General features: G+C 38.7%; 5 protein-coding genes and 4 long non-coding RNA genes across 12 annotated transcripts in view; 4 read left to right on the top strand and 5 right to left on the bottom strand.

The window, feature by feature from the left end:
• LOC110068751 (eukaryotic translation initiation factor 3 subunit I-like) overlaps window positions 1-3,495 on the top strand; it is a 6,850-nt gene extending 3,355 nt beyond the window's left edge. Inside the window, exons 5-8 of the mRNA XM_089279486.1 lie at window positions 1,107-1,217; window positions 1,979-2,068; window positions 2,593-2,759; window positions 3,384-3,495. Of these exons, the coding sequence (XP_089135612.1) occupies window positions 1,107-1,217; window positions 1,979-2,068; window positions 2,593-2,759; window positions 3,384-3,465 (450 nt within the window). The 3' untranslated portion in view covers window positions 3,466-3,495. The remainder of the gene's footprint in view (window positions 1-1,106; window positions 1,218-1,978; window positions 2,069-2,592; window positions 2,760-3,383) is intronic.
• Window positions 3,496-4,414: 919 nt separating this feature from the next.
• LOC110068752 (uncharacterized) lies at window positions 4,415-7,429 on the bottom strand. The gene is made up of 2 exons (XM_089279487.1): window positions 6,774-7,429; window positions 4,415-5,286 (listed from the first exon to the last, which is right to left on the bottom strand). Exons 1-2 carry the CDS (start codon window positions 7,403-7,405, stop codon window positions 4,713-4,715), a joined length of 1,206 nt encoding a protein of 401 aa, XP_089135613.1. The 5' UTR covers window positions 7,406-7,429; the 3' UTR covers window positions 4,415-4,712.
• Window positions 7,430-23,437: 16,008 nt separating this feature from the next.
• On the top strand, window positions 23,438-35,475 carry LOC110068706 (rhodopsin-like). 2 transcript variants are annotated; one of them, XM_020776106.2, is made up of 5 exons: window positions 24,918-25,121; window positions 25,752-25,792; window positions 28,165-28,644; window positions 30,117-30,318; window positions 30,740-35,475. In XM_020776106.2, the coding sequence occupies exons 3-5, from the start codon at window positions 28,239-28,241 to the stop codon at window positions 31,146-31,148; spliced, it is 1,017 nt and encodes a 338-aa protein (XP_020631765.1). In that variant the 5' UTR covers window positions 24,918-25,121; window positions 25,752-25,792; window positions 28,165-28,238; the 3' UTR covers window positions 31,149-35,475. The 2 variants fall into 2 exon arrangements, with proteins under 2 accessions (XP_089136078.1, XP_020631765.1); XM_089279952.1 differs by lacking the exons at window positions 24,918-25,121; window positions 25,752-25,792 and adding an exon at window positions 23,438-23,565.
• A 586-nt stretch (window positions 35,476-36,061) lies between these two features.
• On the bottom strand, window positions 36,062-42,139 carry LOC110068710 (acid-sensing ion channel 1-like). 2 transcript variants are annotated; one of them, XM_089279951.1, is made up of 7 exons: window positions 41,445-42,139; window positions 40,659-40,913; window positions 39,743-39,896; window positions 39,071-39,136; window positions 38,195-38,384; window positions 37,710-37,801; window positions 36,062-37,222 (listed from the first exon to the last, which is right to left on the bottom strand). In XM_089279951.1, the coding sequence occupies exons 1-7, from the start codon at window positions 42,006-42,008 to the stop codon at window positions 37,092-37,094; spliced, it is 1,452 nt and encodes a 483-aa protein (XP_089136077.1). In that variant the 5' UTR covers window positions 42,009-42,139; the 3' UTR covers window positions 36,062-37,091. The 2 variants fall into 2 exon arrangements, with proteins under 2 accessions (XP_089136077.1, XP_020631766.2); XM_020776107.2 differs by lacking the exon at window positions 37,710-37,801 and having other exon boundaries at window positions 37,159-37,222.
• A 5,542-nt stretch (window positions 42,140-47,681) lies between these two features.
• On the bottom strand, window positions 47,682-49,495 carry LOC149097776 (uncharacterized). The gene is made up of 2 exons (XR_016204351.1): window positions 49,324-49,495; window positions 47,682-48,052 (listed from the first exon to the last, which is right to left on the bottom strand). It is a non-coding gene; the product is annotated as an uncharacterized LOC149097776 (long non-coding RNA).
• A 1,838-nt stretch (window positions 49,496-51,333) lies between these two features.
• LOC149097775 (uncharacterized) lies at window positions 51,334-54,166 on the top strand. The gene is made up of 2 exons (XR_016204370.1): window positions 51,334-51,697; window positions 53,500-54,166. It is a non-coding gene; the product is annotated as an uncharacterized LOC149097775 (long non-coding RNA).
• A 3,867-nt stretch (window positions 54,167-58,033) lies between these two features.
• LOC149097774 (uncharacterized) lies at window positions 58,034-59,008 on the bottom strand. Its single transcript, XR_016204040.1, has 2 exons — window positions 58,803-59,008; window positions 58,034-58,471 (listed from the first exon to the last, which is right to left on the bottom strand). It is a non-coding gene; the product is annotated as an uncharacterized LOC149097774 (long non-coding RNA).
• A 3,095-nt stretch (window positions 59,009-62,103) lies between these two features.
• Window positions 62,104-65,163, bottom strand: LOC149097773 (uncharacterized). Its single transcript, XR_016204301.1, has 2 exons — window positions 64,920-65,163; window positions 62,104-62,452 (listed from the first exon to the last, which is right to left on the bottom strand). It is a non-coding gene; the product is annotated as an uncharacterized LOC149097773 (long non-coding RNA).
• A 4,386-nt stretch (window positions 65,164-69,549) lies between these two features.
• Window positions 69,550-70,688, top strand: part of LOC110068785 (flotillin-2a-like) — a 4,036-nt gene continuing 2,897 nt past the window's right edge. Inside the window, exons 1-2 of one of the 2 annotated variants that reach the window (XM_089280122.1) lie at window positions 69,550-70,004; window positions 70,687-70,688. The exon at window positions 70,687-70,688 is cut by the window's right edge and continues 92 nt beyond it. In XM_089280122.1, the coding sequence (XP_089136248.1) occupies window positions 69,956-70,004; window positions 70,687-70,688 (51 nt within the window). In that variant the 5' untranslated portion in view covers window positions 69,550-69,955. The remainder of the gene's footprint in view (window positions 70,005-70,686) is intronic. The other variant, XM_020776195.2, reaches the window with a different exon arrangement.

Raw genomic sequence — 70,688 nt, 5'->3', positions numbered from 1 at the left:
TAAATTATGTGCAATGTACTGTTTACAGTGCTTGAGCCATAACTAATATTGCTTACAGAAATACACACATGTGCATGTATGCATTTGTTGTGGACAGTTGCATGTACATGTTTAGGAAATGTTTAGCCAGCACATTGATGTCTCCTAGGGATCACCTGCGCACGGGCTAGAAAATGCATGTGCATTTGTTGTGTATGTATCTGTTTCAGTCAGCAGGGTTGTAGCTAAGAAAATAGTCTCCTGGCTAAGATTTCCATTGAGCCGGTCACCATTTTTTGCAAGAGACCTGGAACAAAATTTGTAAATCTTCTAACTCTTTTGCAACACCTTAAATGCGGGGCTATCAAGCTCTCTGTTTACAAGATGGTGGATGCGGTACACAGAAAGAAGACTAATGCTCAAAACAAGATTTTCAATTACTTAACTTGTTATAGTGGCACCGATACTCAAGGTAGTTGGGAATTTATTCCAAACATTTAATTTAGATGTTTCAGATATCGAATGGTTGTATGTGCGTAACCTAAAAACCGTTTGTTGTCATTTACTGAGTGATTGCGCGCTCAATTCCAGCCGCCGATCACCTCTTTCCCAGCCGGCAAATTTTGCTGGCAGCCAGTGCTTTGTGACAACTCTGAGTCACATGCATCGATCACCTTTTAATAAACATATAAATACAAATAGGTAGACAGAAGTGAGCAGGGATGGATGCACTGTGGACCTATGGCGAAAGCGCTTGCCTCCCACCAGTGTGGCCTGGGTTCGATTCCAGCCCGGTGCCATAATTTATGTGGGTTGAGTTTGTTGTTGGTTCTCGCCTATCTCTGAGGATTTTTCTCCGGGTTCTCCGGTCTTCCTGCCTCCTGAAAAACCAACACTTCAAGTTCCAATTGGACCAGGATAGAGGACCTGCATAAAAACCACCTAAGGCTGATGTGGCTTGCTCTCTAAATATTGTAATTTATTTTATTAATTTCTTAATTTTGTTCAATTCTAATTAGTGAAAATGATTAACTGCACTTCATCACCGACTTTAAGTAACTAAGCAACATCACTTTCACATGTTTGGTTTGTTTGCTGTTTTAAGTATTTATTTATTTTCATTACAGACAGGAAACAAATTGTTAACTGTTCACGAGCACACAAAACAAATCAACGATATACAGATGTACAAGGATCAGACCATGTTTATAACCGCTTCAAAAGATCATACAGCTAAGGTTAGTGTTGAGAGCATTCCACGGTAGACATTTTGTTTTTTAGAAAATTCAGTGTAAATGAACTCTTCTTCCTGCCCTCGGATCCCGTCGAGGTACCAAGGCGTCGTTCACACTACGCCAGAGATATTTAAAAAACGCAGCTTTATTTCTACGGTTAGGCCTACCGTCCACACTAATCCGTCACGAAAATGGAGCTTTTCGGAAACGCTCTTCAAACCGGAGGAATTTGAAAACGCCGGCTTTTCGTTTTCGTGTGGACGGAAAACATTTGAGGGTTAATGGTAGATTTTACCTTATAAATCAGTGGTTTAGGGCACCAGTGGTTTGCAGTGGTAAGACATCTTAATGTGCTTTTCATATTTCTTTTTGTGGGGGAAATACTCCTTTCATTGCTATTTTGAAGTGGCAGCGACCAAAAAACCTTGATAATGCATTTCATGGCCGTTCCGGTGTAAGCATTTGACTCAAGTAAATAAGCCATTTGCGAGTTACCTTGTGCTTCTCTTTCAAGACGAATACGCATGTAAAACCTATCATGCGAAGGTCACATGGATTTTCATGAAAATGAACCTGTACGCAGAATACATTTTCATATGAATTGTTTCGCACAGACTCGTTGTGATGCAAAGACAAGGCAACTCGGATATACAGCCTTTTGAAGATTGTCTCTCGGTCTGTCTGTCTGTCTGTCGGTCTGCCTGTTTGTCTGTCTGTTTTTCTGTCTGTCTGAAGTTGATGCATAGCCTTACCTTTGTCCACAGCTTTTTGACACAGACTCTCTGCGACACATGAATACGTACAAGACGGAGAGGCCCGTGAATTCAGCATCGCTCTCTCCCATCAGAGAACACGTAAGTTCTGCTAAACAACTGCTCCTGTACACGCATTTTACACCTGATCTGTTATTTCAGTTGACGTAGCACCAGATTCTTAGAACTAACGCAAGGTAAGTGTACAGCAGTAAGTACGGAGAATTTTGCTCTCGATCTTTGGATTAAAGCCGAGCTTGTCGTCATGACTGACAGCGCTTTAAATTCAGATATCGTAGGATAAAGTCACTGCGTGTTTTCCTACCCCCCCCCCCCCCACCCTCCCTTCCTGTTGCGAATCCATCGCAGGTTACCCTCCGGCTTTCATTTTCAGTTTACCTTGAACTGGTGACAGTGGGAGGTTTGAAAGGGGCGGGGTTAGGGAGTGGTTAAGGTAACGGGGTAGTTTTTTGGAAGCTTTGATGTAACATGCCATCAGGGAGGAATGGCGACGCGAGCAACTGCTTTATATTGAGAAACTAAACGGCCTAAGCGTCAAGTCCCTTAGGTGGACCACTTGCCGGCAAAAAGTAAATAGCAAACTGTTTGATCTTTGTGGGATGTAGGTGGTGTTGGGAGGTGGCCAGGAGGCGATGGATGTAACAACCACTTCCACAAGAGTCGGCAAATTCGATGCCAGATTCTTCCACACTGTATTTGAAGAAGAAATGGGTCGAGTCAAAGGTCATTTTGGACCCATTAACAGCACCGCTTTTCATCCAGATGGAAAAAGGTAATCATAAATCATAAGTAATCATAAAAGAACGCGACATTACAAAAGAATAGCGCAGAACGAGAAAATTACAAATTGCACGCGATGTAATCAATACTGCTATTCAAGCTTGTGTTAAATCACAGTATTCTGTTTGGTTTACTAGAGGCTATTATTTGTAAACTGTTGTTCGTTAGGAGAAATCTGCTTTTATAATTAGCGACGATGACGCGTGGAATTCGAATATTTTAGAATAATATCATAGGAAAGTGATCTAAGGTTTGCCATAGCTTCCCTGAGATTGTCTGCCCTATTCAGTTACGGTGTTTGAGTATCCGATCTTAATGAGCAGAGATGTTTACACCTGTTTTATTTCTCCGTTTTTTTCTGTGTCAAACACTCAAGACAGTGTTTGACCACATTTCGAAGTTCAACAAAAATACTCCGCTGCGCTTTGTGTTTTCAATTTTCTTCACGGTGGTCACTCGTGTTTGATATATTCCGTCCTTGGATTTTGGGGTTTGTAAAGTTCAACTCGTTACTGAAAACACACTTAACACGTAAGACATGAAAATGGCGCGTGTTTCACGCCGGGTTGTGTGCTGTTTCATAAGAACTGAAATATTGTTTGTTCTTTCTTCACAGTTATAGCAGCGGTGGCGAGGACGGATATGTACGAGTTCATGTGTTTGATCCTTCATACTTCGAAGTGGAATTTGAATATTAGCCGAAATAAATTATGCCAGTTATCACTTGGTTACTGTTGCAGAAATGAATCCAAGTTTGCCATCAACTCACAAACTCGCATTATTATCTGGCTTGTGTTTTTGGCGGATATAACGCGCTCACTGATTGGCTAATTTTACGGCATTGTTCTCCCGTAATGCACACGGGCCGATTACGGGCCTACCAAAACAAAGCAAAAAGTCATATAGTAAACAACTTGTTAACCTCGAACCTTCAGTCTTTACGGGAAAAATCTCCAACCTCAAATTTTCCATATATTCGACCTCGCTATCGCTCGGTAAATGCGGAAAGATCTCGGTTTGAGAATTTCCCGTAAAGACCTCACTCTCGGGACCTCACTCTCCCTTCTGAATTAAGTAAAGTCATTCTAGTCGTAATTCGAAGAGGTCAGATCTAATGATTGCCTGTTTGAACCTAGACATCCTTCTGTCTTCAATTGGGTAAACCTTTTAGTCTGACCCTCCGTGCAAAAAGCTCCCCAAACCCGCCATTCCTTGCCGTTAATACCCCCACAAAATTACTTTTGCGATTAAGTGTTTGCGTTTTTCTTGGGATTAAGGGAAAGATCTTTTTTATTTTTCTTCTGTCTTCAATTGGGTAAACCTTTCAGCCTGGCCCTCTGTAAAAAGCTTCTCAAATCCGCAACTCCTCACCGTAAATAGCCCAACAAAATTACTTTTGCGATGACGGATTTGCGCTTTTCTTGGAGTTAAGGGGAATATTTTTTATTTTTCTACTTCCAAACTAAGTTTTGGGGGGTATACTGTTTTGAGAATATAGAGAAGAGCCCAGTGTAAGAATTAGTTCATGTAAATATCTGTTGATTAGGATAAAGGAAGAATGCGAGAGAGTGTATAACCCTGTCAACCCTAGCGATTTTTTAAATTTATTTATTTATTTATTTATTTTTTTTTTTTCATAACGTTGACTTATGAAGTTTAGTTTGAGACTGACAGCTACTTGATCAAGTTCAAACAAAGGAAATCATGGCCGTGACGATGTTCGGTCATCCGATCTTAATTAGCGTGGATTTTTACGATTTCATTTCTCCGTTTATCTCAGCTTTAGTTTCGATTGAGAAGATATATCAAGCACTTTACTCAAGACAGTTGTTGGACCACATTTGCGAACACCTCAGCGTTCGTAAAAAATACTCCGCTACGCGTCGTATTCTCGGTGTGTGTTTGAAAATGTGGTCAAACACGGCGTTTCGTGTTTGATATATTACTAGAAATCTGTAGACTGTTCCTCGTTCCTTTCATCTGTCGATATAACTTTGTTGTCGTTTCCAGTACCTCCCTCTAGTGTTCTACTCCTTAAAGATGATGTGCCACTAGTCTGTGTGTTGCCATTTGTTTGTCTTGTGGGGGTAGCAGGTTGAGGTAGCGTGTAGACTTTATTGCTAAATCTAACTCTTGCTGTTTGGTTCTCCTGATTTCTGCTTGCAGCCCCTTGCCTTCGATTTCCTCTTGGGGCGTCGTCCCTAACGTGCGTAGTTCTTTGCCTGGGCGCATCTGTCAGTAATTGCTTTAACGTCGTCCTATAAGTTGTATTCAGAAATAAGTACACCCATGGTGGATAAAGTACGCTGCACTGTGCCAGTATCTCGAGCGAGAACGCCGCGCGGTGCGTATAACTGTAGTACCCTGTAGCCATGGCAACAACGTTGCCCACCTGACACGGAAACTCAAAGATAAAGAACAACAGGGTCAAGGCGATGACCATATGGTTCAGCTTCCTGCGATACAAGAGGCGCCGTCGTCGAGTTATGTTTTGAGTGTAACGTGAGGCCTTCCAGATTCTGCAGAAGTGAAAAGAAGCACCATGAAATATTCCACCCTGGGCACTGTTATTCATGACATGGTAATAAGTTATGGGGAATTGCTCTGGCCTGGAACGAGCCCAAGACCAGGATAAAATAGACGCGGACAGCTAGATTAAGCCCGACTTACTCGTTGAGTGGGAGGGTGGGTCGCCAACCTTTTCGCTTTCGCGGCCTCGAGTAGAGTGATAGGGTGGAAACACGTGTGAATTATGTTATACTGTTATTTGCATAATCCCCAGGGTATCAGTTACCATGCAAATTGAATTTGCATACGGCAAATATTTGGTTAAAAGGTGGGCTGCGAAAATGAGCAAGAAAATGAGGGACTGGAGAGAGGAATGATGGTCGCTCGTGTTCTCTTCCTGTCTTGTTTGTTTTTTTGTTTTTTTTTCCGTCACAGTTTAACCCACAACCTGTGAACTGGGATCGAACAGGAAAAAAAAAGTATATGTTGTTTAAACGCGCATGCTCAAATGCCCCTATTTGGTTCGTGTACATTCATGGCAAAAATGAATACCGGAACAGAATAAGCACCGTCAAATGTCCGAGTTGAACGTCCACAATGCCTTGTTTACATACAAACCCCGGAACCCCGCCTTACGACCACCCCGTTAATACGACCACCTCGTTATTACGGCCACTTTATTCTGGCCCGAAAAAAAGCCCAGTCAGTCATTTTCTTATTTAAAGAATCCCTTTAATACGACCACCCCGTTAATACGACCAATTTACCATGATCCGAAGGTGGTCGTATTTACAGGATTCCACTGGATTTCCACGGGATTCCATTTCCGAGTTGTCTTGCCTCTCTTTCTATCAACTATTCATATGAAAATGTGCTCCTACGGGTTCAGTTAAATGTAAATCAAACTCATTTTCATACGACGGGCTTTGCACAAGGACTCGTTTTTGAAAGAGAGGCACAAACGAACTCGGAGATCGCCAATTTCACAATGAAGCTCTCTGTGGCTACAGATGAGACTGTCCTCTGAGGTCTGCGGGCCTTTCCACCGCGATTTCTTGGCAACCTGTTCGTGATAAATTCCCCATCATCAGCCCTTCAGCCCATACAGTGTCAAATTCCCCGTGATAACGCCCTCACTAGCCCTCCCACGTGGTGTGAAAATCCCCATCTAACATACCACTGATTCTATGTTGCGCACCGCATCACAGATCGACGAGTCAGATGTCCGCGGTATACCCTGGGGATGTTAGCGTCTTAACTTTATCGTTGCACAAATCGTGTCGTATCGATTTGAATGTTATTTCCTGTTTGCGCTTCTTTCTATCTTTTGCGTCTAAAGATGAACCCACTGATTATATGAAGTGAATTAAGTACGTTTATGTAAATTTGGTAATTCCCAAAACTCCCCAAAACACCATACCCTTTACATGGGCGGGAGACGGGGATGTGTCTAGTATATGACTTACATAAGGGAGTACCTCACCGGGTATCTACTGACCTCGCACAATGATATTGCATCGCTAAGCATATTACCATAGGCAGCAGTAACGTTGTTATGGCAACAAAAGCATTGTAGAGGAAAAGGAGTTTTCCCCTAGAGGTCCAGTTTAAGTTACAAGTCAATTGAGAGGCGGATAGCGCAGTCAGGCTGTCTTTAAACAGTATCGGAAAGCTCGTCAAAATGGAATACAGCCACGACACTGAGAAAATAATTATATTCGATTTTCTTGTCATCTGTTGAGGTAATCCACGGTCACATCGATCTGATACCAGTTTTGATACAATGTTCATAGCGCACAGTGTTGACCAAAAGGCATTTTTGGAGAGAAGACCAGCAAAAGTCACCCAGTTGCACAGGTATACAGCCTGCGTGTTGTTCCTCGTTTCCTTTTTAAAATCCGTACCCAATGTGACGGCGTAGCCTCCGATCGATAACAATAAAGAAATCACGCTGATGTTGATCATGAAAGGGGACATAATCCTTCTTCTCAGGCGGCCCTGGAATAAGGTGAACAGAGCGGAAATGTGGCACAATGTAGCCAGTACTACCACAGTCATGGAGATGTTGACGTAAATTATCAATAACGAGCTGGAGGTCTCTTGAACGCTGAAGGAGCTCGAATTGTTCATTGCACCAGTGGTTCTCAGGGGGCTGATCTGTTGGATGAAAATAAAAGCAAAGTGTAAATGAGTAGAAGTCTTCTTTCTCGCAACGTGTGTGCGCCTTCGTGGTGCGCCAATCAATTTCGAATGTAATGACACGCAGTGAACGCTCGTTTATTTATTAAAGGAGCTCAGTCATGGTATTTTGGCCTCGTACAAATGATTACCTTTCAACTGAAGGAAACCTGAAAATAAAAGTTTAATAAGACAGAAAAACACCAAAGTGATAATAAACCAGAAAGAAAGAAAAGATGTTTAACGATGGAGAAGATTAACACGGATAACAAACGACGAAATTGAAGAATTAAGGCCAAACTTTTCAAGATGCACAAACAGTGACGTAGCTCCTTTAACCACTAAGGTAGTAGCAAAACTACAAGAAGCAAAGAAAACCAAGACTCTGGAGGATAACCCGAATGAGGAACTTGAAAACAATTAAGCTTGCAGAGTTCGCTCGCGTCAAAGTTCGTCGATCTTCTGATTAGCATGAATATAGAATTTGATTTATTCTGTCTGTTTGCGTGATAGGGTAGACCAATGACGTCTGTATCTTTATGGTTTACGTGAGAGGAACACGCGTACTTTCGGAAAAATACAAGAGAGGTTTTCTGTCTAAAAATCGTGAATTTTTAGCCTATGGTATGTGAGGTGTCAGTCGCACGTGCACTGTACGTTTTCAACCTCTGAAGGCACCCACCGTGTTTAAATAAAAGATGTTGTTGCTGTTGGCATCGATAGTTAGAGAACGGCTTCACATTTCGAGTAGTGCTCCTTTTAAACTTCGCACAATCATTAAATTCTAGACATAACTGATTGAAAATGTCAGATAAAATAATGCCGCGAGCGCACTGAGATCAAACTGAACCTCAGGCCTTTTCAACCAGCACTTAAATTGATAATACGTCTTGTTTTCCTTGATAGATGAGGTTCAGTATATCATTAAATGCGATCTAGCCGGTTCTTCATTGAGTAGCAAGACAACGAGACTAAGACTTTCATTCCCTATAAAAATCGATTTCCTTTGTTAAATTTTCCGAGTGTCGTGCAGTAAAAACGTTAGGGACAATGCAAGGATACTTATGTTATATATTATCAGTGTATTAACATAAAGGAAAACCTAAGCTAGGCAATTGAAATTGCTTTTAAAATGATCAATCTATGCTCAAGTCATGGGGATGGTGGAATTACAGACTATTTATCTTACAAACTGGAAAATATAGACGGCAAAACGTTCCGGTATTTAAAGAGTGCGTCGACAGCTCAGGATTAATACCTAGAATACTCGAGGATATCAAAATAGTACCCGCATTGTATTACACTAACCTTGCTATTAACACCGTGGGAGTAAGAAAGAGAGCTAAAGGAACTTAAAGGCGTCGTGAGAGCGTTATAGAATTGAATTTATCTGGTAGTGCTCACTGTAATGTTTGGCAGTTTATCTCGCTGGCTCTTCAGATTAGATTTTATAAACACATTATTTCCAGACCATAAAGTCTGCCGGATTCAATTTGACCAAAATTTTTTGCAGCATATCTAATTAAATTAAAACTTGCGTGGTTAGCTGGATTCCGAACACATATACTTACTTGATGTCTTCAAGCAGGCGCGCCGGACTGGGCATGGATGCACAGTGACCGATTTCCAAAACCCTCGGAAGTGTTTTAAATTTTAACTCTTCCGAAGCCCTCCATCGAATTCTTAAAAAGATGTCCGATTTCCGCAAAACGGTGGAAGCCGGTATGGACTCGCACCCGATCTGGGCATGTTGCTTAATATGCTTATATTTATGCACTAGTGAAAACCAGGAATTGAACAGTGTGATTTGTCCTGTGGCTCAACCGCTTTCGTTCTGGACCGTTTGCACAAATCTTAAATTTTTGTGTGCAGTTGGCGCTGTCTGTCTTAGAAAATAATAATGTAAAGACTGATGAAATATACGGGTAGATGTCGACTCAACTGATCGATGTTTTCACTTCTGGTTTAGATAGGTAAATTCAATAACTAACCTGACTTTAATTGTGTGCTCTCTCCTGAGGACCAAAAACCAGTTAATTCTCGAGGAGCCGATGAACATCACAAATCCGGAAAACATTTGCTAGCTCTGTGCTAGCTACGATCAAACGAGGTTTTTCGCGCTCCCTATTTATTTCCTCTTTGTTTATTAGCGATTGCCTGAAGGCTGGAAAAATATCACATGACGCATATTTGCCAGTCCTTTACGGAATCCGTCCCGCCAATTATCTGTTTATGTTTAGTGCAATAATACAAATGCCGCAATCTAGTTGGCTGAGTTAAGAATGTCTCCACGTCACGCGAACTTTGTTTTTCTTCCGGTAGAATCCCTTGTTCACTCCCAGAGAGCTCTTACTGATCGCAGATTTTCTTAATTCCAGAAGATTTTCCGGTTGTATTGTAAAATTTGGTCACATTCGGCTTTGATCTTAGAAAGTATGCTTATTTGCCTAGAAGTAAATAATGAGCAACTAAAGTCCAGAAAAATAAAAAAAATAAGAAAAAATAGTCTAAATTACAAAGTATAACTATAATATAGTGAGCCATCATACAAACAAGACTTGTAAACTAAAACTAACTTTCCGGCCAGCTTTGTAAAAAGATGGCAGTGTGTCCAAGGATCTTAAGGTGTCAGAAATGTTGTTGCAAGTAACGGCCACGATGTATTTTACTGATCGAAGCCAAAACAAGTAGTATCAGTTTTAGATACTTGAAGGTTGTTGGTCCCTCTTAAATTTTGGCTGTTTGCTCTTTGAACAGGTCTCTTAGTTCTCAGGTGGGTAATTGTTTAATACTTTGAACACGATCATTTAAAAATTTAACATATTTGGGATACGCCGATCATCAAGGCTTGACACGATCAGAAGGGGAGGGGGTAACCTTACAATGGACTAGCATGAATCTCATTCAGGGGAAATAGAGAACCTTTCATTGCTCATGCTAGCATAATTTTTAAGCCATACGGCTCGTGAAGTATTTACCTGGTATTTCCATTCGCATGTACTGAACTAGGACCCGGTGTTAGTGACGTTTAAGATTAAAACTTAAAAACGAAATCCCATAGGAAATCGACCAATTTCAGTTTTTAATGGACAAAAACCTTGTACCAGAGTAATTTTAAGTATATTACAATCCCTTTCGCATTTTTCAAAAGCTAAAGACAGAAACAGTTGCCTGAGATAACACCAAGAACAATTTCCTATGGGAACTCGAGAAAATAAATTTCAAAGTTCAGAGGAATTGTGCAAACACAGATAAAATTTCATGTTTCATATGTCAGTTTCGACTTTTGGTGTTGTTAGAAATGATTTCTTTTGAGAAGATATTTAAAACAGTTGCATATAAGTTTGCAATACGGTGTAAATAATCTCGGTACAAAGTTTTTTTTTTCGCTTGTTACTCGAACTTGTAGTGGATTGCCTCCTAATTTCTGGTGGTTTGAGTTTTTAATAAGGCATAGCCCGATCTTTGTCGATCAGACTTTGCAAGATATATATCACAGCCAGTCTCGGAAGGGCTTCCGTTTTTGTTAGCAGCGATTGTTTGCTTAGATATTAGGTTAGTTCTGTATAACCAAGATATTGGGCCAAACAAAAACTGTTCGATCCACTTAAAACATTTTAGTCAAACTGTCTTCTCACCATAAAATTTTACTGTTAAACTCCAAGGGGTCTTGAGCCATCTCGCTTTTTTTTTATCAGACGTTTTCTTTACACCTCTGGGATTTCGTACGGAGAAAACCTTTAATATAATATTGATTATACCCCTAACTGAAATAGAGCCTATTCGCCAAGCGCAGTTATTTCTATTTATAAGCTTTGAGCTTATAAGACTGAAAAGCGTCGCGTCGTTGAACGAATCCTAGTAACCTTAAGCAATGACGACGCTGACGCCATGGAAGACGCCTAGTAATAAATAGATTTATATTTTACCTTTGAATTTTGGAACTATATCTGAATCTGCTAGTACGCCAATCGGTATGAAAACCTGCTCAAACTACATGTGTACTGCCAGCGATCAATTCCAAGAAGAAATGCGAAAAATTTCTCGTCGTGGCATACGTTCTCCAAATACGCAGAATTTGCGGTCGTTTCACGATGTTGCCGCGAACAACGCCTAGTAAAAAAATGAATTTATATTTTACCTTGGAATTTAGCAATTGTCTAGTCTGTTTAATCCGCTATTGGTCGTTGAGCTTGCTCAAGCTAAATACATAACACCAGCGTTCAACTCCAAATGAAAATACGAAAAATTAACCGCCGTCGTTCGCGTTCTCCAAAATACGCAAAACTTAGTCATTTCACGGTTTTGTTTTGCAGAGGAAGGCAAAGAAACGTATAACAATTTATAACGCACGTGCACAGCCATTGTTCTGTCCATTAAGACTTTGGTTTAGCGACGTTCTCGTTGCCGTTGTCGTCGTAGTTTGCTTAAGCTCACTAAATTATCTTCAACTAAAGATCTCCGTCTTTTATGGTCCATTCAGTCATGGCTACGCAGACTCCGAATTCAGTCTGTCAGCGTATTCATCATTTTTAATCACGATTGTCTCAGTGCAAGAATCTTAAACAACCGTTTTCTCTAGCAAATCAGAACAAAAAGTAACTTAACAAGAGCACATAAGAATCTTTCAGACCTTTTAACACGCATTAATCTAGGCAGGATCCGAGAACGACTGTCATGCGGTCATCACAATCGGTATATCGTAACACTACGGGTTGACCGTTGAGAATTATAACACTTTGCAGTAAATGGTTTGAAGCCAGTTAAGAATATCAGTAGTTCGTATAGTGTGATCGCCCGGGTGAGGGTTTTTGACGATTACTATTGTTAGTGATTCAAAACAGTTCTTTTCAGAGCTGTCTTCACCCGTTCGATCACACTATGCCAACTGTAAGACTTTGTACAGGATTTGTTACTACTGTGGCGATTTTGCCGTATTGATCTCAGCTTAAAATTCAGTAAACATACAAAAAACTTGCTTTTGCTATTTGCTGTGTTCTTTTGCCTATCTTGCGTGTTGTAGTGATGTTTTAGTCAGGAGATATGTTTCGGACACAGCAAATGACAGAATCATTTTAGTTTGTATATTTACTGAATTTTAAGCTGAAATCCCGCAAAATCGTCCCAGTGATAACAAATCTCACACAAAGCCTTATATTTCTCGACGGTTAACCCATAGTTAGTGCCATGTGAACACTACCGACCGCTCAAACTGGAGATTGGGTTGCCTGTGTCACGAGTTGCACTTTTTTCCCACACGAAACAAACTAGTGAGTGAAAGAGACAAAGCGGGAAGCACGTGGCAGTCCGGCTGTTTTTGTGTGTGTTCGTCTTGGCGCTTTTTAGCTGTGCGAAGAGCTCTTGTTTTGCGGTTACCATTTACGGCGTCAAAGAAGAGAACATTTGACTTCGGATTGTTGCCGCCCGTTTCTAAGAACGCCTTTTCAAGCGCTGTATGTACATTATTCAGGTTAGTAGATTTCTTTTCTGTTCTCGGCAAATTCTGACAATGTGAAATCTGAATCGTTATTTTCTGTCTATTTTGAGAAGGGGAACAGCGATGACTTTATTCGGAATCAAACACTGACTGTTCGCTTATTCAGGAAAAGAACAGTTATGACCTCGATAGAAACAGAGTAGATAAAGATATTACTACGAGGAACTTTATAGGTGAAAAATTACTCTTATTTCGATCGCACTGTAGCCGTCATGTTGTGTTTGCTAGAGCCCCATTTCAATAACATTCATATTAGAAATAAATTACCTCATAAATTGAACTCTGTGTTGCTTGTGAAAAGTTAAAAATCTGGCTTAGAAATCAAGACCCACGCCGGCCTTAACTGTTAGTAACGATCGAGGAAGCCGGGTCTTCCTGGAAGGCTGTTAACAAATTTTAGCAAGGATGCTCAAATCTGTGCATAAAAATCATGAATCATTGGAAATGCGTCAAACAGGCTGAAAATTTTGCCCGCAAGGTAAGGGATGTTTTTCCGCCTAAGCAACTGATAAATGAGGAAGTTTGAATTCGTAAGCACGTTGAATTGAAAGAGGAAACCATTTGTCTGAGGTTAAAGATGTCGTTTAAAACAAATGAGCAAAATAATTGTGGCCCACAGTATGATCTGTCCCCCTAAAGACAAAAGTTTCGAAATAATCATATTTTTTCTTCTCTAAATTAGGTTTGGTGGTAAAAAACTGAACCCAGAGAGATTTCACTGAGTACATGTTTTTGTTATTGTACAAAACTAGATTCTGCCGTTTAATACAATAGTTAGAAATCATGCACGCTTTTAAGGAAGATCAGCTATATCTTTCCTTATAAAATAACTGATCATGAGATACTACGCACGCTTTCATTGGTAGATAAGCATGTTAGGATGAGAGTATGTAACACGGTTGTGACGTTTTAGATTCGCGTGTCTTTTTGAGAAACATTTTATATCAGCAATAGAACCCTTTTTCCATGTTTACTTAGCCTCATCTAAACACTTCGGGGTTTGGGAGAATTCTCGAAAGTTACGGAAACCCTTGACTGCGTCTCGGGTTTGCATAACTCTCTCGAATTTATTATTATTATTATTATTATTATTACTACTATTTATGAGGCTATGTAAACACGGAAAAAGTGCTCTATTGCTTAAGTATTCCTTGGCTAGTTACCTCTAGTAATAAGACTTGTGACAGAAAAAAAAGTGTTTCTGTGTTTCGCCTTATTTTTAACTTGGAAAAATACAGTAAATATCCACGAATAAGAATCTAGTGACTTAAGAACCTGATGGCAGAAATTTGCCATTCTAATACCCCAAAATAAAAGAACCTGTTTAGCCAAGCAAGATCAAGCAGGTTCTTCTGTGTGGGTTACAGATAAATTATGATAAACATTTTAACCAAGGAGTGGGACTTTTAGATTGCAAATTTATGTTACAAGAAGATATATAATACAGTTGTGAACACATTATGTTAATTCAAGGGCCAAACCCATGTTTATCTATTGCTGGTTTTCAGTGTCACGCAATTCAAAGTAGATCAAAATCAAAATCAAAACCGGTCAATAGATAAAGTCCAGAATCTGGGAAATGAAAGAAGGTAAATATGCAAAGACTCTCGCCAAAATTCTGGTCACAGCAATTTTTCTTATGCGAGATATGCGGAGAAACTTTTTACCCAAATTTATAGAGATCATTGTATGGAGACGCCATGCTGGTGCCCATCCGTATGGGCACCAACATGGCGGCCGGAAACCAACAGAAACATCTGTCAATGAGTTTTGCTACAAAAGCGTAAATTTATCCCTCGAGGAACTCTAAAACATTAAAAGTATACTTTTTCTAAGACATGAACTGTTCAGAACTGTTCCCCGAAATAAGTCACTTTTTTAGCCATCATGACAGCTCTCTAGGCCGTCATGTCAATGCCGCGTCACGCAAAAGCTTAGAAAGAACCTACTTAGCCCAAACTGCCAATAACTAACCCAGAATACAAGAACCTGTTTTGCCAGACCTCAGAAAATGTAGGTTCTCACACGCGGGTGTTTACTGTAGCATAGGTATTTTTCAAGTTGTAGGTACAACAATAGTAAGTGATATCTCGCGTGAATGACATCGTTTCATGCAAAATATCGTTCAAATATCGCCGATGTTTAGCGATATTCGTCAATTATCGTTTCCATTACTTTAGCACAGTACTGTATTGGGGAAGAATTTCACTCCATCTTTCGCTCCTTCTCTCCTTCGCTTCTCGTGTTAAGAATTATCGGAGGAGGGCTTAAAATGAGAGGGGGAAAAAACGAAGTGTGAAGTAATACATCGAGAGCAAAAGGAGGGGAGGGGGGCGACAATGTCAAGATCTAAACCATTACATGAAAATAAGGTCACGGATCATTTTTCTTGATGCAAAACACAACAGATGCCATTGCAACTGTTTTTGTCATTTCTGTCTTCTTTTCAAGCTGGTTATATAAAAACTCCTAAACTGCCATCTCAGCTGCTGCACAGAAGCAGTTGTACTTAAAAAAGGCTATCAAGTAAGTTTTATCGGTCGGGGAAGTAAAAATGGGTGTTTCCAAATCAACATTCTCGATTTGGTGGACATCTCACAGCTAAGGGTGTAGCCTTTCATCATAGTATCACAAAAAATATTGCAAGCTATTTCACCTCTGTTTTACACAAATTTTCCATTTTTTAGCTTTTCCTTCACCTTTTTTCGCTTTCCTAGGTGGCGCTATGGCAGGTCCACACCAGCCCTAAGGTTGCCATATTCAGACTTCAGTGCCCTATCAAAAAGTATATGTATCTATGTACGGTATGTCTGATCTATCTCTTTTTTTCCTTATACAGGATTTTTGAGTGTATTCATGATGCAAAGTATCCACAGTACATCAGAGAATTGTTTTCCCTCAGATCTGTGGACTATTTTATGAGAGGAACTGATTTCCTCAACCTTCCTAAACCTTGCACTACCACTTATGGTTTGAATTCCTTTACTTACACAGCGGCCAAGTCCTGGAATGCTTTACCTGACAGATTAAGAGCTATTTCTTGTCCCAGTGACTTTATTAGAGCGATTCGACAACATGAATTAATTGGCTAATTGTAATTTCTTTTAAGTTAATAGTTTATTTAATATACATAGTGTTACTTTATTTTGATTTTAATTTTCTCGGAGATACTAGCCTATTTTTGGCTACTCAAAATCTTTTATGTATGTATGTATAGGATATGTTGTTTTGTACTTTTTCTTTGCAGTCTCAAGGTCTCCTGAATCAGCTGGGCAACATTCTCTCCGTGAATGTCAGGCCGTAGCTAGTAACAAGCAAACGAGGCACTTGCCTCAGTCATGATTTTTTGTGTTTCTGTTGTTCAGCAAGTAATAACTGAAACACCCTAAATACCAAGAATGAAAATTTAACCATAGACATTACTGCCTCCGTCATAATTTTGCATAGACATTGCCTCTGTCAATCTTCTTCTGGCTACAGCCCTGAATGTTGACACCGCGAACTTCAGTCCAGGAATGGTGAACGATTGCTACCCATAATACCTTTCGGCAATGTCGCGTACTCTCTTGACGGAGAGCGTTTCTTGAAAAAGCCTTAATTTGAATGCTTTTGATCCGTGGTACACAGGCTACATCAAGTCGGATTGTCAAGTTGTGTTAAAACGTTATTTACTCAAACTTACATTTCTGTAGTACTATTGGTTTAATGAAAAAGTACTTTCTTTCTTCTAATGACGAGACAAGCCACATAAAAATAGTTCAATATGATAGTAATATTTAAGCCAGGAATGGCCTTGTGCGCCAGCCGGGAAAATCAGGGTGACGGACTTCATTTTACATTTATATAAATGTAAACCTTGACCGATAAAATAGCTGATACAATTGATCGCATATTTATAAGGCATACAGATTGCATACCCAAGAGAACAGATTCAAGGAGAAAATCTACTTTAATTTCCCAAATCCAGTTGGGGAGGGGAGATATTTGTTCACAACGCAAAAAGAGGTGCTTAATGCTTTCAGGTCTCCAGGAAAACACATAAGAAGCGTTCATCGTGATCTTTAATACCTATTTCGTCAACATTACATTAGTGCCAATAGTCCGCCTGTAATGAAAGCTGCTTGGCTTAAGAGCACTTGTGTATATGAAGTGGATAGTGCAAAAGGTTTTATCCAATGGAGAATGTTTATTTAATTTTGGTCATTTTTAGTTTGCCTCTAGCCATTTTCTTTTCCTTGTTCTCCGCAGAGTTTTAACATTTCAGGACGCTACCATTTCTAATAATTATTTTAACTGAAAAGATTCGAATTTATGCTTTTGTTTTTAGTGTTATTACATTGCTATCATTATTTTTATAGGTCAAAACTGAAAAAGGGATGCGTGGTCGGTGTTTGTTCTCACCGGTAAACATCGTTCTTTCGATTCATGTGGCCGAATCGACGTTTGACTGAAAAAAATTTATAACAGTTTGTACTCTACAATGTAGTTATTGAATATTCAACGTATAGAGCCAAAAAAATGGTGTTCAATGTCACATCAATTTTCGCAAGGAACTTCAGATGTTAGTTATAGTCTAAAATGTTGACAGCCCGTTGAAAGAGCTAGCTTCGGGCAACAGCACTGAAGGAGTGCTTATCCTTGTACAGAAAGAGGCTTATATTTAATAAAACCCACCGCCCTGAAGCTATTTGGAAATTTTTATTAAGTGTGAAAAATAACAACATTGAAAAATCGTTACAACGAAAATTTGGCGAGTAGCTTAGCCTAAATAATTTCTGTAGGTTCTATGTTCAGTTATTCATTACAATGTTTTTCACTGATGATAGATAAGAAAAGATGTGTTATGGGCTTGCCGGCGACTGTTTACACTTGATATTTTTTAGGCATTTCATTTATTTGCAAAAGAGCCGCAAAATCTATACTAATGAAAGTTTTAGCTTAAAAATTAAAACGGAACAGAAACAAACAGGCGCTTCTCCCTCCCCCCCCCCCCAAAAAAAAAGACAAAGCGTGCTAGAAAAGCGAAATGAAGGAGCCAAATTCTGACAACATTGTTTGAACTTTTCAAACATGGGCCCACTTGACCAAAACGACTCCTGTTTAATGCTACGACGTTTTCGTTATATGAATAATAACTCATCACTTTTTAAAGTTTTTGGACTCTAAATGCCACGAACTGGTCCAAACTAACACGAGCTCGTTTCTTGTAAGTTTCGCCAGAAGCCACTACCTTTAAAAATTAGTAACTTTAAATAGCATTTAACTTATATTGGCAGCGTAGGAAACACCTCCAAGATGGAATTTAAAAAGCTGAAAAGGTCCTTAATACCTGAAAGCTATTGGAAATTGTCTTTATCAATGAATCGCTCGATATCAGAAAGATATGCGCCAGTTTACAGGGACTGCATCCTAAACATTTGCAGTTTAGAATTGTGTGATGATTGTACATAGCAGAAAATACAAAAAAATTGTAGCAAATTATAGTTGTTCATTAATAAATCTGCAAAAAGCAGAGAAGAGATGTTTATCAGTAATTTTAATTTGCAATTGAAACTATTTGCAGCGACAGTTACCATGACTGTGATTCTAAAGGATTTGACACGCGATGCACAGATCCCAGTATCGACACCATTTAAAAAAAGAACTTTCCTGAGGAAAAGTTTGGTTGCTTGTGGTATATCCATACAGCACCCACAATTTTCAATTCGTTATTGCAAATGAGGAAATCAGTGTTTACCCGATGAATATTATAAACATCACAAATAACTTGCTTTAATTTGTAAACATAATTTTATCTTAAAGCTGGAGGAGAAATTTAGCGAGGGTAAAGGTTATTTTCATGCTTCAATTGCTAACTGGAACAAGGTAGGAGAAATTCGACGTTAAAGCGGGTGATTTGGGGCATTTTTTTTTCTTTGTTATTTCCTCGCAGGGTGTACTTGCGGAGTATCTTCATTGCATACTTAAGAGCTATACTAATACCAGAACGCACATAGTGCATCGGAAAAGCTGTTCAGTGTTATTCAAATTCAACAAAACAATATCAAAAACTCTTAAAAGGTCACTGGAGCGACAATGCAATAGTTTGTTTGTGAGATGAGGAATAATCGTACCTAAGAGATGCGCAGTTTTGTCAACCTTGTCCCGCGTTTTCAGTGCAGCAAAGCTTAAGGTTGCCACATCCAATGGGACTCCGCTTGTCAGTCAACTTGGAGTAAGAGTTCTTCTCGGGCACATAGCTACCAACTAACTTCACGATCTGTGTTCAACCACCAGATTCTCATAGAATCTGCTAAAATTAATTGCCAGCGGTCTGTTTTCTCTTCAAATTTTTAAACTACACCCCGTGTCGATGCGTAGAGTCATATCCTTTCATGTGTTATGCTGCCATTACGAGCAATTGAAATTTAAGGCTGGCTCTGACTCGATAATCGCTGCGATATCGTTTGCGTTTACTCTACAAAAATTCAAAAGGTGCTTCCGACTACCAGTTTTCATATGACCGCCATTATTACTACAGACTAAAAGAAAATCCCCGATAGGACCTGGATCAAACTATGCACTGTGTCAGTAGTGTACATGTGTTTTTCACAACGTTTGCTCAAATCTCGGCCTTGTGGTTTCCACAAGATCGTTGAAATACAACTGAGTACTATACTGTAGCAACAGTCGCTGTTATGGCTGAAGAGTTATCTCCGTATAGTCGCAACGCCGGATCGCTGTGCTTTTTTTAGCGATCATTTTTATCGAAACCAGCGGTAATATGTGGAAGACTAAGCAACTTTTTCGTACGTCTTGAATTTTTAAGAAAAGAAAAATTTTTACGGATAATTTTGTCGCATTTTCCCGGTGGCTAGACAAGACCGGGAGAAAGAATAGGGTCGGCCTAATGAATTGTTAGTAGAATAAGCCTTCAAATACATATTTGAACTGAACTAGAAGTTCAACGTTTCATAGCCAATGTAAGTAGCTTATTTTAAGAAAGAGTGAAATACTTACGTCAGGCATACAACTCTAGGTGAACGACTTTTGCCTTCCGCACGACGCTTGAACATGTGCACAAAACCACGGTATCGCAATCTGAAAACCGTGATCGGTGGAGATCCGGTGAGATAGGCAGATTTCATTCCTAATTGCACACTATATTTATGCGGCTCCACACTAAAATGTTTTTTGCTTTGTGTTGCAGTTGAAATGCTCGTTCTGCTTAACAGAAGTGACTAAAATCCTCTACAGAACAGTGTCGAAATGCTTCCATTTAAAAAAAAAAACATTTCTTACATTGGTCATTTCTTTATTAGAAACACAGTGCACGTACTGCATCGTCCAGACTAATTATACATATACTCTCGCATTAAAACAGGAACTTGCAGATGCCGTCAAGCGCTCGATCAGTTCGTCGTCAAAGATAAAGGACAAAAGTAACAGATGGTCAGTGGATAATTCGTTTTGAAGAATAATCTTTCTTACAGTAGAATGAATGTCCGCTTTTGTACTTCGACGTATTATCATGACCCCGAGGAATAACTCTCCACTGAGATGCCCATCTTTATAAACGTAGACAGATCATCCGTAGCAACCATATCGTTCGTCTCTTAATATAATTCGTCGTTCAAGACGTACTGTAGCAGGCAGTTTGTTTTTGTATGTAATTGGTGTCAGCTAGCGCGTGCCCGTCTTTAAACTCAGAGGCACAGTCAGTGAGATACCGTCGTAAAAATACAGGTTCTTCCAGCAGAATTATTATGCCACACCTCTAATACAAAAATACCCCAGGCTTAAGGACGTTCGCGCGAAAATTTTCCAGTCGATAGAGTTTTTCAAAATTTTTACTGCAGTCAGATAATGAGCTACTTGTGTCAGCAATGCGAAAAAAATGGGGGGTCATAGAATTCGTTTCAGATAAAATGTGTGGAAAACTACCCTGATTTTGAAAAATTGGAGCACGTAATTCAACATGGTCTACTGGGGTATATAGTTAAAATATCGAAGATGAGTCAACGGAGACAAACGATCTCAGTCATAATGTGTAGAAGTAGGTCTGTTGCTTAAATAATTCCAAATGTTGCCAACGTTTTTACAAAACTTAACCCTTCAAGAGGCATTTGAAACCGCCGCACAGATAAACAAAGAACTCTTCTAGTCGATAGATTTTCTTCATTTTTTTGCTAAACGTAAAAAATCGGTAGAGAAAATGATCCATCAAAAGAAAAATAGGTGTCACCGAACGTCCAAGATCGTTAAATCTAGGTAAAGCTATAGCAGTGTCCATCTGCCCTATGGTGCGCGCTCGATACATGACGCGGCGTGTACGTGTGAATTTGCGTGAACAGTAAGGATGCGCAGAAACAATTAGCGGGAACGTCCTTAAGCACGGAGGAAAGTCTTACGTCTCCCCAACCTTCGCATGGAGGCAACAGAAAAAAGATTGACAGTTTTTACTTCAACTACGGGGATTTGGTTGTCATTTTTTTCGGAATTTCTTTTGACCGGTGGTATTAATATTTCTAAAACGGTTTCATTCTCAAGGAAAACCTGACTACACACTTTCCTGCTCTGAAAAAGATATATGCTGGCATAACTTCATCTACAGAAACAAAAAATGACAAAAGAATGAACTCACACAATCTGCAATTCGAAATTTTCACGGAATCAAATAAGCTTTCGACAAGAACCGACCATTTCGAACCATTCTGGTTTGTTAAAATCTTTATCAAATTGTGTTAGTTCCGCCTGGTATCCTCATTTTTAATAATTAAAAAAATGACCTTCACTTTGATGCGCTATATCCTACCCAAAACACGACGGCATGGCAACGGCAACGAGAACGATCACCAAACCAAGAACGTATGAATAGATCTACACGAGAATAAAACTACACGCGTTCTAGGCGCCTGTGTACATTTCGTGGCTGTCCTTTGTAAATCAACTACGTGAATATTTAATTTCCAAGTGTTTTGGAGAACGTGAACCACTACGGCTAATTTTTCGTATTTCCGGCATTTTTGGAACTGAACGCATTCACAGGATCTTCAGCAGCGTCAAGGGCCGTAGTTAATAAAAAGCAAATCGAGGCCTTTGCCTCAGTCACTTTTTTCGTTTTGTTGTTTATAGCGATCATAAACACCCTAAATACTTAGAAGGGAATTTAACCATGGACATTGCCTTAGTCGTAGGTTTTTCATGCATATTGCCTCGGTCTCAATTTTCCTCTGGTTACGGGCCTGATAACTGCGAAATTCTGAAGTAAAATACAAAAGCATTTTCTAATAGGCGTCCTCCCTTAGTGTATTGCAAGCTGTTAATCGGCCATGTTAACGGGGTTTGGTTTCCCTGTTGGTATAACACATCGATTCAAGCCTAAGGGAGAAACGTTTAGCACCTCCAAAGCAGGTAAAAGGAAACCATTTTTTCTAGGTCTGTGAATGCCAGTACCGAATCCTTTTTGCATAAGGTTCTTAAATCTGGGGCCTGAACCACATTCTGAAGTTAATACAATTCAATGAAAGCCTTCTAACGGTACCTGGTTCTTGATTCACCCTTTCAGTATCTTAACAGCGTGATCGACACATCGCGTTCAGCTTCCCCGGACCGCATGAAAAGTTTCATGTTACCCATAATGAATCATTTTTACTTAGCTGTAGCTTTTTTCTTTTTCATGCAGAAATTTCTGGCCATTATGTACAATGAGCTTACTTTGGGTTATCGTATTTCCTTAGTTTTTAACGCTATCTTATATAACTCTCCATAAATTACTTTCCTTGACCTCACAACGAAAGTATTTAGAAGATGGAAGATAAAAAGGTCATCGTTTTTCGTTTGCTTTTCTAGTTTCTTTCAATCGTCTTTTATTTCAGTTCTGCTGTGCAAGATTTCGAATTCCTGAAAACTCTGCACTGTTTAAGTTTCGCTTCGCCACACCTGAAAATCTGCACACGTGGGCGCACACAGTCTCGTGCATCAGTACAACAGACTCGTCTGTATTTTAAATGCAATCAATAATAATGTTTCCACCGCATGTTCTTCAGAGTTTTCCGTGTTCCGGAGGTAAAACTAGTCTCGTCTCGCTTTTATCCTAGATACGGCATCAACAACGAAAAAAACAGAAACCGTTTTACGTTATGTTTTCGGTTTACTCACAAAAAGCTGTATCATCTGCACAGTTGTGTATTTGTCGTTGTCATGGAGATCCTCGAAATGTCGGAAGAAATGGTTACTTATCTAACCCCTAAGAGCATTTGTAATTAAGCTGTTAAGTTTCTTCAGGTTGGAAATGTTTTTCAACGATTTTTGAGCCATTTTAACAGTGATTTACACCGTGATATCAAACAGACAAAAAAAAATCACCCACCAGCTTCATCCGGTCTGTAAATCATTTCAGAGTTAGACGTTAACCAATCGCATCTCTAGAAAAAATACTTAACGCATATGTGTAGCTAATTGGTTGCTGTAGCCTTGACCCATAACACTCGATGCCTTTCTTTTTTTCGGTCGGTATTTCAACCCCTTTGGAGTGTGAAGTTACTAATTACCTTAGTATTAGAAACACCTTGCTGGATTTAACTAGATTGAGAAGCCGCCCCAAGTGTAAAGCGACCTGCTTATGTCCTGTTTGGTAAGTTGAATATTTTCTGGATCTTCAAAGCAGCTTGCACTGGTTACTTCAACCAAAGAAAAAGTCTAATTCGCGTACAATTTCGCTAAAATTGGCTTAAGATCATACGTGCTTCAGACAAACAAATTTTATTGCAATTGAAAGATCGAAACTCGTGAAATTCAGTCCATGTGAAGGTGAAATTGCCTGGCTATTTGGCCATAGAGATCCTTATATCGGTATAATTCTTTATTAAACATTAACTTTTTTTCGTCGAGCGCTAACTTAGGTATAAATTTTGTTGTTGTTTTGGAAACATATACCGGTCTGTTCCTAAGCTACTGAACAAGATTCTTACGACCGAATCTGATGAACTCTTTGCTAGGTTTCCGGTCGTGGCTTAAAATGAATAAAACACTGCAATTCGAAACTTTTACTTTATTACTGTGTTTGTGCCCTTCGTTCACACGAAGACCGATATAAACGAAAAAGAAACATCTCCAGTTGCGTTTCTGGTGTGAACAGCATTGAATTAATGAATACATATATAACCGACTCTCAAGTCGCTTTACGCATGCTCAACTGATATCCGTTTCGCACGGGCAGGCCTCCTAGTTTAAATCCGTTTATCGTCTACGTATGGAAAGACGTAAATGATCGCCCAACTCTTGCGGACGCAAATCAGTTTAACAGATGCGTCTAGACGTGGCCTCTGACATGGTTTATCCACCATATATAAGATGGTATTCCATGTTCTCGAAGGAAAAAAAGAATGCTCGCTTGAGGTCTAGAAAAACGCAAGGGCGTCCTGCAGTTTTTCTTGGCCTCAAAAGTGTATTATTTTCTTAGAAGACATAGGCACACCATCTTCTATTTGGTTTAGAACATAAAATAAAAAAGCGAAATATTTACATCTTAGAGAAGCGGCGGAGATTGTAACTATAATAAATAAAGCACACTCAACTGCTACAGTGGGTGTACAGTGGTGGGTGTACAGTAGTGGGTGTACTGCATTATGACTAATATAAAATAAAGGTGTACTTTGAACTCTGCATTTTCCCGTTTTATTAAATAAACGCTTTTTATTGAAGGACAATGCAGTAACCCGTGTGCAGAAGTCTTACATTTCCGTTGCAACACAAAGATAGTACATCTGCATTCCAGCTAGACTGCAGCTGCAAACACAAATTTACTAAAAACAGTAAAATCTAGACAGAAGATATTTTTTGCCTTAGCAGTGTCTGTTTCGGAGCTCTTTTGTTCGAGATAACTTTGAATGGTACAGTTGAGCATACGTGAAAGTCCACACCAACCCGTGGCCAGTGTGAATGTGAAACTGAAATACTGAGAATATCGTCTATTAATAAGGTGAAGTATTTTCGACTGTCAATATGATCGATGTATTTGTTCCGGGAGGTTGGAGAGAGCTCCGGTAAAAAAAAATAAGGGCATAATAGCGTAGTAAAATAATATGTAAGCAGGGAGCTTTAACCTACTAATTTCATTGCATCCTGTTTGCTGTGGTTTGAACATCAAGTCAACTTTGAACTTTAAGCACACCGGATTTCACCGGCAAGGTACGTGTGTATAGATCTTAAAGCAGTTTGCAGGAAATATTCTGTTTAATTCAATTCGATTCGATGGGTAGTGCGTTGGTTTTTGCTGACAAATTCTCCTATCGTGATTGGCCATCTTGCTCCAGGGCGTCCCGGCTCTACATATCTGATTATCATCTCTCTTGGCTACAAAATCTTTGCTTGATTGGGCGTGAAATTTTCTAAATTAAATCAAATGCGACCATGAAATTGCGGATCAACGCAAACATCGGGGTGTTTGTGATGTTTAAAAGGTAATTTGCAAGCTAAGCCGGTTCACACGAATATCAAATAAGCGGTGCAAATTCTGAGTCATTTAAAATGTTTTTACTAAATTGCCTTGAACTAGAAATCTTTAGTCGATTCGATGGTCTCTGTGGAAGAGAGCCAGCAAATTAAACCGCGCTCGTGAGCGTGGGATTTCACTTTTCAATTGCTATTTTATCACCTAAAATCGCTCTAAAAGGAGGAATTGAGAATAATACGATATCCTGCCATAATTTTTCACGTCAAAAAAGGGAAGCTAATTTATAAGCCAAATGGACATTTAGCTTGTATCAACCAATATCTTGGTGAGAATGTTTAAAATGTTTTCTTTCTTTCTAACCGCAGGGTAGTACTTCCAAACCACTTTGCTAGCTTCACAGCAGTAGGTAACGTTTTCCTGAAAATTATCATCCATGTGACAGAAAGTAAAATCGCTGGTCCACAGTAGTGTTGACTTGTTATGATATGTCGGCCTTATAAATGCAATAACTCAACCGTAATCTTCAAAGTAATGCCTTCAAAAATGAAAACAAAATTGTGTCCAGTGTTCTTCGCTTTCTTACAACGATTTATGACCTATACAGTCTGTGTCCGTCTTTATAGGAAATTTTTTGTAAGAGAGAATCATGAATTGATACATAGGTAAAGCACTTGAATTTCTTTCAGTTTTCAAACCCAGCTTGGAGGAAACATTTTTAGTCGGCAGTATAAACATAGACATCTTTTAGCTTCATTTAAATACGTTTGAATGTCGTGTAATCCTACTCAATGAAATATTACCTTCTTCATGTTTTAACAACATTTTAGCAATTTGAAAACATTCAGCCTGAAAAAACAACCCTTTTCTTATTACACAGTGTATATTTTCTAATCGTAACGTTTATTACTTGATATATATTGTTATCGTGTTTTTATTCGTGCACTCGTTATACACATGTTTCAGGAGGCCAATTGGACGGACTTGACATCTAAAATTTCTTTGGCCCGAGGGAATCGTTGAGACCTAATACTTAAAGCAAACTAGAGAAAATACTTTGTGATTTTCTATGCTAGAAAGGAAATTTTAAATAATTTTTTTTTATCTTCAACACTCTTGCAAAGGGGATCTCGCATCAAATGCCTGCGACATTTAAAAATAAAGTAAATCTTTACCTGCGTTCGAGGCATCTTTCGTTTCAGTTATGTAGTCAGCTCGTCCTAGGTCTGAAAGCCCAAATAAAGGAGGTCTTTGAAAATATTAGAAAATTTCAGAACTTCCGATGGCATTCTGATAATGATAAATTTTAAAACGTCGCCACAAAAAAAACAAAAAGCACGCCTTGATTTTAAGCTGAAATTCACCCTAATTTAATATCAAAGAGCCCGGTTTTTGTCGACAGCTAGATTTCCCGCCCTTGCTTAGCTTAAATCACGTCCCCGGTGAGAGAAAACGAGCAAAGGAACAAACAAGCGCAGAAATTAATAAAACTCCCCGCCTTGTAACTAACAGGGTATGAAAATTCTCAGTCCATCCGTCACATTCAGTTTCATTTTAATTCCTAGGTATAAGGAGCAAGGCTTCAATACAATTCATAACTGGCAATTAAAGATTGTTGCATGTTACCAAAATTTTTCAAAATTTTCAAGTCAATGTATTTTCCAAAAATATTCCAAACAATTTCGATTTGATGAGAGACAATGTTCTATTTAAGTTTTCTGAAGAAAATTCTGCCATCTGTTTGGGGTACAAGACTTGGTACTTGAGCAAACGCTGCAGTATGGTAAATGGAACACTTATTTTCATTCGGAACATATGATTACTTTTTTGGAAGTTCCGTTTCTGACAAAGTGCGTCGACGGAACTAAAAAGGTGCTCCCCATTTACTTCACAGCCGGTATGGCCGGACATTTTAAAGTGAGAAACAACCAGCATATATGTTACTTATAACAATATACATGTATACATAGCAGCCACTGTACAGACCTCTGCAGAAACGAACTAAAGTCTTGGCACGGACTTAACCCGTTATTTTGATGTTTTTCATCAAGAGGGCGGATAAACATAGAGACTGGGTATGTTTTTTGGTAATAGAGTACGTGAAAAGGATTCCGTGACAACAAATGATAAAACAAACCATAAAACTTACTTAACAAACAGGCTGTTGGCTAGTTAGGTTTCAAATAATAGTTAAGTGGCTGAGACGGAAACCTTTTAGAATTCCTGACTATTCTGTAAACAATTGACCACGAGAATATATTGCTTTATTTCTTCTTAATTTTTTGTTCATCAATATTCATTGTTAATTTTCTTCTAACGAATATCCATTATTCTTCAGCTCAGCCTCAAAGGTTGTTGAAACATTTTTCAATCACTATTCTTAAGAGATGATGAAGGGTATAGGTTTTAATTAATCCCCCATCTAAGCCCTATTCTCGAGGTAATTCAGCTCAAGTTATTTTTACATATGATATCCGGTTATTCTGTGGAGAGTATTCATACGACAACATTGCCTAGAGTATTCACACGACAGTGTTGCGTGGAGGACGGAAAATCTGTGTGAGTCTGATAGGGTTGTCCAAGACTGTTTCCAGACTCTGAAGCCGAGTGTCATCTACTGGAAAATAACTTGAGAATAAGGTCTGTTTGGCGAGTGATTCTCTTATACCTCATCCTCCTTAGAACTCAATATTTCTTCATGGTTTTAAATCATTATGTAATCATGTATATTATTACGCTTTTAACCTCGATAATAATTCCGAATTGCTCTCTTTCAAGCAGAGCTTTGGCTACATTATCCGAACCTCTGACAACAAAAGAAGAGAATACGAAATTGAAGCCTTTGATCCGACACCATGTCAGAGTACCTGGGAGACAGGTCCTACTCGTACTACGGCGCCTCCATGTTCATTATCCTGACACTTGGTCTTGTCGGGAACTTTTTGACCGTGGTTGTCCTTTTTCATCCGCACCACCGCCACAAGAGCATGACCTCGCTGACGATCAACCTGTGCGTAGCAGATCTTCTTGTGTGCCTTTTTGGTTACACCGTTGCCGTCAACTACAACACGGCAGACTTTGCCAACGCCGGTGAAGCTCCCGTTCTTTGCTTTTGGCTGGCTTTCATCAACACAGTCACTGGACTTGCATCCATTGGGACTTTGACTGTCATGGCTATGATCACACATATTGGGGTTTCGAGAAATGAGATTGCCCAGCGGAGCAGGATGTCTCGCAAAACAGAGATCTTTGTGCTTTCAGGTAGGAAGCCGGTTCAGCTCTCACTTTAAGTTATGAAACTAATGGCATAAACGGAGTAACTAATGATCTGGATACCGGATGCATCATGAATCTCGTATAATTTTCGTCGAATTTTACGGGTCTCGTAGTCTCGTTTTTTTTCGCTGTCATCATGTCTTCATATCGCAGTCTCGATTTTGTGCAAGGCTAAGAAAGTCTCGAAGTACCGATTTGTGTTTTTTTCTTTTTTATTCAATCAGATGACGTCTGAATGTCTTTGAACCTGAACGTCTCTAGCTGGCATTGAAAACATTTTGAAGTCTCAGTTTCGCAAATGAAGAAGTTAAAACGTCTTGGCCTCGCAAAGAACCTCGCTAGTCTCTCCTTCTCACAAAGTCCTGAAAGTCGCAGGGATAAAAAAGTGCTGAAGCTGAGATTTATCAAGTTTTTCAACGTTTCCTTTGAAATCTTTAGTCCTCGATATCCTTCACTCTTAACAAGCCCATTTATCCAGCATTACTGGAAAGTGAATTCAGTCGGACAATAACAACCATTATTACTCTCAGATTTAGCAGTCTTTTCCTGTCGTTACTGAAAGAGGGTCGGTACATTCAGCAGGTTGTTCCTAACTGAAACGCGTATCTGGATTAACCGATCCACCTTAATGAAGCCGCTGCAATTTTAATGAGGAGAAGTCTTGGGAGGTTCTCTTTCATTCATGTGAACATGTAGACTTAAGTTCGGATTGTCGTCACTTCGTTCAGAGAGCACCAGTTACTTTCGCCGGGAGGAGGCTTGTTCGAGATTTACTAACAACAGTTCAATTAATTTTGTCGGTACTTTTGCGGGGTCGCTTCTTAGGACTTAACGCCAACTCTGTCACACCCAGTAGTGTTAAGTTGTTCCCCTAAAACCTTGTATACAATCGGACACCGAAATTTGCTTTACGACTAAAACAATCAGGCTCCGTCCACACTACGCCGGAGGAAATTGAAAACGGTGGTTTCACTCTGAGAATGCATCGAATGTTTTCCGCCCACACTACGCCGGAGAAATTTAAAAGCGCAACATTTACCTGTCATGTTGGATTTGTGTTTGAGTAAACCTCGGGAAGGGAAATCTCATGACTGTCGTGACGCCATCGTTTTCGAAAAGATCCGTTTTCAAAATGTCAAATGTTTTCCGTCTACACGAAAATGAAAAGCCGGCGTTTTGAAATTCCTTCGGTTTGAAGAGCGGCTTCGAAAAGCTTCGTGTTCGTCAAGGATTAGTGTGTGCGGTAGGCTTAACCGCAGAAATAAAGCTGCGTCTTCAAATCTTCCGGCGTAGTTTGGACGCTACCTCAGTCTTCGTTCAAACAATAACGCTAAGATCAAATGCGCCTAGACTTCTCTTTCAATGTTCTCACACCTGTGATCCAGCTGTACCATGAGCATGCGCTTCAATTAGCAACATTCCTTTAAATAGCCGTTCTAATTGTTCATGATTTCCAGGAATCTGGTTGTATGCGATTTTGTTGACGATTCCTCCAGCGATGGGTTGGAACAGATACATTCCCATTCCCTCGAGAGTCAGCTGCCACCCCGACTGGTATTCCCAGGAGCTTTCGGATCAGTTTTACATCATATACCTGGTGACCTTTGGGTTCTTCATCCCTTTGTTTATCATTATTCTGAGCTATGCTGGAGTATACAGGTACACATAGAAATATCCTTTAAGGTGGCTGGCAACAGTTTCCAGCACTTCCCAAGACTTGGAGTTTGATGAGTCGTTATAACCACTTTTTATCAGTTGATACTACAAATATAGTATCATAACACAGTTCAATCATTAGTGAACACGTTATCATTGTCGTGACACAATAGGTTACCATAACAACAATATGACCTGTTAAAAACACCCCTAAAAATACAGCTTTTTTCATCGGGACCAGGGCACAGAAACCAAACTATAGCTCAGGCCACAATTGTGAACTTTATACCCCACCCCACCGGAACCAGCTGAAAATCTTACTCTTTGCTGCATTCAGCATGTACCTACCTGCATATGCCCCCCCCCCCCCCCCCTTAGTAGCATTAAACGGTGTTTAGTGGCCTAAATAGATATTTTTTCTCAGGTATATACGAAATACTTCAGTGCACCCAGCGGCAAACGACCCAGCTCAGGGGCAACGACTACGCTCCCGACAGAGGACCATTCGAGTCGTGGTGTGCATGACATTGGCATTCTTCATCAGCTGGTCGCCATATGCCGCAGTGAGCCTTGCAGGCACAGTTCTCGGTCACGAAAGCGTCGCGCCATCCTTTTCCCTGATCCCCGAGTTACTAGCCAAGGCATCGGTGGTTTATAACCCGATCCTGTACGTTCTGCTCAACTCAAAGTTCAGAGTCACCTTGCTGCAGGTGTTTAGCTGGAGCCGCGTCAATGTCAACTCCAGTGACAACGCGGATATAGAGCAAGATGCAACCACCTCGGGCACTGTCGAGATACAGCCCCGAAACAGATCCCATCACCGAGACATGTGAAATGTTCAAGATGCCAGAGTTGACTATTAGTCATTCACAGTCATCACCGTTTTCCCCACGCATTAAAGGAGCTAAGTCACGGTTTGTGCACCTTGAAAAGTTTAGCCTGAGTTTGTCGTTTGTAGTCCGTGTTAATCTTCTCCATCCTTAACCACCCTTGTTCCTTTATGGTTTATTATTATCTCGTTAGTGTTTTTCTATACTAACAAGCTACTATTTTCAGGTTTTCGTCAATTTAAATGTAATTTTGTACGGGGCCAAAATAACTCAAAATACTGTGACCGAGCTCCTTTAATTCAAAGATTTCAGCTTTAATTTATCAACATTCCTTTCAGTTAACCTTGATAGTCGTTATACCAGTCAAAGATTTAAGTACCTCACCAGACTACAAAGCGAACGTAGTTTGGGATCTCTAAGCTTCTAAAGACACATTTAGGTCCAAAGCTTTCAAAAACACTACAAATTAGCCAAATGACACAAAAATAGATATGACCCGGGCTAAAACGTCTAATTTCTCTTTAAAGTCTTATCTTTCTCCTTTGTGACATAACGTAGGCGGGCTAAGGTCAATACTGTCAATACCGATATTTTGGGGTCGCTTCGTGTCAACAAAGGAGCTTGTCTGTGTTGTGTATTCCCCGTGAGACGGTACCTGTAAGGAGATGAGCAAGATGATAGACTCTTCCTTTCGTTTTGTGCAAGAGGTGTGATAGTCTAGTCATCAGCGCATTTCACTCATGCAAGGATCACTGCCGGGGTTCTTGGGAAAGGCGCCTCTTCCCACCCGGGAAACTAAACAAATACTTGGGATTGATGCTAATGCTAATGCTAATCAAATGCTAAAGGATAAATGGTAATGCTAATGGTCAAATGCTAATGGATAACTAGCACTGAACTGGTTTGGTGGCACACCATCCAGGGATAGTAGCGACAGAATAAGTTAGTATTTGGTAAAAACAGAAAATGAAACGGAGCTTTTACCCGAACAAGTCTAACTTGCGATGCAGGTCTGTTGCGTGAGGTGCAGGGGATTTGAGAAATGTTTTTTTTAGACGTCTACTAAGAATAGTCTCACGTTGGTCAATTTGTTAGTTTAGAGCCAAATAGTACTGTAAAATGTTTAGCTTCTACTGTTTGAAACTGGCGCTTACTTTATAAGGAAAAGAAAAAAAAAATCCCTTTCAATTTGGTAATTTTCCGCTAATATTCAATTTAATACTGAGTTGTAAGTTTAAGGCTTCCGGTCGAATTTAACAGCACAGGCTGCCAGTGTGTTGCCTTAGAGTTGACAATGGGACCCGCGTTTTGTTAGGGAGATTAATTTGTGAGTTGGTACTGTGAAATATATAGAGGAATCTTTGTTTACAATGTCTGCCTTGTTACAGAATGATTAACTTTAAATATTGAAAGAGCATGACACCCATTGGCACGATAACTGTCCCACGAGGTTTGGACCCAGTTTGTTAATACCTCTTTGTCTGACTCCGGTTTAAAACCTTAAAATTTTACAGGGAATATAAAGCTCATTTAATCACCCAGGAATTGTGCCGTTTTTGAAAGGCAATATCGAAACATTTCACCAAACTCCGATAACGTGTGGACGGTGAATCTGGATTTTTTTAATCCAATAACGTAGCAAAATCGTATCCAGTCTCTTACCGAACAATAAACCAATATGGCAGCACAACGTGTAGGCCTAGTTTCTCTAGAGTGAATCTGGATACCATCGGATGCGTGCGGACAGGCGAATTCGATTTGAATATGGTACATGTGGACGGGGGAATTTTTTAATCCGGAAAGAAAAAGTTGCAGATTCAAAAATATCCGGATATGTGTAGTTTCAAAAGCGCGTGTTTGGAGTCAATGTTGTCTAGCTGACAAGCCAGAATGTAATTCAAATGATACAACAAAGATACTTACTCCTACAAGAACAAATGAAAATTAATTAACCATGTAATATTGATTGACATATTATTTTTTAAGAATTAAGCATTAATGTCTCAAATGATAACATTCAAGGAAGTTTATAAACAGATAATTAACTAATGTAATTTTAAATTTTGTCTACAACTTTGGGCACGAATAGATGTCAAAGTGTATTTGTTTCTCGATAAGAACGTTCAGAAAGATTTACATAAACAATTTCAAAACTAAATATTTAGTGAAAGTCATTGTATTTAATTATATGATACAAACTAAGTACTCAAATACTCGTCATATTGCGTGATAGTCCCCGGAATATGGCACATTACAGTGGCTTGAAGGCCCTCCCCTTGAAGTCATTTTTATCCCCTCCCCCCTCCGCTACTGCGTGATAGATAAAATAGAGCTCAAGTACTGACGACGGCGACCCCGAGGACAGTGCCTAGTAAAAAATGAATTTATATTTCATCTTCTAGTTTTGCAATGGTCTAGATCTGTTCAGTGCGCATACTGGTCTCAGAACGTGCTCAAACTACCTATGTAACGCCAGTGTTCAATTCCAAATAAAAATTCCAAAAATTAGCCGCCGTCGGTCGCGTTTTCCAAAAACACGCATAACGTAGTCATTTCACGTTGCTGTTTTGCAGAGGACGGCTGAGAAATGTACAAAGATATATAACGCACGCGCACATCCATTGCTCTACTCATTAAACGTTTTGTTTGGTCGCGTTCTCGTTGTCGCTGCCGTCGTGGTTTGCTTAAGCTCTCTAATAGATAGATAGGTACAGTATTGGATTTCATCCAATAGCAGTATAATACTAACTACTTAATAACCGAGAGTGAGGTCGTTACGGGAAAATCTCAAACTGAGGCCTTGCCGTATTGACCGAGCGATAGCGAGGTCAATACGGTAGGCCGAGGTTTGAGATTTTCCCGTAACGACCGAACGGTCGAGGTTATTAAGTTGTTTATTATATGGCTCATCATATCAATAAAGAGAAAAATCATTCGAGCGGAAGTCGTCAATTTACATCCGGCGATGCGCGCGTCTACCGATTCATTCATCGTCTCAAACCTAGGGCAAAACTACATAGTCAGTGAATTTCACCACTGTATTACGTATTCCGTTAAAAACACTCATTTCTTTACGGAAAAGTCACTGTCACAGCCTCAAAAACGTATTTTAGTATCGTGGTACCACAAGTTGATGGGGAAGTTTTTCCGACTTTTGGGGCGAAACGTCAACGGATATAGAAAAGACAGCAAGTGCTTCAAAATTGTCCAAACCAACCGTCTTTCGGTGAAAGAAGATACTAATGTTTCAGAATGCACTGCTCAAAATAAGCTTAACTCGATCTTCGCATTCGCTTTCGACAACATATCTTCGCCTTCTTCATTCTGGGATTTATGGATGAACATTTCAAGCCTTGTGAACGTCTGCAGTTATCAGAAACACTGCTACCGACAGAAACCGCCCGATTGTTTACATCTGATGATCCTGGAAGCTGATTTACACTTGCTTGTGTCAAAGCGAGGGAATCTATTTGACGAGAACTTTGACGGAGTTCAATACTTCGGTAATTGCTGTGACTAAGATGATAACTTATAAGTTTCTTTGTGGTGTTCTGCTCAGGATGTATGGCAGATCTGCCGATGGTGTTTTTTACTTAGCGATTTTAGCTTTACTTAAGACTAGGCAAACTTTGATTGTTTTTCACTAGTGTCCGCCAAGGTTACCGACTGGTAAGTCATCTATATAAATTTTATTAAAGAAATATCTCTAAACTTTTAGCTACTGCTATTCTCGTACTGATTTTAATCGGCTTTCATCGCTTCAATGCGCTTGAATTTTCAGAACCGGGCTCTTCCTAATTTGCATAATCCGTAATCGGCCCGTGGGCATTACGGGAGAATAATGCCCTACAATTCAGTGACAATTAACCAATCAGAGCGCGCGTTATATCGGCCACAAGCCAAAGCCATATAATAAATATGGGTTATTGACCAAGTGTGAGGTCAAGATGGCCGGATATTGGTCAAGTTCTTTTTTTTTGCGTGTTTATGGACCTCGACTCCGTCTCGGTTCATAAACACGCAAAAAAAGAACGACGCCAATATCCAGCCATCTTGACCGAACAAGCTTGGTCAATAAAGGATTTATTATATGGTTTTCGGGAAATTTTTCTTGCGGGACACAGCAGGTAATCCCGAACGGGCAAGATAGCTCCATCTTGCCCGCTCGGGTAGCCAATCACAGCGCAGGATTTGATTCATCTTGCCCGCTCACGGAGCTAGCCATATAATAACAAGCACTAACTAACGAAGTATATCTAACTACCTAGGCAACAAGCAAGCTACAATGTAAAAGAACAAACTTGAAGTAATAAAAGCTGCTCTAAACGGATGTCGTGTCTAGATTCTATCGCGGTGTAGTTTAAAAATCATTTAGGGATGTTGCAATTGCTTGTCGAAAATCGGATGGCAAGCTGTTATACAACTCGACTCCGCTGTACAAAAAACCTTTTCATTAAATAATCATTCTGGGGTTGTTAAAACTTAAACTTATTTATGTCATCCCTAATCTATGTTTCGTCAGGTCGTCGCCCAGCACAAAATTGGTACTCTGGAGTCATCCAAGGTTTTATCCATCGCTCATGGGTTAAAAGTCTTTGTTTGATGTAAGTTTGGGTGTTTAAACCTGAATCGAAAGCTGTTAAGAGATTAAACCCCCGGGGGGCAATCCCATATGAAAAGGACGGGAGTTTTCGTCGGAAATTTGAAAAAGAACCCATAGGAGGTCCCAAGATCCTGTTTTTTTTTTGCGGGGGGGGGGGGGGATAGGGGGCAGGGTGGCTGGAAATGTTTTTCACTGTACCGAAAAATCTCCCACTGTGAACCTGTTGAGGCTAAACACATTAAGAGGTACCAAAACCGCATGCTAAAACTGTACAACAAGCACTCCCGACCTTTTTATATGGGAGCCACCCCCCCCCCCCTCCGCCTCCGGAGTAAAATGCACAAATGGCGTAGTCGTACTTCTTTACTAAGTAATGAATGAATGAATTCTAGCCGCGCCCACAAATCGAGATTCTGGTTCTTTTCCCTTTTTGTGCACTGTGCATTTTAGTTAACAAATAGAAGATGGTGTTCAATGTTCGCATAGGTAATCATACGGTTTCGAGTTCAATTTGGAATTAATTTGCACGAGTGAGCTTTTTGAAAACCTCACAAGTGCAATTTAATTCCAGATTGAACGAGAAAAACCGTGTGATTACTTATTAATAATATAGACATGAAAAAATTCGCGTGAAGGAAGTGCTGGCCAACTTTACCCATTCGAGAAAACTTTTTTCAAAGTTTCCGCACAAAATTTCCGTCATCATTTTACGTGATATCATTGGCTTAGAAAATTTCCTATTGTCTGTCAGCCAATCATAATCCAGAATTACGATGTGTAATTTGCACTGGTGTTACACTTGAACTACATTGCTCTCAGCCAAACAGAATCGAGTAATTTTTTTTATGTATATTATTATCGTAGAAAAGAATGCGCGCTTGAGGTCAAGACAAAACTGAAGGTGGACGCACGAGCGGGACGCATTATTTTCTTAGAAAACATAGGAACACTATCTCCTATTTGGTTTAGAATGTAGTATGAAAAAGTCAAAATATTTACGTCCAAGAAGACGTGGTGAGCGCGCTGGCAAGACTCCGATATTGAGAATACATCAGCTATATTCCAAAAGTCACGTGACGATGCATCTTGAAAAGCTTGGCATAACCATCTCAAGTCAGTAGGTGTTCATAATCCTCCACCATCATCCTCAAACGCGTCAAAACATGGCGGTTATTGTGAATAAGGTCCGTTTTGTAAGGTCTATTAACCTGGCCCGCAAAATGGAGCACGTTAGCTACTCGAAAGTTGCGATCTTCCAGAGCTATTGTTTGCTACAAAAGATAAATTAGAAAGCAGAGAGACTCCCTACTTCCATAACTTTGCGGTTTATCAACTTTCCATAATTACCGCGAAATTCGGACCTTGTCGTCGCGTCTGCACTTTCGTAAGCACAACAAAATAAAAAGATCCACAAATTCAAACACCGACAAGATACTGCAACCCAAGAAAAGACCCATGTTTCCTCCAACGTCAGCTGTGAATCAACGAACAGGAAATGATGTTAGTAATAGGTAAAGGCAAAGTAAGTCTGAGTCGGTGAAGTGGTCCACACCGCCGGAGTTTATCCTAGTTTCTACCCAAAAAAGAACGAAGTGGTTAGGAGTATTTCTATTCCCCCTGGATGGTATTCTAGTCCGCTAGATGGTTACTGCCCCCCCCCCCCCCCCACCCGCCCAGCTAAAGGCTAGAGAGCTAGAGGGCTGTGATAGTTAATTGTCTTGCTCAAGAACACAACACAGTGTCCCGGGCCAGGGGTAAACCCGGACCGCTCGATCCGGAGTCCGGCGCACTAATTTTCTGGCAACCGCGCTCCCCGCAGTAAGTTTGCACCAAGAGGAAAGAAAAACTGAGGAAAAAGTGGAATTAGCCTGTCTGTATTAAACTCCATGATGGCAGTAGTAAATTGTTTTTTTATCAATAATAACGACGACAATAACAGCACCAAAGTTTTTGTTCCTTACAGCCAAAATCATAAATATCATAAGCAGGCTTCTCTTTCGTTACTTCAGTAATGACGCTTTGGTAGAATACGTTTAGCTGAAGTACATTCCTCCTGAAAAAGAGGACACCATTTTGATATTTTAGAGCAATCAAATCTAAAAAAATTAAATAAGTAAGTTGCCAATTCCCTCTAAAAGGCGCACCTACAGTGAATCATGGTAGTTGTATTCACCAAAACAAATATCCAGGCCAAGATGGTGAATACAACTACCATGATTCCCTACAGACGCATCTCATAGAAAGAATTGGGCATTATGCAGTTTTCCTAGACCACATAGGAAATACCAAGAGATTATCAAGGTACTTACCTTGATAATCTCTTGGAAACACTCAATAATTATATCTCGTGCTTTCACATTTCACTTACGTCGTATCCTCAGATTTGTTTTATGACAATTCTTCATTGCCTTAACTTATTTTTCAAAAAGAATCAAACTCGACGTACCTAAACATTGCTTCGATCTCACTCCACGTCTTGTCAGTGGCATTGAGAACTACGGATTCATTGATCATTCTTCTGACCAACATTGGCAGCAAATGTCTTGAAGGATAACTGGAGCTGGATAATTGGACTTCGTAATGAATAGTCTCGCATTTTATCGGACAGTCACATTCCAAACTTCCCAATAACTTGCCTATAGAAGTTTATATAACAAGTCAAATTACTCAAATTATTCTCACATTTTGATTGGGTCTTGCTTATAATCTATTGGAGGACAGACGTCTGGATGACGTCATCAGCAAATTTTTTCCTTCTTTATTTTATAAAAGAGATAGATTCCATGTCGCCCTGCGTCTGTTGACCTGTTCAGTAATAGATCACAGAAGACGTCAAAATGTGGTAAAAACGTCAGTGACACACTCGGCTATCGCCTCATGTGCCACGTTTTTGTTTTTACCACATTTTGACGTCATCTGTTATCCATTACTGAGCAGACGCACCGCAACATGGATTCTAATATTTGTTAAACGGATAATAATTTTCTCATTCTGTGAATGGTTCGTTTTCGTATTCAGTTACCGACCCAGTGCCCCGTAGGATTCCCAATTTCTCACAACCTGCTCCCCACAGTCAGGAGAGCAAACGGCAATTTACATTAAAAATAAATAAATTCCAGGCATTTGCGGGCTTATTTTCGCCAGGGATAAAAAGTTTCTTTTAAGTCGCTTGACCTCATTCAGGAATCGGGATGGGTAACTCCCATTTAGACCCCATTAAAATTCGTCTACGCTTAGAAGATAAATTCTGCATCGTTATCGAGTTCACCTGGACCCTGCAAGGAACAGAGATCTGAAAATATAAGAGTGCTAAGTAACTTACCGTTCACAGGAATGACACAATTCAAGAGTTCTTTGGGTCCACAATAACTCAGGTTTTTAGTTTCGTCTAGAAAAACAAAGGAACGCCACAATAGATTGGTAATTGAAGCACGCTATTTCGAACTTTCAGGGGAAACGAAAAACATTTCGAAATAGCGGGAGTTCAGAATAGCCAATAGTAAATGACTGAAGAGCAAACCCAAGGGAAATAGTTATGAGTTCAAAGTAACGGGGAATTGGAAATAACAGAGTCCGAATTACTGGGGTTCAACTGCATCAGTAAGTCACCTTAGCGAGGGGGTGCGAGGGGGGGGGGGGGGGTTGGAGGATACAAAGTCTTATACAGGAAGGCTCCGCACCGAGGTCCGACCCCTTACCCTGTTGAATACCATTTTGACAGAAAATGAACCCCTTCCGTATACCTTTAATTAAAAAAAAGTACCCCTTGGTTTTCGGGCAGAGCCTCCCCGTATAGGCCATTTTAGGGACTACTCTCCCTTGGAGGTTGGGGGACATCGGGAGACTGGGAGTTCTGTCTGGCAACCTCGTTCCCAGGGTCTTTTCCCTGGCTTGGGGGTGGGGCCCCACCCCCAAAGCCAGGGAAAAGACCTTGGGAACGAGGTTGCTCTGTCTGGGACATTTCAAGTAAATAACACGCAATTCGTCTTCTCACCTAACTGAGCCATGCCCAAGGTTAGACAGTGACACCTGTCAATTATAGCTCTAGTCCAGCACTCTAAGAAGCATGCGCTGTGAGAATAGGTTTTGAAGCTCGCCAACTTTCTTTCGCCACATTTTGATTTATACGGAGGTCCAAGACGAATAGTCTGGAGATAATTTAAATAAAACCAACTGCATTATACTGCTATTCACGTCTTATTCTTTTAGCTTCACTCGTTTTTATAAGAATATTGTTTTTCCGGCCAAGGCTGAATATTTTTATTTTGCTACTAATTTTAGGCTGAAATATTCATATGAATATTCTTAGATTATAGCGTACGATATTTCTGTTTCCGAATGTATTTGGTGTAATTAATTAATTAAAGTAATTTGTAGCCAGCCTGCAGGCATTAAAGCCTGACATCACACACATAACGTCTTGCAGAAATGTTATTAACATCGAACACACGGCTCGTGCTGTCTTTTTGGCTAGTTTAGCCGTTTGGAGAAAGGAAGAATTTCATACGGTTTAGTTAAAAGCAAATAATTGTATTGTATTTCTATTTATTTACACATTTTTATCACACAAAATTACATTCTTTTCAAAATTTCAGCATCGAGTTTATTCTGAAAATAGTCTTAAAATTTCGCAAATTTTAGCATCGTCGACATTCCTATAAAATACAGTCTGATCTTATGAAAAGAGAGTGCATATACTTGAAAAGCACCTTAAAATGTGCATGTCGTTCATGTGGTCACAATTTTATAAGCAAGGACATTTTAACTACTCGAAATTATATAGCAACCCCCGGAAGTTAGAACTAGGAAAAAGTTGGTCAATCGAAAAGCAAACGGGCCGTTTAAAACTTGCGACTGTACCGTGTGCAACTAGAATTCAAACATGAAGGCTGTTTCAAAGGTTTCATTACCTTATGACGTTGTATTCGAACAGTGTTACTAAACCCCGGAGACACATCTATCCCATGATTCTCCATGTCAGGCCATTCACTTTGATCATGAACAACCATGCGAAACCCTGTCCCTTCGAACACGTTAAACGCTCCATAATACTGCTCGGGCTGTGCGTTGAGTTGAAGTAGAAGTCCCTCGCTCCTTCCCGCAGAGGACTGCTCAAGTAATGGGTAACCAGGCTTGCCAGAGTTAAACGTGTAGCAGAGACCACGCTGAAAGAAGAAAACAATAAGAACGAAGTAAATTAAAAAAAAATACCTATTTCGTTTGCTGCCAAACCGATTGTACAATTTGTGTTATATATACCAGCTCAAACATTAACTGATTATTTCACACTTTTTATTACAATGATAACGACGATTGTTTTGATTATTTTTTCCTCTCAGTCTAACAAGAAGTACCTATTTTGTTTTCTACAATACGTTTGGCTTGATACCCTAAAAGTTTTGAAAAAATATACCTCGAACAGTGAAAACATTTTACCGATTTTATCTTCAATAGGATCAAACCAAGATTTGCTACAATAATTACTCCTACTATTCTAACTGAGATGGTTCCCTCCTTCTGCGAGTGGAAGCGGCTAATAACAGGAAAAATATAATAAACATAAATGGTATAGTCATATTTGATACTATATACGCTTAGCTTAATATTTAGGGGTCTACTCAAGTGTTAAGTGCAAAGCTAGTAGTGACGACGTATGCGTGTGGAGAAGAAAACAGCCAAGAAAACGTAGTCCTTACTAGTAGAGAAACAAACACGAAGAAATCCTTTGGGCCGCATAGGCGTCCGTGCCAACGGCACAAAGATAACATTTCCGATATGTTATGGCCAGCCTCTTTCACCACGCGCTCAAGGTCTAGCGTAAACGGTTCGTTCGCATCATCGTTCAATCTCTCGCCAAACACTACAGATTCCATTTTATCCATGAACTTTTGAGCTTCGGTTCCCAGTATCTTATCTTTACGCAGCATGTTAAGATTACAGATGGTCACCGCTGGAAAGGTAATTTTCTCGTCACGTTGTTGTTCCTTCACCGTCACGGAATCGTGGTCCGCAAGCTTAGAGAAACCATATAGACATTGCATAATCAACATTGCAAGCCCAGTTACCAGTAATAAACCCCACACTATTCGTCGTATCAGCGAACAGGATCCGAGAATAAAATGGAATCCATGAAGTGTCGTGTACGAAGCAAACTCGTCGAGAAGCTCTGATGAAGCAACGATTCCACCTTCGTCTGCATGTTTTGTCTGTGGTTTTTCCTCGCCGCTTGCTTCCAGTCTAATATCTTCGAGTGCCATCATTTTTCTTGTTCTGTATGGAATTTTGTCAACTGTCTGGACCTTTGCGGAGAAGAGCAGTAAATTCACTATTTATTCAGATTAAAGTTAAAATGTCCGCCCTAAAAAGCTTCTTCAAAATGGCTGCTGTAAGGACTGTAAGGTGGGAAAAAGAAAATCACAGCAAATAAAAAACTACATATTCAAATTTTGTAGTCACTTTAAATTTCAATTACGCTTTAGGTAGACCCATGTAACGATATATTTTATTCAAAGTGACTGCTATTTTTTAAGCCGCAAAACAATTAAACTGAAATGACAAAATGAACGAGTTTCTGTCAGTGGCAACGACAGTGGCCGGATTGGGCCAAAATCAGGAGAACTCGGTTTCTGTTAAGAATGTCATAATTTGTAATTTCAGTTTTTGAAAGAGAAAAGTCCCTTCAGCCAGAACACCCGTGGATAAATAAATATTTGAATTCCACAAAATTGGAATATATATTGACTACCTTAGGACTTTATCGGTTTTATCTACTTTTTTCCACATTAGAATATCGTACATAATCAAAACTATAACAAAATTCTCGAACGTGATTGGCTATCAGCAGCCCAATTTGAGCATTAATCGGACAGTGCACGCGTCATGCTTGTAATTGGACAGTACGCGTCATTTTGCGCGCGCTGTTGCGGTGCACTTTGTTGAGTAAACTGCTGTGTTTTTCAGCATACATAACGATGTTTAATCGTTGAGCGCTCAATCGATGGTTTGTTCGTTTTTCGAATTTTGTCATAGTTTTGATTAATTGGTAACAGAGCTTCGCGCCGTCCAATTCAGTCTGTAATCATACTCGTGATTAACAAATCGGACTCCCGCTTCGCGGTCGTTCGATTTTGTTTATCACTCGTATGATTACAGACCGAATTGGACTCCACTCAGTCCTATTACCATTATTTACAATGCCCGTCATTAGTCATTATTATTTACTCACCTGTACAGTTTTAAACGGACAAAGTAAACAAAATCTAGCAATCGCTTGCTCTTTTAATTTAAACGTTAACTGGCCGTTAGATGCTACAGCTAAGCTGTTATTCACCTCACTAAAAACTTGTAAATCTCTTCGTCCCTGCTGGGTTTTTCAGAAAAAGGTGTGCAACTTGCTCTTCGACAAAACGAAATATTTAGATATCTTTCAAGCAGGATGCTGAAAAATTTAAATTAATTAATTAATCGACTGGTACAAAGACACCGATTGCAAGTCTGTTTAAAACATGATGTATGTTAATACTACTTATGGGGATCGAAAAGGACACGATCTTTTTTTTGATGGGAACACAAATAATTTATTTTCATTTCGTTATCAAAAATACTAAGCCATGTCAGCAATGCACGACGTTACTTAAAGGCAAATTACATCGAAGAGGGAGTTTGTCGAAAATGATAACTGAAAATTGTTTATTTTGCCTACAAATTTAAAACAATTGACCCTCTAACAGAACATAGCAAATCTCTTTTAGCTGAATAATCTACTATTTCTTAACGGGCTTTCACACTGTATTTCTGTTTACTAAAACGAATCGCAGTTTCTGGGGTTGGCCAAGTTTGCATATAAGCCGTTCAGTCATCGTGCTCAATAAATTATTAAAGAGTTGTTCATTGCCAGATATTATGAAAAAGGCAAAGCATTGTGGCAATCAATTTTAAAATAATTTCTTTAGCCTCAATTCCGGTTTATTTAGTGTACTGTTTTAATGTATTTTCCTTACTTTTTGTTGTGTTCTTGATCGTACGTATTTCAATATGATGTAATTGAGTTTTCTACGTACATGTCTCTAATTCTAGTTGTCGATAAAAGTAACAAGAAACGGAACATCAAACCGTGCTTATGGCGAGCGCGCGCCTTAATTTAGTAGAAGTAAAAGCAAATTTAAAGTAAATTTCTTTCACTGAGGTACAATAATAATAAATTTTTATACACTGTAATTTGTCTATCGATAGTCGACCTCATCGCTAGATGAAGACTCCGGCTAACAGTATTCAGTCGGAACGTTGCGATCTATAAATCACAAGTGACCACATCGAGAGACAAGCGGCTATTGCGCTAAAATGTTGTAAAAAAATTACTTCACAAATACCTTAAAGACATATCAAATCGTTTTCACTTGCGTCCACTTGTGGGAAGACGACATGGCGGCTAAATTCTTTGCAGTTTTAAAGGCATTTTGTCAGTACAGTGAGGACAGCTGTCTGAACCACTCTCACGGTCTTTTCAGGTTTACTTTCCATAGCAACCATCTATCCTTTTTATCTTGCAAACAGAATCCCTGCATCGAATACCATTGATTTGTTTTCGAGGCTTAAGAATATCGGCAGAAGCAAGTTTTAATTTTAAAAATCATTTTGGTAGACGCGAATGGGTTACTTAGCAGGAAAGAAAACATTTAGCTGAAATTCAAATTGAAAACAACTTCTTGAGATTGAGATGTTAAATTTCAATTTTAATTAAAGAAAACAGATTTAAAATTTTCATAGCAAAAAATTGCGTGATTAAAAATTCATGTCAAAGTAAATATTCAAGCAAAACTACAACATAAAACTTGTCATGACCTCACCGCGTTTTAAATCTCACTGTCTTTCCTATCTCTGCATCCACTGAGCTCACACAAGCGGCATGGTTTACTGCTTATAACAACCAAGCCGTATGTTGAAAGACGACGAAACACAGGGCTTCATTTCCATTTTCATGGAACACAACAGATCCATGTAAATGGATATAAACGCTGTTAGTGTAGATCTGTAAGCGCTCTCTCATTAGGTGTGCTACTCACTATCAATTCTGTTGTCTGAGCCGGCTAACAGTGTGCGGTTGTCAACAAAATGGCGGCCGCTTCTCTGCGTTTTCGAAGTGTCTGTGAGGAGGATTTAGATAATTTAATAGTCAAGGCGATTCGAAAGAAGACAAAAGTTGCTACGAAAAATGGAATGAAGATTTTTCACGGTAAGAACAAGAGGGAATGAAATGCAAAGGCGCGCACATAGAAACCAACACAAGGCAGCGGATTGTCAATCATCTTTGATGCACCATGATCTTTATTGAGCAAACTCGTTCTGGATTTTCTCTCAGTCCAAGCAATTGCCATATAAAAACTCAATTAATACTCAATTAATATTTGCTGCGCAATAAACGTTCTCAGAAGTTATCGTTACTGACAATCGATCAAGTGTTTAGTATTGCTTAGATCATTTTTCTTAATCTTACCACAAGTGACACAAGGCAGTTGAAATCTTCTTCTTAACCCCGGTAGAAACTATGTTTTTCTGTCATGAAACTATTCTCGTATCATTACTTTCTCCAGCCCCCTGGGTGATTTACTGCGTAAAAGCCCACCATATATGGAAACAAAGTGCATTGTTTTCATAAACAATTTTACAGCAGCAGACAAAATCTCCCCGTGATCACGAAAGCTTTTTATGTTAGTTTCTGATGTAATTTGCATACGGTGTATTTTGGGCCATTTTTTCTTTGCGTGTAATCCTTGGTTTGCTCTGTGACCATAAACACGTTTATAGCTTGACAATACTCCTGGCTGGTTAATTTACTTTGTTACTGAATACAGTGGAATTCCGATTTCTCAAACCTCGCGATAACTCGAACCAAAAGTCGTTTCTCTTCCCTTAGTCGAACACTGTTATTATAATCCTGATTTCTCGAACTAGACACGTGACAGAAAAACATGTTCTAATTGGGCGCAAACATGACATGCTTGGTAACCAAACATTTCAGTGAAGTTTGAAGGGTGTTCGAGCAAGTTTTACCAAAATGGTAGAAAGAATGGATATCGATGACTTTTTCGAGGATATTGATCCAGACCTGCTAAAGTATGCTTCCGCTTTTCGTAAATGTGGGTTCTCATCAAGTGTTACCATGAAGTAGTGGCGCCAACAGGATTTCCAAAACTTAGAAGTTGAAGTTCCAGAAGGACATCGTCGGCTTATCGCGTAGCCGCCATCTGAATCACCTCATTTCTGAAATTCTTGGACAGGGGAATACCTGAAGTTTCGAAGATTTGAAAACATAACAACAAATTCGAAAACTTTCCAACCTTGGTGCGAAAGTTTGCTTAACGGCTGTAGAACTTCAAATGTTTGGTTACCAAGCATGTCATGTTTGCGCCCAGTTAGAACATGTTTTTCTGTCACGTGTCTACGCTTAGATGAAAACGACGGTAATTGCTAAAACCACCTGACATGACTCGTAGTCACAAACTTTTTTTATGGTCACTTTATCATCTTTAAAAGTCTCAGTTTCAAGGCCGTGTCCTTAAAATTCATTTTAACACTCCGTGAAAGACTCCTTGAAAGTTTCCCTTTTAAACTCCTTAAAGAGGCTAACTTTTAAGACCCTGTAAAAAGTCCCACTTTTAAGGCACCTTAAAAAGTGTGTCTTTTAAGACTCCAGAAGTGTCCCACTCTAAAGAGTCCGTGCAGAAAAGTTTCCCTTAAAGACTCCTTAAAAGTCTCCCTTTTAAGATTTCAAAAAAGGCTCAATTTTAAGACTCCTTAAAAGTCTTTAAAGACCGCGAAAGTGGCTAAAAGTTCTTTTTAATAATTAGAAAATATAGTTTAAATAAAATTATAACAATATATATTCCTCTAGGCCATTAAGCAGAGACATGGACCGTGCAGAACCTGTGCAACGTTTTCAATCATTTTTGTCTGAGCGCAATCGAACTTAATCGAATGAATAAGTTCGAAAACCGAAATTCGCCGGCTACGATACGACGTGATTTGTTGCAGCCCGTTTGTTCAAATCGGAAATCATAGCTCATAGTTTTAGTTAACCTGAACAAAAGCTCTATTTTTCACATTACACGTGACAAGAAGAAGGGAGCTTATCTCAAGACATGACTTGCGTTTTACTCGTTCCGCAATAAGTTAATTTTCAGCCAGTAAACAAAACGAAAGTAGATTGCAAGATTGTTCCTTTCAAATCATCGCTTATCACTATTTAGATCGACAAACAATTACAAGAAACCAGACCTTACACCATGTAACCCAAATTCTGATTGGTTAATCGCCGGACTGATATACAGACGTACTTCCTGGTTAAAAGAACGGTTTTTTCAATGACGAGGAGTGTTTCGTGGCGAAAAAAAAAAACGGCTACTGATAAGGAGATTAAGCCAGATTTGGGTAGGCACCAAAGCACACAACTCACAAACAATGTGTGACGATGTGTCTCATCAACTAGATTTTGTTTGAGAATCATTTCTGCTAGGTTTCTAACTGATTTTGAGAGGTCGAATACCAAATATGAAAAAAGCCGAAAACTTTGTTAATTGCTTTCAGTGGCTAAAATCGAGCGAGAGCCAACACGACTTTTCGACAGTGTATTAAATAACTGAACCGTTTGAAGTGTTCAATAGCTTTCATTTGAATGGTGGTACAGGGCTGAGTTTCATCCACTGACTTGCAGACGAATCAAGTAGATTGGAAGTACTTAAATAAGTTCTAGTCAGAACAAATTTCAAAACTAGAAGCTGCGAGTGCTCCAGACCTTCCTCTTAATGGGAAACTCTGAATCAATCGGGACTATAAACGAGTGTTTTTGGAGCCGGTGATATTAGAGTTTAAGACTGTTGCGTTCATATCGATGATAATAGTAATTAAATTAAGTCTTATTTTTAGCTCGATAATCATCAGTTTCAAAAGTTTCAAGGGGCGACCCCTTTACTCTTTATTCAAACGCAAAGTCAATGGTGCAATTAAGTGAAATAACGTGGTAGCTGAATATCATTACACACAATCGATAAATCGGCTACATTCAGGAATAAGTGTTTAGTTCTCGTGAGCGTATTCCGTGTCCGATCCGATTTCATGATTCGACGTGCGCCTGTCTGCAGCTGATTTCCTTGCTTTATTTTTCATTATAAGTCACGTCTTGGTCCGGCTCATCTTTCCAAGAGTCTTTGAAAGCCACATTTTCATCCGCTTGTTGTAGCTTACTCCTTCGAACTTTCATGAATCTCTTGTTGTGTAGTATTACCTTATAAGGTGACGATAGGGTCTCCTGCAAGACGAATAAGACGAAAATGATTCTGGTAAGTGGTAGTTTGAAGGCGATAGTCACAGTTTGACCTCTCTCCTGAGCGGAGGAAGTCGATGCGGGGGGTGGGTGGGGGAGGAGGGGGGTTACGTGCTGTCTCTTTCCTCTTCTTTCTTTTTTCCTATGCTTTGTTAGTTATTTTTCGTTTGCCTCTGAGGATGTGAGATACAAGGATTATATTAACAAAATATAATTTAGATAGATCGATAGTCTTTATTTTGACACAGGCAAAACATCCGTTGAGCTAAATAAAAGTATTTATCATGACTAGCTATGACTATTTTGAAACTAGAAAGATTCATTTTTCATTCCTTCTTGTCTTAATTAACTGTGTATAACTTTTAATGATTTTAAGAAACTTGAGTTAATTGGCTATTTAGTGTATTTTGGAAACTTTTGGCGTTGAATTCTTCTGCTTCCAAGTTCTGCAATATAGTTCAATGTTTTTGGCTGGATGGTTATCGGAAATGTCGTATTCTGAATTACCCTCGGTGGTTTTAAACGGATTTAAACATGTGTTTTGAGTCAAATTCACTACAATCGTCAATGAGCCGATTTTATTTCAATTGCCAGAAACAAGCTGTTGCAATAAATTTCCTTTTCAATCCAAGGTCAAAAATATCTAATGTTTACCTTAATAGAGAATATGTTTTAAAGAATATCTATGGGTTTCATTTTTATGGCCACTTTAACACAGCAAGGGGGCTAAAGAAATTTTAAAAGGAGTTTAAGGGCATACTGTAATGACTTCACAGGCCAAACAAACTGGCAACACATACATACAAACAATTTTAAAATATAGAAATTCCGTTTCTTCCGCAGTTTATTTTTTGCAGTTCTAATTACGTTTAGTTTATGGATTTGTTCTAGATCATAGCTCATTAGATCTACTATCAAATACAAAAACAGGAATTACGAAAAACGGAAATATAACTGTAAATAAGTTGGATATCCAAAAAACGTTCACTATTACTTTTAGCGAAAACAGGTGTCGAGATAGTTCGTAACTTAATTTCAAACACGCTTTTTTTTCTAGCAACGGAACATTTTACAGATTAAAAGTAAAAGGTACAAAATACTTGCGAAAAAGTGTGGCACAACTACTAATATGCCGATACACAAAGGTAAGTGATTCATCAGTTCAGTTATGGCACTATGAGAGAGTTTCATGATCGCCTCAAAAATCAACAACTTATCGTTATTATCAAGGTTAACATGTGCAGTTATTTCCTTACCGCTGGGTCCGATATCTGATTGCGTCCGGTCCGATACAAATATGACAACTGGCCCTGACTTTTCTCAAAACACAGAAGAACAAGAATGCATGCAGCTACAAACACACTCCTCATCGTTCTAATGGTCATGACTTCCTCGCTAGCAAGTTGTGAGATTGGCCTTAAATTGTGGTCTTTTAATACCCAGCGGGTATTTATGTCAGTGGAGGCGTAACCTAACTTTATTGGCTTGTTAATGACACCATGGGGAAGACCTCGCACGTGTTTCATACACAACGTAATATTTGGTTCCCTAGCGTTGAACGGAACTAAATCACCTGCAAACGTTTTTGGCGTCAATTGGAAAAAGGTCTCAAAGAAATAGTGTTCAAATAGATTAAAGAAGTCTATTTAACTCTCAGTCATTAGCACCCCATCGCAATTTAGTTTCTCTTCTGTTGGCGTTTTCAGTGCGCCTCTGTAATTATTCAAACAACACTTGAACTTTTGTGGTTTCAAGTAATTGTTATGGGTTTTTTAGTGTTTTCTCAATGGGCTGATGAAATTACAAAAAGAAGTAGTCCTTCTTGGTTAAAACTTGACATCCTGGCAAAATGGACCAGAAAAATCCGTTGTCGAATGGCTTTTATAGCGAACCTTAAAAAACTCATCTGTCATTAAAAATAATTTTGAGTTTCGTCTAATTGCTTTGTGAATCACAAAAGCTACCCCAACCTTGCTAAAAAATTAATGAGAGTATTTAAGTAATTCTGTAAATAGAATCATTTGAATTTACAGATCGGAACAAAGCTTGTGTAACGGTATTTATTTATTAATGTGCTTGGAAAGCTCTCGCTCTCTAATGAATGCTTAACAAGTGATATTTTCTTTTGTCTCGGCGATCATTATTCTCTGAATACTTAAGTAATTTATTTCCTCCGTTTTTTAAGTAATTAATTTCCTCCGTCGCAAAATTCCCCTTTGACCAGCCCACATAACAGAAAACCAAAGGTGTTTTTCTTTTTCTTTTTCTTTTTTACAAGCCGAAAAGGAAATCCTTTACACAAAAATGAATCAATTACGCGAGTCAATTAAAGGCCATACGAGTCACTACATAATAATACTTACAAGGACTTCGAGACTGTATTTTATTGCTACGCAATAAACTTATGAAAGCAACTATTATCAAAATGTCGTAATCTAACTAGCTGAAAAAAGCAATTTTAAAGAACTGCATCGTATTTCGAAAGAATTGTTTAAGGCTGGATTTAACTGAAAATAGCCTGTGGGGTCCGTGGAAATCTTTAAACGCTGTGTATATACAGTGGCTATCTGCGTTCTGGGTAATATTTTTCTGTGCATGCATTAGACTATAGATCAACGTATGAACTAGTGCTCGACATTCATTTCCAGCGCAATGGAACTGTTTAAAATCGCATTCTTAATAACGAGGGTTGTTTTCAGGCTGTATCTAAACTTCAGTGATAATAAGCTAAAAAGCATTTATATTTTACAGTTTGGTGTCAAACTTAGAATGCGGCTCTTTAAACTAAGCCGAATTCGAATCACGCTCATGATGATGTCAAATGCGCGGAAAACTAACTAGACTCAAATTTGATTAGGGTGTAAAATGGCTTCTTCACATACCTTTGATTTAAACATTATGCTCTGTTGTAAATACCATCTTCACACCACATTTGCATCGCTTTCAAAACGGTGGGAAAAACGCGAATTAATATTGAGCTTTATTCATTAGTGTGGGTTTGTCAAGAACCAGTTAGATCTGAGAATATCACATTTGTATTTCTCCATTGAGGAGATTGTTTCAACGAAAATGGGTTGTCAACCTTATAAATAGTGCTGTGATAAAAGATTTATTATTTACCAGTAAAGATGTTTCTTTATTTACTAAAAACACACTGCTGCTAAAAATATGACTGTGAAGTCTATTCCTGTGTACCTCAAGGCTAATATACCCAAGGTACATGATTACTCCAGCCCTATCTTGTTTTTTGATCTCCAATAGCAATTTTCTATTCAGAGGGTTATGTATGGACCGGGAATTGACACTGATAATATATATTTATCTCGCGCACTTAATCGTATGTTCAATCAGATTCATTACGATGTACATGTGTTACCACCTACATGTAGCAAGTTCGAGAAGACTTGGAAAGGTGTTAATCACCTAGGACCGTGTCGTCCAGATATCTTAAAAGCATGGTAAGTCTCGCCGTTTTTCTTTACAATCCTTGGACAGGGCCTTCGAGAACACAAGATGAAAGCTCTCTTCCCTTTCGTTTTTGTAGCGACGCTGCTCTACGTTCTGGTTAATGTCAGCGAAACGGAAGGACAGCTTTCGTTTAACACAAAACTTGGACGCTCTTTCTACAATGTAAGTACAGGAGAATAGATTAATTAAATTAGAAAAATTGAACTGTAAGTTATTCATGTTTAGAGGGACTTAGACATACTAGGTTTGAGAAAGCAAGAAAGTATTTTAAAAAACATCACGACACAGTATTGCTCAAAGCCTTTCATTTAAACTATTATATACGATAGTCCCATCCGTGGAGAGGTTCCTGGAACGAACATTTGCCCCAAGAGCAGTTTCGTACAATTCATCAGTTTCAATCGAATGGTCATCATTAGGTTTTCGCACAAAACCTTTAAATTAGTCGAAATTGTGTTGTACACATACTTAGTAAACAGTACGACATGAAAGTACATTACACCTCGCACGATCGACCGTCATTACACTAAAATGTATGAACAACAGTAATCAGACGGTACTGCTCAATGGGTTCATTTGGGTAGGCAGTTATTAAGGGGTTTTTTCCGGAGGGAGAACTCCCACATGAAAAGATCGGGGTTGCTGGTCGTCTCGCTTATAGGGATATAAATCAAGGACTCTGTTCTCGCCAAGGGTGTTCATGACGAAACGCCATTATTTTTAGCTGTCAAAGTATCTTTTAGGGTGCACTCGAAGAATTAGTAATAATAAAAACAAAACGCTCTTATTTCCATTTTTAGGCTCAGTTTTCACCGGTCTCTCGACGTCGGTCTACTAGGCCGAGCACTTTTCCCAAACAGCGCCTGGTAATCGAGCCTATGCTGTTTAAGTGCTATCTTTTGGGGCTCAAATAAAGCTCAACCTACACCCAGGTTGTTCTCCTTTAGAGGCTTAGTTTCAATTTTCCGAGGGGCATCCCTGACCTTTTCACATGGGAGCCCCCCGGTATTTTTTCTTTAATTTTTTTTTTTTTTTAATAAACCATGTCATGAAAATAAACAAACTGTTGGGCGTGAAAGAACTGTCCAATAGCATTCAGGAGTACTGTCACACATACGGTTCCGTTCTTTTTTATATGACAAACTAACAACTGGAACCATGAGCTGCAAGAAACACCTCATAAAAAACTGCTTGCTCAGTAGCTTTCATTTGACTGGTTACGTACTAGGATCTACGTTCACGGCTTAAAAGTTAGGTCTATCTTGCACAGCACAATAAATAGTACCATACGGAAATGGCTTCGTTGCAAACTGATAACAATGGTTACACATGCATATGCATATATATGAGGGTTCCATCCACAAACTTAAAAGTTATAACAACCTTAATTATACAGTATTGTAAAGAGTACCACATCAAAGTACTGCTTGGTAGTTTCCATTTAAGAGGGTTTCATCTACGAATTAAAAAGTTGAAACAACCATGTACGGCAAAATTAATAGTACCACGTGAACGTGCTGCTCTATAGCTTCCATTTGAATGGCCACACACTAGGGTTTCATCCACGGACTTAAAAGTTAAAACAACGTTGTACAGCAAAATAGACAGTACCACGTGAACGTGCTGCTCTATAGCTTCCATTTGAATGGCCACACACTAGGGTTTCATCCACGGACTTAAAGTTAAAACAACGTTGTACAGCAAAATAGACAGTACCACGTGAAAGCATTACTCAATAGCTTCAATTTCAGCGGTCGCATACTAGGGTTTCATTCCCTGACGTAAAAGGTAAACTCACCTTGAACAGCATTTGAATGGTCTCACATTAGGTTCGCGTCCACAGACTTAAAAGTTAGAACCATCTTGTAAGGGGTAACACAGAACCAACATGAATGTATACCAAGAGAATATGAGTAATTCATTAGGTTTCTTGAATATCTTGTGTGGGAATTCTTGTTTTTTAGAGATACGCAAGAAAAATGATCACAAATGGATATCCGTGGATGAGGCTTCCAAGCGCTGACATGACAGAACAAGAACAAGTTGAGAGAACTCCAGGGATACCAAGAAGAAAGAGGCCTGCCAGAAAACTTCAACAACCTTGGCAATAAAAATGGATGTCGGAACTTTGACATTTAACAACCAAAAACTTGTAACTGTATCTTAAACAGCGAACTAAAGGGAACGGCATAGTATATAATACCATCAATTTATCATTTTACTTTTGTTAGATTTACGTACTCGTATTTTACTTGTCCCTCGGTCGCGGGTAATGACTAGAATTTTAGAATGCTTTGTCGTTATAAAAAGAACTTTCTTGTGGCACAAGTGTTGGGGCTAAAAACGAAATTATTTTTATTGTTATCTTTTTTTATTTTAAGTGCAGCTTCCAAAACGATATTGTTTGGTTTAGTACAACCCAATAACGCACCCTTGATCATCCCAATAAATCAGTATATTTATTCCCAATGTCTGTATGATTCTGTCAGTAGAATGTTGCATGTAACGGGTGCGGAAGTTAAGGTTACAAAATTGCATAATTTACTACTAACTGAGTTCGAAGTCCGTAATGAAAATCAGGGATCGAGTTTTTAACATCTTAAAAGGGTAAAAATCTGATTTAAAAAGAAATTATTCCAGACGTATATTGGTCACTCGTGAATCTTGTTTAGACGAAGTTGCAATACCAGGCCCAACAGCGTACTTTGCGCGCGTCTGGCTGAATTTTCGACGTGTGTATTAGTAACGGAAAACCGTCTTAAGACGGAAAACTTGTCTGCCGAGCTCGGGGGGAGGGGAGTGACCCCCATACAAAAAGAACGGGGGTGCTCATCGAAAATTTTGAAAAGAATCCTTAACGGGTACCAAGATCTTGATTTGTTGGGGGTGGCTTTAAAACGTTTTTCACCTGAAAGAGGTACCAATTATAAAACAAAACATTATCTCCTGTCATATTTTTTTCGGTTGAATACCCTATCAGGTCCCGTAAAAGCTCCCGCTGTGGACATTATGAGGCTGAACGCACTAGGAGACACCAAAACCCCTTTTTTAACCCTCGTCTCAAATTTTCCGTCTACTTTTCCGTCCAAATTGACGGAAAAATAGGACGGAAAACCCGTGTTAGACTGAAAACTCTGTTAAATTCGTACGAGACGCGAAGATCACGGCAAGTTTCAGTCGCGCTTTTAAGGTTTACCGTCCTCAAATTCATCTGAAACGGAATTCAGTCAAATGGAGTTCCGTCTGTGACTGGTTTTCACTGAGTCTTTTATGACATGAATTTGGCTATTCATAGGCTGTAATGAAAAGATGAACACAATTCCACGAGCACTTCATGGTCGTTCAAGATATGATTTAACCAGATTTTGAACCTCGACTGTCCGGCATTGTCATTTTGGCGAACACAACGAAGCGCTGGTGTTATTGGCTAATGAGCAAGCCGCTTTTCTCTCTAATCAGCAATTCCGAAAGTTGACACCAAAAATAACCTTAACCTGCAGCCTAACTCATATTTTAGGTAATTTTTATTTTTGAAAATATCGCGGGAACGCGGCCACAATAAATTATAGTGAAATTTAAAAACGTTGTCTGGCCAAAAAGAGGGGTATATATGTCATGCGATGTATAACTTGGGCTACTTTATAATAAATTAGCGTGCAAACAGGCTCCCGGTTGGGTTCAGTGCGAGCTAGCCGATTATGGTCTAGGGCTAGCGGGGCCTGGCCGAGAACGGTCCTGGTGATGAGGGGGAGCGCATACACTCGCTTCGCTCGCGGATTCTGCCACTCGCTTTGCTCGCGGATTTCTTTATTTCGCGCGAAACGGCTCACTTCGTTCACCGGATTTTTTTCCGCCCTCGCTGGGAGCTTGTTTCCAGGCTAACAATAAATAGTTTGTAAGAAATGAATTAATACATATATAGGTTTTATCGCATTCGTTCATACTTGTACAGTGAATCGTCATACGTATTTAAAGCAGAATGGCAGCTATACCGGTGCATTGTAAATGGCTTTGCTGACTGAAAAATGTTAAAAAACGCTCTGACCCCAATGTTTTTTTCCTTTGATTAATTTCGTCATTGAAGTACGAACGTTTCAGTCATCGATAAAAGTAACTATATCGTATTAGAAAGCTCTTGAAACCTTGGCACACCATGACAAACCCCCAGTGCTAAAAATATCAAAAAATTATTCAATTTATGTCTATAATTTATTTAAATTATATTGTATTCTTTCTATCACACTGTTTTTTTTTAGAATTTTTAGCGTCTCTTTCATCCTGTCACCCGTTGAAGACTACAGTTTAGGCAGTCGAAAGCTTGGGTTTTGTCATATTTTTAGCCAGAGAACGTTTTCAAATGTTACGACAATTTTAATTTTGTTGTGAACACTTAACGTGCTAAGCACGTATAAATTCCCCACCTTCCTGTAATTCAGTTTTGTATTAGTTCCGGCTAATGAACCTAAAAAAACCAGAAACGTTCTGTCCGTGAACTACTTACACGTAAGTGCTTTTAGAAAACCACTTTCACAATGGATTTTAAGCGTTTCTGTAGGTTTCCTCGCCGGCAAAACGTATATAGGCTAAATTTAGTGCCAGTGCTACAACAACTTGTGAGTTTTAATCTCAACCATGACATTTTCACCATGAGTGCAAGGCCAAGTTGAAAAACCAACAAGACATAATTTATGGGTGTTTCATATCAGAAGTCTTACAACGGCTTTTGCGTGGAACGTTGGAAGGTACTAGGGTGATAAAAGAGAATTCTAAATCACGTTTCACCACATCCCAATTCACGATTATTTAGCAGATCACGTTTTTTTTTATGAAGACAAAACAGTCAGTTCCTACCCACCAACCTCCTCGACCGCCCCCGCCAACACCAAAAGAAAACAGTCAGGAATTTGCTGCCTAGGGCAATAAACCGACCAAAAAACAAAGCAGTACAAAACGGAGGAAAAGTCGCGTAAAAATTAACAACAAAAATCTCTGTTGTTCCCCAGTATGTGCAATTAGCCGCCACGTGCGTTTTTAACACAGACGACGTCGGGTGTGCTGCATTTGAACTGAACAGAAAACTCTTGTACAGCGACAAGTTAAATCTTTTTTAGAGTTGATTGTTTTGTATGACTAAGGCATGCCAATTTGAATTTAACGGCGCCCGTATAATTTATAAGTTTGAGCGTAAAATAGAAAAAAAAATGGTTTTATGGATGGTTGAAATTAGCTCGGTTGAAAATGTGATATCGCCCCCATGTTGCTGTTGTTTTTTGCTTGTTTTCAGTTTTATTTTATTTTATTTTATTTTATTTTATTTTATTTTATTTTGGGGGGGGGGGAGTGCTGTTGTTGTTGGGCTGGCTTTATACGTTGATTTAATTAAACCAACTGGTTATTACTGGGTTGTAGCTAGTAGCAGGCGAACTGCGACACTTTTCTTGTGCAAAATTGTGAAGTTATGTATTTGCCATGCGTTAAAAAATAAGCCGATGTAAAAGAAATACTTTCTTTTTCTGAATGATTAAGGTAGGAATTTCCGATTGCCTACGACCCTGTACTGATATACTTTTTTAAATTATACTTCACACTGTTAATTATATTTTAATTTTTTACTTATACCGCGAGTTCTTTTAAAATGTGTGAAAAATTAATTGTTGAAAAAGATTTGTGTTCGAGGTCTCCCACACTCTAAGATTTGAGTGGGACCAAATTTGTTAGTTTAGAATTTCGACAGAAAATGAGTTCACCGTTCCATACTGATACATACATCACCGAATTTTAAGATTGCGCAACCGTGACCTGCATATTAAATATAAATTACCTTTTGGAGGTTTAATCAATGCGTTTAAATTATAAATAAAGCTGCGGACATGATGTCGTCCTACTCTGGCTAAAAACTCTAGTTAAGTTCTTCCATTTATTAAGATTTAACGACTTTCTCTGACAGCAAACAAGGGTTATCCGTTCGCAGAAATAAAATTAAATATCATCTCAGTGAAAAGGTGTATACATGCGAGCTTAAACTCACTCATCTCAGTGAATATAGTGATTGATGCTTCTTTATCGAGTGGGTTAATCAAAGATAATTGTGGAAACCAAACGTATTTCATTAAAACTTGGTTATCTACAGTAAAACTGTAATTTTAGCTAAGCGCTAACCAGAAAAACCCGGTGGGGAAAAATAGAAACATTAACTCAGTAGCAGATAATGGCAAGATTACGTCAGTTTACTGTTTTTATCAAAGTTCCAAAACCACTGATCAACAAATGATGAAAGAAAAAAGTTAAAATCAAGGCCGGCGAAGTGTTAAAAAGTAAGCAGTGAAGTAAAATTTCACGCCTGCATGTTTCCTGTCGCAAAGACACCTTGAACACCTTCATATCCTGATAACATTATCAAGAGCCATCTGTGAGCCACTAAAACTTAATTATTGGCTGGCAAATACGGGATAAAATCTTATCTTTAGTTGATCTCTCTCATGAACGAAACACGTCCACTTGCAAATTAAGAACTTTATTTTACGTTTTATTATCAACTTTTCTTTACTTTTCTGTCATTTTCTCATTGCACTGTAAGTTCTCGCATTTCTTGACACTTCTTAAACCTCGTAATTACACAGCAGCCCGTACAGGCATGCTGACATCGGTTAAGACTTATTTGATTAGTTTCTAAAACGAAATAAATTACAAGCACCTAGTACAAAATCGACATAGGCTATCGGTATTTTTAATTGATTTGTTATTCCCAGTCAGGCTTATGTTAACCGGCAGGTGGACTGCAAAGCTTCCTGAAGCGGGCCAAAGCGTTTATCAGTCCCTTCATCAATTGATTTCCTTCCATTGGAACTCCCCTTGTTCGTTATTCCTCGTGATTTCGCGTTGATGCTCTGATTCCACCTTGGGATCATGACTTAAAATCTCGTTCCTTGGATGCCCCTGAAAAACATTAAGTCCCTGTTAAAGTTTAAATTTCATTATGGATTAAACATCAAGTTAAATAAAAATAATGCAACAATGCTAGCAGTCAAACACTTCGATCTTTTTCCGGCGATCGATTTTTTTTCTTTTTCTTTTTAATAGCATAAAATTTCTCTGGAACTAACTGCAAGAACGATTGCCATTTTACAGCTTAACAGAGCTGGTACATCTTCTCTGAGAGATTTCCTCCTTTCACTGAAAACAATATTTCCAAATTCCTGGAGGATATATTTCATCAAGCTCTGGAATTTAACGGCTGTATAGATATCATGATCTGTGGGTTACTTACGATCTTAAAAGAACGGCCTGTCCTTCGAAATCTTCCAAATCGACAACACAGTTGTCCTTCTGTGTCATGCATGGCTAACAAGATGAAAACGAGCAATACTAGAACGATAAACCAAGCAAAACGTTTCATGTTGTGCACTTGTCTTCGATGACTGTACCAGAGATGTATACAAAGGAGTCTGCCAGGCCCAAGACTGATTTAAAACTGAATATCTTGAGATGAAGAAAGATTCCTTTTAACACATAACGCCTCTAATGTAGGGCAGCCCACACTCTGACGTAAACATGACGTACAAGCAATCAGCAGACCAAGTTTAGGAAGCCGTTAAGTCAACATTTCCTTCGGGGAATTGAGTTTTATTTAGCAACGTGTGTGGTGATCGAGAAACAAAGTAGATTGATATACCTTCCTTCATGATACTCCGTGCTCGAAAGCATGCCAAACTCTTTCTTGTAGACATTTAAGAGCTTATGACTAAGAGACGCTGTTAAAGAGATGTTATTCAGTTAAATGAGTGAATTCCGTCGAAAAACAGAACCGTGTTTGAAGATGTAATACTCAGATTTACTACTTCAATATTAGTTTCGTAGTAATTGAGAAGTGGTGAAAATTGCTGTTTATGGTTAATTTCAGGTGTTGTTCGCCCGTTCCGCAATAAATAAACTATATATAAAGATGTCATATTCAACTCCCCAACTTCTCAACTGAAAGTCTCATAAATATCCCTGATTAGTTCGTCAAATGAACCAGTTCCTTCCTATATTATGGGTACATGTAAAACTCGAGTTTCATATGATTAGCTAGACATCGTGTGTTTGTGTTTATTTGAGGACTTCTTCAATATTTAGGAAAGCTACATTACGTGTACTGAAAAATTCAAAGCTGATTATAAAACACCTATATAAATCTTGCCGTTGAATGCGATTCGTTTTAACATTAACTAGTAGCTAGAAGGTGTTAGAACAAGTGCGAAACCGCTTCCCAGAGCAACAATGAAAATTGTGAGTAAAAATACAGCTGTAACCAGGATAAGACATATTAAAGTGAAAAAACCTTCTCTGGTTAAAAAAGATTAAAAACATAAGCTTTCGGCTATCAGTCTATAACCTTCGTTAAAGGCTATAGACTGATAGCCGAAAGCTTATGTTCTTAATCTTTTTTAACCAGAGAACGTTTTTTCACTTTAATTGTAAATTATATTAAAACGGAATCTCTTGGTCGACGTTTTTCAACACGTACAGCACCTGAAAACGCTTATTAACTGTGTTCATAAAAGCATTGTGTGGCACAGCTTTTGTATCAGTTCTGACCTTCGATAATTCAAAACAAGGTAGGCTAGTAGAGCATCCTGTTTCAATGAACCACTTCTTCCAGAAACAGTTTCAGCAATTAAATTTCCTTTTATGTGACAGCTTTTTACCGCGCTGACAAATGGATTTGCAAAATACAGCCAAAATAGACCGGTCAAAGGCTAAATTACTCACTTTAAATGCTTCCCTGTTTAAAAATAGAGCAGTAGTAGATGACATGAGATCGTCAATGTTGTGCTAACTTTAACAAAAACAAGCCGGAACAGTTGGGAAACATTTGCTAGACTTTTCAGGATAAATTACCTACTCCTCGTGCAATGTATTTGTAAAGAACATTGGCACCTCTGACTTAATAATAATACAATTTTTTTCTACTAATTTCTATCCTTCCTCGTGAAATCACTCACAATAATAATATACATCAGTTGAAAAATATCGACTAAATGCCTATTCGCTTGCTACAAGAAGTTGCGATTTTTTCTTTTCTTCTTTTTTCTTTTCTTTTTTTTTTTTTTTTTTGGCAAACCATAAAAAAACTCGTCAATTTTATTTTTGGGTGGAAGTGATGACTCGACTAAAAAACGTATTAAAACTCACCCATTTCCAGGATGCTGCATGGAAATAAACTAGAACAAGAAAAGTTATTGTTGTTTTTTTTTTGGAAGGAATCTTTCCAACTTCCTGGTGAATGAAACAGCTGTAAACAACCTTTTGGAATGTAACGTCTTTTTGAGTTCGAGCTTTGACCAATTTTTAACTGAAACCGTTAAAGAGACGTCAAAGGTTTATGAAGAACGTTTGAAATGCCAAATCAAACACGCCGAAAATAACTCAGACTTTCAAGTCAATAAGGCCATTTTTCATATTATGTTGACATATCGCACGTTTTAGATGTATTTAATATACTGATGCATCTTCCAAGATAAATCCGTCCATTATACCTAGTATTTCCTTTCCGGTCTTACCCACTCACTACTTTGAAATTAGCCAAAAACTCTTCCATATTTGTTCATTTCTGGTTTGTTTTCGATATTGAACAGTGTTGAAAAGGGCCAAACTGTTTAGAAAAATCACTGTAAGTGCCACTAAAAATAACAACTTACTCTCGCTTTACTGAATAGATCTGTCATTTTGTTTTTGCTTCTTATAATTTATTAGCTAGCTTGTTGTTGGTTGGGAGAACCACTACACCTCCAGTTGTGGTTTTATTAGCATTACGCTCTTCTTTAAGAAGACACATGTTTGTAGACAGAAGTCAGGACCATTGGTAACAGCTAGTATATTAAACATCGAATCGAGGTGGTCGTCACAAATTATGTGTCACACCTTAGCACAAGGGATTCTCGTGCCCAGAGCCTTCCGTTTCTTCTTGCTGACGTGGTCGAAGAGGTCTGGGAACAAGCTCAGTATATGTATATAAGCACCGATAAGAAGGTGAAGACCTGCAGACATTATATTTCTTAGCTATTGTAGTGCTGAATTATATTCAGCCAGGGAACTGGCTATGGTGGGTAAAATTTTGAAATGTCATGTGCTGCCGAACAAGAGAAAGTCAAGGTCCTCACCTTGAACTTCTCTCGGCTGGAACAAAGACTCCTCATGAGCTGGTTGACGTTCGCTAAGTACAGGAGGAGGCAGCGTGGCCGAGAGGTCAGGGCGTCGGGTTCAAGTTCCGCTCTGACCACTAAGCTGGAGTTGTTTCGCGGCAGACTCTAGTTCGACTCCTCGGTCATGCTTGTAAATAACCAACCGGTTGGAATTTTAAGCCTATTATGTTTAGTTGATATATTTGTTTCTTTCCGTTTAAGTGGCATGCCTGTGAACTGGCTAAGTGGCGGTAGCTAAGCCAAGAGATTATCAAGGTAAGTACCTTGATATTTTCTTGGCTAAGCGCATTGACCACTATAAACAACGACATTTGAACATTTGACAGACTCGCGTTGATTCGGTTTATTTATGGTTTGTTTGATTATATGACTGTGACGCAACCCTGCAGTCAAGGGTATTTTATTTTGACATTAATTACACATGTACTATTTTTCTTTAATTAAACGATACTGAAAGACAGCGGTAGAATAAATTTTCTCGGTTTATCAGCCTGCCATATCTTTGACAAGAATATTTTAGAATCATTACCTTAACTAGATATAAGTAGTCGCAGCATCAATTTGCAAATAATTGTATTCGCTATTAATTCAAACGTTTTCAGACACATCCGAAAAACTTCGGTCTACTTCGAGTCACTTCATGTCTTTTTTCCTCCGGCTGCTCTATCACAATGTCAGTTCTCTTCTGCTCTATTGGTGAATCGTCAATTGGAATTGTATTTCTTAAATTTTCCTTAAAAACAAATGAAAAATGGTTAAATTTTGAAAAGGGTCCAAATGAATTACGCTAACTTAAAGTTATTGGTGATAACTAAATATTACCCATTATCTATATTAATTTAATCACAACGGAAAACTTTTAGCAGATACCGTAAAATCCCACGTTTAAGCCCAAACGGTTACAAGGTTCCTCCCCCACCCCCCGGGCTTCGCGGCTTTTGAGCAACATTTTGCCGTTCTACCAACCTCGAGCAAGTTTTGCCTTTCTGAGCAACTTTTGAGCACAATAAAAGTTTAGAGCATATATTAAGCACGAAAAAAATCAACGAATTTTGAAATAGAAAACTTCAATTTGTGGGCTGTTTTTTAATGTTTGTCAACTTTTCGAAACGTAATCTGTCACTTCATTTGACAACGTTCGGCGAGACGTCAAATGATCCATTCCGTAAGACTTAAAGAGTGTCCTTAAATTTCGCTCGTATTTGCGAGCTACTCTTCAAAGCTAGGTTTCAAGCTACAGTATTTTTCTTGACTGTTGTTAGCAATTATTGTGAAGAACGAAAAATAAAGCTTTTAATTACCGTTTATATCAAAATATCTAGAAGTTGAGGTAGCAACTTTTGAAATTTAGGTGGCAACTCTTTGGATTTTTGGCAATTTCTTTGCAAATTTTTGGCCTGATTCCAGTAAGCATTTTTCCAGCATTTTACGAGCACAACCGTGACAGGCCTATCCAAAACCCCTTATGAAGTTATATAAGCCCAGGACTTTAAGGCGGGACCTAAAATTCTGAAAGAAATTCGAAGTTTTGTTTTTCACGGAACTCGAATCTTAAGGTACTGAAGTTTTATTTTGACAAGTACTGTTACTGTAAGTTTAAAGCTCGTTTTCTCAAAACGAGTTATTTTCGCCATCGAGAAAAGATATCTTGGGAAGGATTTACTCAATTGAGCTAAAATTTTCAGGATTTGTTGTTCTTAGTGTCCTGTGGGATAAGCATAGACCTTTTCCATGCAGTGCATTCTGTCGAAGTTATGTATTGAAACGTATGCTAGATTTTCTGTATCAGATTTAACTGGTCATCATTTCATGTGTTTTTAACTTTTCAAAAATCTCTATGCTTATCCCAGCAAGCTATTTGTCTTCTTTTATAAAATGTAAAAATTATTCCTTTTGATCAGTTCTTGTAGGAGTTATCTTTTCTCAAGTAAGCCCTGGAATTCCCCAGCAGGCGGCAGATTTAATCAGCCGGTGTCAGGTTACAATACAGTTATAGAGTACACAGGTATTTTCTCCATAATTTTTTGTCTTTAAGCTTATTAAAAATGTGTACTTTGCATGGTTTGGAGTTATATCTTAGTCGCGAGAAAATGTTTAAAACATGGTGGTAACTGACTGGGCAGGGGCAGACCAAATTTTGAACTCACAAAGGCCCAAATTTTACTGTCTACTGTAACTGTTGAACTAACCACTGAGAAATTTGACAAATGCCCTGATATTTACAGTGCGTTTACTGAAACCGGGTCCACCCAGACAATGATAACCAATCAGATGGCCGAAACGTTTGCTAATTGAAAAATGAAACAAGAGAAATTTCGGTGACATTTGAACGAATATTCAAAAAACAATGATATTGAAATTTATTACTCAGCAAACTGGCCCATGTTAAAGGGATAATTATCATTGATTCCCTGAGCGGGCGATCCGAATTTTGCGATACGGACCCCTAAGTTTCGGTGAATTACGCATGCTATAACAAAATGTTGCACAGAGGAAAACAGTTTGCAGAGTAGAAATCATTTGTACCTCATATATATACATGCACCTTTTCCAAGGATTCTTTGGAGTTCTTTACTCTTCATATCAACACGCCCAAGAAAGTGTGTGTGTATGTGTCTGTGGTGGGGGGGGGGGGGGGGGGGACAGGGGGTGGGAGCCCGGGAAAGTAGGGGGAGGGAGTCAGGGGAGGGAGCTGGAGTTCTAAGAGGGCGGGAATTGGGAGAGAAATGTAAAATGCTAATTTTTGTCATAAAATACTTTCAAAAACAAGACCCAAAATGTTATTTAACTAACATTTAGCTTATTTTGAGACTTCTCGGCTGACGGACAAACGAAAATTCACCCTTGAGCTAATAATAACTGAGGCTTACTTCCAGTAAAATTGGAAACCCTTTTACCTTGGTTACGTAACGAGGAGCAGTGCTGGAAACAAAGGAAACAAAGGGAGAGGAAACGCCTTAAGATTGCGCAGCTAAATGACTAGGATGTGTTTAGAGTTTCCTTATTTACAGGGGACGGGAGCAGGACGGACAAGGGCGGGAGTCGAGAGATAAAAGTACGGGAAGCGGGAGAGCAGGGTACGGGAATCTGGAGGTCCCGACCACCCCCCCCCCCCCCCCTCCCCGCACAAGAAAACTAACAAAGTTACATCTCTCATTCCGAAATTTAACTCCTGCGGACTGGAAAAGTTCAGTACTCACCTGTTCTAAAGAGCGTCCAGGTTTTCCGTTTGGCCAGCCTGGGGTAAATGACAGTTGTCCTTCTGTCTCAAGTGTGCTAAGAAAAAAGCACAGCAACGTGACTAGAATCACACACAATGTAAAACCTTTCATTCTGTGACGTAGCTGCTTTTGCCCAAACTCCGCAGACAAAATCTCGCAAAATAACCAAATTGAAAGTAGCCAGGTTAAACCTACACCGAATGGTTTGACTAAGAGAAAAACACCTTTATATAACGCCCTTGACAAAAGTCCACTCTTTGTTGGGAGTCACGCAAAATTTCCGTGTTTGATAAGAATGCCAGACAAACTAAACCCTTCGGAAGCAATCTCGTCAACTTGATTTAAATTATGAGGCTTTCAGTACGTGGGAGCAGACAAAAATGAATAGATCTCGTATATTTCCTGTTTTCTTACGTTGATGACAAAAACGTTTCTTAACCCTCGCTGAAAAGACCATTTAATGTACTTGTCTTTTATCTACTCTAACTGATACAGTAAGTGTGAAATGTGTTTCGCGAGGCGGAGCAGTAAGCGAACGCTGAAAAGATAAGCCTCCTACATGACGTGATATGTTATCAGCGTAGATAAAACGTTTTCTTTACTTCGCCTAAAATCGACGAATTAAAATAAGGTTTGCTCACTCTTCTAAAGAGTGAGTGGCTGTTCTAAACGTTCGTTACGTTATGTGATGCGTTATGTGATGATGCGTTACGTGATGCGTCAAGACTGGCATATGCTGTAAGCTCAACAACTTCAACGATTTTGTAATGCTGGTTTTGTTCAGTTCTGAGTGATGTTCTTTCCATTTATAATCGATGTTTCCAGCTGCGTTCAGGGTAAAGATAACGCATCATATTTACTCATAGTTTTCTCGCTACAAGTAAATTGCTTCCTTGGTCAATTAAGTCAGCTCGAATATTGGGTCAAAGAAAATTACCGATAAATATCTTTCACTTGTTTGTTTAACTGTATGGGGCTGTTTTGCTGTGGGATCTCTGAACTTTTCTGATTATGCAATGGTGCATTTTTTGTCCTCTTTTTGGAGCTTTACTCAAGATTGTTGCAGTTGTCCATGTAAAAAAATGAATGCGAAATAGTATTTATGTCGACTACAATGGAATCGTGTTTTTTCGACTTCCAAAGGAAAAGAGAGGAAAAAGAGGTAAAATTACAGTTTTGGCAGTGAGGGGAGGAAACGACCTTTGGTTCGAATTATCAGAAGGTTTGAAAGATCGAAGGTTTGAGAAATCGCATTGTAGCATTTCATAAGCATTTAGTAAATTATTCTCAGCTTTCTCACTGTACAGTGAATCAAGTTTAACATACAGCCTAAATATTTTCGCTTATTGAGTATTATTTTGAGAAAGTGTACTATTCTTGAAATAACACAACCTCAATTTGTAATATTGAGGGAGGTTGGTTTACTACTATTACTAGCCACTCTGTTTGTTACTTCGTGTCATGAAAATTTGAATATAACTTCAGTTTCTTTCGCCCGTTGAAACTATGGAAGTGAAAAGACTTCAGTGAAACAGCCTGAGATGACAAGGCAATTTTTGACAACTCTTTCAAAGTCTGTTCTATATCTTTGTTTGCCAATACAGTTTGTGGTTTCGTAAAGGTGCTCAAAATGCCTCAAGGCTTAATTGATCATTTGTTTTATCAAAAGAACGGGCACCATTAACGGGCTAATGCTCTCTGTATAAGTTATCGATGATTTAGTCCAAGCTCTTAGTGCTAAAACACAACGTAACAGCTGCACCGGAAAGAAATGCCTGTTTTGGACTTCGACATCACTTTTAGACTTTAATTCTTTCGTTTAAGTGTTTCCCTCTGTATAAAAACCGATATGTAACTACTGTTTTAAAGACTGAATTATGTTAAAGTTTAATGCTACTTGGCCATATATATATATATATATATATATATATATATATATAAACAACAACAACAACAACAACAACAAGAAGCTTTATTACCAAATAGAAAAAAAAGTTAAACTTTACAATATAATATATTGATACAAAAAAGAGGTAATGTTTACTTAGGATAACTATAAAGCTAATCAAGCTGAGTAAAACTAAGTAATGTTTAAGTACAGAAGATAGGTTGGCACTAAAGCTTGATGGAAGCAATTAATTAGTCAATAAAAAAGAGACGAAAAGAAGAAATAAATAAATAGATAGATAAATAAAAATAAAATATAAACAACAGAGCAAAAAGATGACAGGATAGTAGCAGGGAGAAACTTAATTTCCATTCAAGGGTCACTCTCCTTTCATTCGAATTTATAAACTAAAAACCTAAGAATATATTACGAAATAACATGGTTTGCTGAAACAAATTTACAAAATAAAATTGAGAAAATACAAGAAGACTAGTGCTACTTCGATCGAGTGCAGGTAACTTAATTAAAGGAGGTAATGCCTGAATACACATTGCATAAGAAGGGGAGAGAATTGCCCTCAGTTAACCACTTGGATCTGAATAGCTGTTTTCTGATTCATAAAAACTTTCTGTTTACTTTGCCATCTAATTTTAATGAGCTCTTTGACGATTAGTAAAGATATTGGCACGCCATTGAGTCGCCTTGTCCCGTAATCGAAGGCCTGGGGTTACAAAAGTACTTAACTAAATTACCGTTTCTGCGATAACTTGGATATACGTCCTGCCCACAGATTGATAACCACTCTGATAACATGAAAATTAAATGCTCAGGTATTAAAAGGAATTGAAATGTAACAGACACGAAAAGAAGAGGCGTAGGAATAATAATGAAAGCTAAGGTCGGTGCCATGTTTCCCTTTTTTTTTTTCGAGTTTCTGTACTTCATGTTGTGATAGTTTTCTTCTGTGTAATGCATCCTAAAAGCTCTAGCGATATAATGTCATGATTCTGAAATTAGCGTTAGTTTCTTTGTGTTAGTGGTGTGTGTGCGTTATTATTTTAGTATTAACGTTATAGTAGTGTGCCTGTTAATTATTTTTTGGTTTGTTCTTTGAAAGGTTCAAAAATATTATTGTAAGCAGTGTACCAATTTTGTATTGTATTAACATTCATTTTGTAAGTAGGTAGGGTAAATGACAATGTTGTAAGTAATGATAGAAATCAAATTGTCCTTAAGTTTGTAGTAGTTTTTATTGTAAGTAGTTTCAGCAATGTTTTGTTTTGTGTAATAAATAAATAAATAAATAAATAAATAAACAAACAAACAAATAAATAAATAAAAACTAATCATTTTAGAAAAACACGAGGTTGGTGGGCCTATACCGGAAATAAGATGGTACTGCTGTTCTATGGCTTAGCTGTCATCATAATACACCCTTGAAGCTGTTCAACACTTATGATAATTGCAGTTGGATCCCATTTTCTCAGTCGAACCTCGAATTTTCAAACCTCCGATAACTCGAACCAAAATCCGATTCCTTCGTCTCAATCGTGCACTGAATTTTATCCCCGACTTCTCTAACTACCCGATTTTTCGAGCTAATTTTCGTTTCCCTGGCTTTTCCCTTGGAGGTTCGAAAAATCGAGATTTCACAGTATTGAATATGTTTTGACAAAATTGAGCGACCTTTTTACAACAGCAACAGCTGAAAACATGAGCTAATATGCATTGTCAAGCTGTAGAGAATACTATCAAAGATTAAATGTGGCTCTGAACAATGTGAAAGGACTTAAATTTAGATCATTACCGATCAGGATTTTCCCATGACGTACGTGAAGGTTTTACTTTTACGGTGAAAATTTTGTTTTCACATCTTTACATTGGTTTCGCTCTCATATATCCGTTTATTCATTTACAGTCTTTATACGTGCTTATTCTTTCACTTTTTCATTCATTCCTTCATTCCAATTCTCCAAATCATTCTTTCGCTCAATCATTTGTTCGTTCTCTCCTTTTTCGTTCATTTACTTATTTTTCCATAGCCATTCATCCGTTGATTTATTCTGTTTTCGTTCACTTGTTCATTCCTTCATTCACTTGCTCGTTTTTGTCCTACTGTTTTTATATCTAATCATACCTGTTTGGTACGCTTCCGTGGCATATCACTGAGGCTCGTTTGTTCTCGCCATGGTTCTCATTTTTGCGAGACGTAGTCGAGCCAAAATATCCATTGCGAGACCAAACGAGCCAGACATGATATTTACCGTACCCAAATTCGGCCAAGTGAGCACGATGTGGTAGCCATATCATTCGCGGATATTAGGATAGTACACACGGCTTCTGATTGGCTAATAATTGCGAGTTTGGGTCCGGTAATGTGTCATCACCCATACTTACTTGACCTATTGTAACCTTATCCATATGCACCTTCAAAACCTCGGTCTTGAATTCAATTCATACCGATGTGTTTTGTCACTATCATCTATTCAACGACCGATTAACACTAGTATTCTTCCTTGCGTTCTTATGTTGATCAAGGCTGGCGCCACAAAAACGGAACTAATAAAAAAAAAACAGGTAACCGAAATAAACTTATCTCGTTTTCGTTGTGCGTACAATACAGGGGTCCAGCCCAACATCACCGTCCAATATTTTCGATGTTCAATTTTTCCTGTGCACGTTTTTGCATGAACTTTTAGGAGCGTGCTTTGTTTGAAGCGAAATCCCTAGCGCACGTTTCTGGCAGTTTCGTGTTATTTTAAAATAGCTTAGCTTCCTTGTGACGTTGTGTCAAGCCGGATGAATTTAATACGCCTCTATATGCATTCCGACATACAACAATGATTAACTCGTTCGGGAATGTCAAATATTTGCCGATAATTCCATCATTCTCGACTTTATAATGCCATGCCATACCTTGTGCGGCCTGAATAGAAGTGTTATCAATAAACGGCTGATATTCGGTCGTGAAGAATATTATTCTAAGTTAAACTGAGCAAGCCTTTCTCGCAGTCAGACTCGAGACTCGAGACTCAGGTCAGCTTACCGCACATTATTTGGTCTGAAAGGTAAATAATTCGTTGAACTGCACAGTGGAAAGGCGAAATCGAGCTTAAACATCTGAAGAATGGGAAACTGTCACATGGCAAGCGATAGAGAGGCTGTCGTTGTGTCAGGTAAAGTTTTGTTTCATTGTATTGATCTGAATTCGTTAACAAATATTTTCCGATTTTGAAATTTATAATTGAACACTGGTATGTATATTTTAGGGTTCACTCGAAGCTAATGATTGAAATGATGCTTCTCTCTACCAACTAACTGAAAGATTCAGATTGACGTGTTTAATAATAGCGAATTAAAGAAGATAGATAGTTCGTATTATAGCATCAACACTGAAAATTCGTCTCCCAAGCCCCGTAGTCCGCAGTACTTTAGTATTGAATATTATATTTTTTTTTCCCTTTGGGTTATTATTGTTTGTTTTTATTGGCAACTGTTTATCGATTTAGCAGGGCCTTCCACAGTAGCAGAAAACACTGTTTAGAGTAAACACGGTTTGAAGCAGACTAGAATTTAAGATGTCCGTCCTGTTGGTTTCAAAATACGAGAGACGTTTTGTGATCACTACATGTGGTATGCATTGAACTTCCAACAGTGTCTTGAATCAGATTGTCAGCGATCACAAAATTGAGCTGGTTTTCGATGAGAATTCTTACACCCCATATTTTACCATTTCTTCCATTCAGAAGGCTTAATTTACTTGCGATCTGATAAATAATTAAATGCCATTAATCGCGCACACTATGTGATATCATAACTGTATACCTGAAAGATCAATACATACACATCTTGTCACAGGG

Source organism: Orbicella faveolata, unplaced genomic scaffold, assembly GCF_042242905.1.
Source record: "Orbicella faveolata isolate gen_17 unplaced genomic scaffold, um_ofav_v1 contig_47, whole genome shotgun sequence".
Taxonomy (NCBI): Eukaryota; Metazoa; Cnidaria; class Anthozoa; order Scleractinia; family Merulinidae; genus Orbicella; species Orbicella faveolata.
This window is presented reverse-complemented; position numbering and strand designations above follow the sequence as displayed.

Coding starts and splice junctions, on each gene's coding strand:
- LOC110068752 (XM_089279487.1), bottom strand. CDS start 7,405: ATGAACAATTCGAGCTCCTTCAGCGTTCAAGAGACCTCCAGCTCGTTA. Junction 5,287..6,773: donor ATGCAATATCATTGTGCGAG/GTCAGTAGATAC, acceptor TCACTTCTGCAG/AATCTGGAAGGCCTCACGTT.
- LOC110068706 (XM_089279952.1), top strand. CDS start 28,239: ATGTCAGAGTACCTGGGAGACAGGTCCTACTCGTACTACGGCGCCTCC. Junction 28,645..30,116: donor AGAGATCTTTGTGCTTTCAG/GTAGGAAGCCGG, acceptor CATGATTTCCAG/GAATCTGGTTGTATGCGATT. Junction 30,319..30,739: donor AGCTATGCTGGAGTATACAG/GTACACATAGAA, acceptor ATTTTTTCTCAG/GTATATACGAAATACTTCAG.
- LOC110068710 (XM_089279951.1), bottom strand. CDS start 42,008: ATGATGGCACTCGAAGATATTAGACTGGAAGCAAGCGGCGAGGAAAAA. Junction 39,897..40,658: donor TTCGAATACAACGTCATAAG/GTAATGAAACCT, acceptor AATTATCTCCAG/ACTATTCGTCTTGGACCTCC. Junction 38,385..39,070: donor TTGTGTCATTCCTGTGAACG/GTAAGTTACTTA, acceptor AAACTTCTATAG/GCAAGTTATTGGGAAGTTTG.